The sequence below is a fragment of the Lactuca saligna genome, chromosome 6 (assembly GCF_052625555.1).
Source record: "Lactuca saligna cultivar CGN05327 chromosome 6, ASM5262555v1, whole genome shotgun sequence".
Classification (NCBI taxonomy): Eukaryota; Viridiplantae; Streptophyta; class Magnoliopsida; order Asterales; family Asteraceae; genus Lactuca; species Lactuca saligna.
In genome coordinates, this window is record NC_136422.1 from 3,092,375 (window position 1) to 3,164,463 (window position 72,089).

Below are 72,089 nucleotides of genomic sequence, written 5' to 3' on the forward strand. Positions count from 1 at the left end.
ATAGGAGGATTATGGTTGAGACCAAGTTAAGGTCTTCAGAGTTCGAAGCATGATCCAAACACCTGATTGGATGTATTTGGATGCAGGTTTCGGCTCAGGATGCGTGAGGTTGTGATGGTTTGGGTGTGGTAAGTCCATCGGTGGTAACCATGGTTGGTTAGAAGTGTTGTAAGACTACGATGGGATCTTAGCATTCACCAGTTCGAGGTAGACTATTGTTGGAGATGGTCATGAGCGTAAAGGGGATCAGTTTGTGTCTTGGGTATGCTGGTCAGGATTGTCGAGCAGTATTTCTTTGTTTTAGGTTGAGGACCATTGGGGTCCGAGGTGGAGTCGGGCTTGTATACCTCTAGATGGGTGGGATCCGTGGGCGAGGTGCTCCGTGGTATAGTTTGGGTAGGTGATATGTGCATATTTAGTGTGTATTAAGTGTAGTTTATTATTCATATATTAGCTAAATTGTGGCATATTATGGACAAAAGGTACTTAAAAGTGTTAAATTATGTTTTTCAGTCCAAAGATGAAGCTCGGAAGCGAAAGGAAGCAAGAGAAGCGGTTAAGAGCACAAGAGTGGAACGAAGAAAGAAAACAACCAAAAAAGGCTTCTACTCGTCGAGTTGCTTCTTGACTCGACGAGTCCGGTCGCGGATTCAGAAAGATAAGCATTCAGAAGTCAAGACAGTTATCACGTTACGACTAATGTGAGAGGGACTCGACGAGTCACCATATGACTCGACGAGTCGGTATGCATATATAAAGATAACTCTATAATGCGAAAGGGGGAGAATTCTGGGAAGTTTCAGAAGTGTTTAGCTGCGAATAAGAAGCCAGAAGAACCCTAGAAGTTTCTTTCCCATTATTGAATCTAGTTAATTTGTTCCTTTCTAGCCTTGCATTAGTTTTGTTTAGTAAGTTTCTAGTCTTGTAAAACTAGAGAAAAACCCTTATTTGCTAAAGTAATTTAGATAGAATTAGTTTTTAATTTAATTTGTCGTTCCCTGTGTTCGATACCCTGCTTATTTAGCTATACCACAATTGATAGGTTCACTGCCTTTTGTGTGTTATTTGATAATTAAAGTAGGATTAAAACTAAGTGAGTTTTACACACATCAAGTTTTTGGCGTCGTTGCTGGGGAACGGTTCTAAAATTAGCATTAAATTCTAATTCAATCGATCCTTGGTGTAAGATTCATCTTACGCAAAGTTAATTTCTGTTTCAATTTTTGTTTAAGTTTTAATTAAAAAAATAAAAAATAAAAAAAAAAAAAAAAAAAAAAAACACCGATTTTAACGTGAACTCGCCGAGTGCATTCGCCCCGACTCGGCGAGTCTGACGCTGAATCAGATTAAATTTTTGTTCTTTTTTACGCGTTCTGTTTTGTTTTAAGTTGCAGTTAGTTCATGACCCGAGGATCTGCTACGCCTCTAATTCCTCCTCTTGAAGATCCGGAAACCGCATTAAGAAGAAACAAGGGCAAAACCATTGGAGAAACCACTTCTGCAAAGAACTCACCACTCAAAAACTTCAAATCCGTTTTTGGCAAGAAGAGGAGCAGCAAAGTAGGAGCATCCAGTGCGTCGTTGACAACCGAAGATCTACTTCCAAAAGACACCGAATACGAGACCGACGAAGAAAGCGAGCACATATCCGAGTTTGAAGAAAAATTAGCCACCGGTATGGCTAATATTGACGAAATCCCCATGGGGGAGTGGAAGAAAAGGATGCGTGATGACACCGGCCCGGGACTTGTGCAACCCGCAATCCCCACTACCACAACGTTTGAACTAAAGGGCCATATTCTCGCTCAACTCAAGGAGATACCATTTCACGGGAGAGATCATGAAGACGCCTATAAGCACTTAGATGAAGTAAATGACGTGGCGGATTACTTCAATGTACCTAATGTGCCCCGCGAGGTCCAGCTGCTACGCATGCTTCCTGTCACGTTCAAAGGAGCTGCAAAGGATTGGTTGAAGTCACTCCCTCCCGGATCAGTTACTACATGGGCCAAAATGAAAGAAGAGTTCATAGATCACTTCTGCCCACCTTCCAAGATAGCCAAGCTAAAGAAAGCCATTGCCAACTTCGAGCAACAACCCGGCGAATCCCTATATGAAGCTTGGGGAAGATACAAGAGCCTACTTCGAAATTGCCCCCACCACGATCTCAATAGCCAACAAGAGGTCTCTATCTTTTATGATGGAGTGAATGTCACCACGAGGCAACTACTCGATTCACAAGGCCCACTCACTCGAAAGACACCTTGAGAAATAAAGGAGTTAATTGAAGAATTCTCTAGGCACTCTAGAGAATACCACAACCCGAGGAATGAAGTGAGTCGCGGAGCAGTAAATTCGGTAAACGATGGTATGGCGGCGGTAATAGCGAAGCTCGATAGCCTAGACCGAAGAATGACGAAAATGGATCAAACGATCCATGCTATTAGAGTTGGATGTGAAAATTGTGGCGGTCCCCATCTTACCAAGGAATGTGATCGAGATGAGAATGGAAATAAGAAAGCTCAAGTATGCTCCTCCAGCGGCGATAGATATGATGAAGACTGGAGGAAACCGAAGAAGGAGTGGCTCCCATACGAAGAGTACAGAAAGGCTAAGGAAGAAAAATATAAGCAGAGGGAGAGGGGTTATTATCAAAAGGAAGAACCGGTGACGGACAAGAAGACGAACTTAGAAGACATACTTACAAAATTCATAAGCGCGTCCGAGAAAAGGCATAATGATCATGATGTGGCAATGCAAGAAACCAGAAACATGTTGAAAAATCAGCAAGCTTCTATTCTCAACATAGAGAAACAGCTGGGCCAACTTGCACATCAAGTAAACGAAAGAAGACCGGGCCAACTTCCGAGCGACACCCAACCCAATCCAAGGAACGAGAACGTGAGCGTTATAACCTCCAGCGGTGAAGAAGAATTGGCAGAAACACTAAGGGTTTCCAAAGGGAAGGCAGAAAAGGAAGAAGAACCAGAACGAGAAGAACTCGATCCGACTCGCCGAGTCACCAAAATGGACTCGACGAGTCCAGTCGGGAATGATAAAAAAGCCAGTTTTCTGAAGACATACAATCCTCCTTTGCCATACCCATCCAGAGCCATTCCTTCAGAAAAAATTCAAGCCTATATAACCTTCATGGAGCATGTCAAAGCTTTACAAGTCAATATGCCATTCGTGGACACAATGCTCCAAACTCCCAAATACTTTAACTTGCTTAAAGGTTTGTTTGCTGCTAGGAAAGATCTTGCTGAAGTCGCAGAGATATTAATGAGTGAGCTACCTGAGAAGAAGGGTGATCCGGGTAATATATTAATTCCGTGCCAATTTGGCAATGATGTTTCTACACGAGCTTTGGCTGATTCAGGGGCAAGCATTAATTTGATGCCCTATTCATTCTTTAAGAAGCTGAATTTACCAGCACCAAAGCCGGTAAATATGAGAATCCATTTGGCAAATAAAACAATTATTCATCCACAAGGCATATGTGAAAATCTCCTTATCAAAGTAGACAAGTTTATTTTCCCAGTAGACTTCGTGGTGGTGGAGATGAAAGAAGACCCCGAAATACCAATTATTTTGGGAAGAACATTCTTAAACACCGCATGTGCCCTAATTGACATATCCGAGTCTACTTTGACATTAAGAGTGGGTGATGAGTCGGTGATGTTTAAAGCTAATCCAGAGATCAAGCAAGAAGAAGAAAAGAGAGAAGAAATCTCATTTATCCAATTAGATGATGAGGTATTGCAAAGAGAGCTTGATATTTTATTAAAAGAAGACCCAAGTAAGTTCACGCTACACTCCGAAGAAGTTGCAGATGCTGACAAAGACTTGGAGGAGCTAGAAAAGCTACTGGAAGAAGCCGACGCAGACAACGATCCAGAATTGATGGAACCCGACCCAACTCGCCGAGTCGACATAATGGACTCGACGAGTCCAGTCGATTTGGAGAAAAACTTGACCCAAGCTGATTTGTTTGTTGATAGTTCTTCACATACCCTGGATTCAGTTACTGTTAGTGATTCTTTGGAAGAACGATCGGCAGAAGAAGTAAAAGGAATGGAGGTCCAACACGCCAACGTGGCATGCCTTGATACGATGCCATTTGGAAAAGAGTCGAGCACAAAAGAGGATGAAGCCATAAATGGAAGCGGAGCGGAAGCTGATCACCAATTCACCACTAAACCTAGAGCACGGACCAATATGAAGTATGAAGTTATCAAATTTAAAGAAAAGGAGGTTCAAAAATTGGTGAAAAAGCATGGGTTGAAAAAGAAGAAGAGGAAAAGAGAGGCCCAACCAGCTGAGGATGATACAGCGAAAAAGAGAAGAGACGAATTGAAAAGGGCTTACAAGAAAAAGATTCACGCCTACAAGACTAAGTATAAACCGCAAAAAGTACGGCGCACATTCCCGATGCTTGAAGGCGACAAAACGTAAATGGGAAGGAGTCTAGCTAATGACTCCTCAAAAAGAAGCGCTTGGCGGGAGGCAACCCGTCGTTAGAGTTTGCTTTCTTTTACTCTTTAGTTTTTTTTCATTTATTGTTTTTGTTTTGTGTTTCAATGTTAATCTTCCAAATCATCGGACTTGTCTGCTTAAGGGAGCGCCTAGCTTAAGAGTGGGGTGAGAATATTTCGAATAAATAACAAAATTTCAAAAATTAGAAATGTTTTACAAACGACTCGCCGAGTCTGACCCTGACTCGACGAGTACATATTGATCTCAGAAGAAAAATTTTTAACTGCTCGCTCGGACTCGCCGAGTCTGACCCTGACTCGACGAGTCGAGCTTATTTACAGAAAAAAATAAACATTTTCGAAATTACTTTTACATCTAATAGGGTTTTAACCCTAAAAGTTCAGTTTTCACACTACACTCGCCGGGTACATTTCTCTCTCAAGCATTCAAGACTTCTTCAACCTTTCTTCCAAATCTTCAAGAATTAAACTAAAAAGGTAACAACTTTCTTCTTGTTTTCTAGATAGAGAGTGATTATAAGGCCATCTACTCTTGCAATTTCATGAAAAAAACCCGTTTTTGAAATAGTGACTAAATTCTAGGTTTTCGATTTTGTCATGAATCTTGTTGTTTTGAACGTTTATTGTGGCCTTATTACTTAGTAGGAAGTCCCTGAACAAAACCCTTGCAAGAATTTAGAGATTACATGGTTCAATTTTGTGAGACCCGTCGACTGACTCGTACAGGTCCCGCGACTCGCCGAGTCGGGCATGGACTCGACGAGTCCAGTCGAGTTGCAGAAACAGTCCGGTTTGTTAACATTCTGTGTTTTCTGGGTATGGTTTATATGTTTTGCAGGAATCATGTTTAGAAGAGGACAATCTTCAAGGGGTAGCCAAGAGGAATTTCCATGGTTAAATTTCCCGCAAATCGAGTCCGCTTCAACAATGCGGAAGTGGAAGAAGAAGCTTGCCGATATTAAAAAGAAGGAGGTCTATGTCCCGAACAGAATTGATTGGGAATGGCTGCAGAATGTACGATATGAAGAGGAATTAGCTCCATACCTTTTAAAAGAGTTTCAACATGGCGGCGAGTCAATGATATGTGATGGATGGAGCCGGGTCTTCCGCATGCAAGAGCCGGTATATTTGGAGCTTTGCTTGGAGTTCTTCTCCACGGTATCTTTTACCGGTGGAGTGGATTTATATCATCCGGCGAGCTTCACATTTTGTCTTGGGGGCGAGTATCATCAATGCTCGGTGGTGGATCTTGCTTGCCGGCTAGGGATTTATGATCAACCTTTGGTTTCAACGAACCTCTTTCGGGCCTTTTTGGCAACCACTCACATGGTGTTTCCCGATGGGGTTACTAGCACGGGTTGGTGGCACACTATTGGGAATAAAGTTTATATCCCGAAGTCCGCGCAGGAAGGGAGCATCCGATCCCCGACCCACCGCCTCATTCACCGCCTTACTTCCTCCACCATCAACCAGAGGAAGGACGATGACAAGGTTTCCAACCTTGATGTTTTCTACCTTTGGAGCATTATCACACCAGGCGTCTTTTGCAACATCCCGTGGTGCATTGCTTCATACCTCTCAGCGGGTGCGGTCAAAGATCGCAAAACATCGCGTATCAATGGAGGCATGTTTGTCACCCGATTGGCTAATTCATTCGGGTTGATGAACCGTGGTGCCTGGAACCTCATGACTTTGATACTGACACCCCCATTTAATTCCATTCTTTTCCGCAGGGCCCGAATTATTGAAGACTATGGTGGTGGCCATTATGCCATCCCAAATGATGACCCGGTTGTAGGTCCCGAAGCACCGGGAAGGAGGGTGCGATCGCGAAGGGAAAGGGATATGGAGGATGAGCCGCCAGTGATTCCGGTAGAGACTGAAGATGTACCAATGGATTGGTACAATATAGAGATGAGGCGGATGCAAGACCAAATGGCGCGGGGGCTAAATTTTAGCAATCAATCCCACATACGACTTTTTGACCACTTCAATATTCCACATATTGATGGTGGGAATTATCCATATATTCCATCGTGGGATGAGAGGATTAGTGCACGCCAAAGTGGAGTGGGAGGAAGTGGAGCCAACGTCGATGATGAGGAGGATGAGGATTAATTTTTGTGTTTTTGTGTTTAAACAATTTGCATTTTTATTTTGTTTTATTTTTGGTGTGTATGCTTTAAGATATTATTTTGTTGTTTGCTTTAGTTATTTTCAGGATTGCATTTTGATTGCTTAGGATGAGGTAAAGCATGGATGTTTTTACGTGTGAGAGCGAGTCAAGGAAGCGAGTTTTTAACGTCAAAGTGTCAAGTCCGGTCTTAGGAGTGTGAGCGATTGAGTCTGCATGTGAGGAAGCGTTAATGAAGTTGTTGGAGACTCAAACAGTTGCCACATACCTAGATTTTACATTCAGGTGCCAACTCGTCGAGTGCACTAAGCTGACTCGACGAGTCGCTTTGTATTTCCAGATATTTTGAGAATGCGCGCTGCTACTCGGCGAGTCCATCATCAGACTCGACGAGTTGATATATTTTTGTACCGAACGACTGCTGATTTGATGCTAGTACTTATACCACTTGCATCCTTCCACTTCCATATCCATTCTTGAAGATCTTACGCCGATTATCGCATATTTAGAGCGACCCACACGATACATGGATGAGATTGTTCCAATGTATGAAGTTTATTGAAGATGGAGCTTAAATGAGAGTGATCAACCTATCCACTGCTATCCCAGGGGAGTTTGTTCCGATTCCCTCTTTATTTTTATGTTTATGTTTCTACGCATAATATGCAATGAGGGCATTGCATCACATAAGTGTGGGGTAGGGGGTTGGTTGGTTACATAATAGTCAATTTTAAAAAATTTTGCATACCAAAAGGATTATTTAGGATCTAATTTAGGAAATTTTGGTAAAAAAATAGGATTCCATGTTGGAATTGTGTTAATAATTGCATGAAAACCCAAATGTTTAGTTGAGCCTATATACGTTCTAGTGCATTTGTGGCTTCCTTATTTCAGTGAAATCATGAGACAAAAACACGACCTTGCTCAGCCTGAGGGATGCAATATGTTTAGCAGCCTAAACCTGAAATGTATCCAGGAAGATTTTTATCATTAGCCAATAAAGGTTGAGATTGAGCGCCCCTGCTTAAGCATGTAGGTTTTGAGTGAGAAAAAAAAGTGAGGTACATGTAAAAAAAAGAGAGAGAATTACAAGAAAAAGTTTGAAGAATTTTTGGAGCAATTAAAGTAAAGATTTGAAGATTGAAAATTCTCAAAGAAATTCAAAAAGTTGAAGATACCAAAGAAATCAAACAACAAAGGTGGTGAATTCAAAGTTATCCAAGATCAAATTATCAAGCAAGTGAAGAATTCCAAAGAGCTCTACTGTGGTATCATAAATTGTAATTATCTAGATTATGTATGCTTGGGTTGCTCAATTAAAAATACCTTGAGGGTAAAGAGGTTTTCTGAGGATGGATTCGGAGGGTTGCATAAAATGAGCATAGTTCGGGGTGAGTGGGCGAATGTTTATGAGGATTGTGAGTATTTGAAGTATGGGGGGTTTTTAGGAATTTTAGACACAAATGCATGCGTTGCGGTCTTGGCATAATGGCTGGGTTGGATTGGAGTTATTATATGTGATTCTAATGTGTTAAAATTCAGTTTTGCTTGAGGGCAAGCAAAAGACAAGTGTGGGGTATTTTGATATGTGCATATTTAGTGTGTATTAAGTGTAGTTTATTATTCATATATTAGCTAAATTGTGGCATATTATGGACAAAAGGTACTTAAAAGTGTTAAATTATGTTTTTCAGTCCAAAGATGAAGCTCGGAAGCGAAAGGAAGCAAGAGAAGCGGTTAAGAGCTCAAGAGTGGAACGAAGAAAGAAAACAACCAAAAAAGGCTTCTACTCGTCGAGTTGCTTCTTGACTCGACGAGTCCGGTCGCGGATTCAGAAAGATAAGCATTCGGAAGTCAAGACAGTTATCAGGTTACGACTAATGTGAGAGGGACTCGACGAGTCGGTATGCATATATAAAGATAACTCTATAATGCGAAAGGGGGAGAATTCTGGGAAGTTTCAGAAGTGTTTAGCTGCGAATAAGAAGCCAGAAGAACCCTAGAAGTTTCTTTCCCATTATTGAATCTAGTTAATTTTTTCCTTTCTAGCCTTGCATTAGTTTTGTTTAGTAAGTTTCTAGTCTTGTAAAACTAGAGAAAAACCCTTATTTGCTAAAGTAATTTAGATAGAATTAGTTTTTAATTTAATTTGCCGTTCCCTGTGTTCGATACCCTACTTATTTAGCTATACCACAATTGATAGGTTCACTGCCTTTTGTGTGTTATTTGATAATTAAAGTAGGATTAAAACTAAGTGAGTTTTACACACATCAGTAGGACCCGAGGGTGAGGACCGTGTGATTATGGAAATACAGGTGGGACCTGGTAAGCGACCTTTGGGTCAAGGTATTGGATCTTGAGTTACAAGATTAAGTGTGTGGACAGTTTGTGACGCAAAGAGATATATAGGCTGGGTAGCCTTGTTATTTGGACTTTTGGGAACTTGGTGGCAGAACCAAGTGCAAGACTGGTAGTCTCTATGGTGGGTTGGGAACCTTTATGTATCCCGGTTTAACAAGGGGTTGTTGTGAATCAGAAGGTTCCGGGTGAAATATGAGTGTAGATCCTTGGATCTCAGGTTATAAGTGTTGGATTAGTGTCTAAGCCTGTAACTATATTTGTTATGTACTTGACCCGGTTGTGCATGGTCCTTTTGGGTTGCCTTCACCAAAGCAACTTGATAGGATGATTTATGGAGAAAGATGATTAATTATGATTTATTAATATATTATATGAATAATATATTAAAGGATAAATCTATTGTTTAATTAGTATTAGTCAAGAATTAATTATGAATTAGTTTTGTGACTAAAAGACTTTAATTAAACTTGTGGGACTGGAACTGTGATTATAAGATAATTGCAATTGGGCTATGGATCACCTTGGAATATAGGTTGGACGAATTCTATGGGAAGCCCATAAAGAAATTGTCCAATGGGTGTTGTAAAGGGAGTCCATGGGCTGCTTAGGGCCTAAGCAGTCAAATTAGGGTTTCCTAGTTGAAAACCCTAATAGCCTACCTATATAAGGAAACCCTAAGGCCCTAAAACATGGATAACACTTCTAAGAGAACCCTAGACGTTTTTAGTGCCTCCTCCTCCTTCTCATAGGTCATTCTCTTGCTTGTGGTGTTTGTAAGCCATTAGAGGAGTGATAATTGTGACTCTAAGCTCCAAAGACAAGAAGATTCAAGCCATTTGCATATTTGCTTGTGGTGTTTGTAAGCCATTAGAGGAGTGACACTTTTTGGACAACAATTTTGCTGTTTTGGACAGCTTAGTAGGTTGTGTGTATTAGTCTAATATTTGATGTAATGGAACAATATTTGATATTCTCATTTACTGCTTTTTATTTGCTGTTTGGACAACTTTTTTGGCAGTTTTCTTGTTGTTTTGACAATTTTAATTAGGGGTGGCAACTCTCGACCCAACCCGTAACCCGACGTTGACCCAACCCGAAAATAGACGGGTTTGGGTTGTGATTTTTGACCCGCCAACCCATTAACCCGTTTATTTCATGGGTTGGGTTGGTTTATCTATATATATATATATATATATATATATATATATATATATATATATATATATATATATATATATATATATATATATATACACACACTTACATTTTTAAAAAAATGATATTTAATTATTAATGAAATTTGATTTCCATCCGTATTCATAATATTTCGTATCATTGTATTCCTTCTGTATTCGTATGTGACAAATCTGCATTTACGGTTCGTTAATAAAAAAAAAATACATGTCGTTATTTTCACGAGTCATGAACAAAGAACACATCCACTTTCTATGAATGTTTTCATTTTTTATTTTTATTTAGATGTTATCGACTTTATGAATTTATGTTGAAAACTTTTTTTATGTTAATTACTTTAATCATTTTATGAATTTATGTTGAAAAAACCTCATTTTTTAAAATGTGTTGCTTATTTATGAAACGGGTTATATGGTTTGGGTTGGGTTGAGGTTTCCAACCCACCAACCCGTGACCCGCCAACCCGTCAACCCATATATTATATGGGTTGGGTTGAGTTTATGTTTTCTGACCCGTTAACCCGCCAACCCGAACTCAACCCAATTGACAGGCCTAATTTTAATATTGCAGTATTTTTAACAAACCCTTAATAGTGCAACTTTTTGTTACTAAATTAGGTAGAATTTTGATTGTTTTAATACCGTAAATAGTGCAGTTTTTTTTACTGTTTTAATACCTTTAATAGTGCAGTTTTTTTTTTATTGTTTTAAAACCTCTAATATTGCAGCTTTAATATTAGGTAGAATTTTTACTATTTTAATAAATGTAATAGTGCATTTTTTTTACTAAATTAGTTTAATGGACTCGACTAAAATGGACCGAAAAAGCACAAACCGTGAAACCAAATCGGAGCCAAACCGTTAGTAATGGTTTGGTTTGGTTCGGTTTTAAATTTTCAACAGTTCTGCTTCGGTTTTTGCTTGACAAAAACCGTTAGTAACGGTTTGGCTTCAGTTTGACCTAAAAACCAAAAAAACCAGACCGTGAACACCCCTACCTACAACGTTTGGACTCAAATAAGAGCTACGCAATAGGGCTAGACCTAACCTTCTTAAATTATTTAGTCCTCGTAATATGTAACTTAGCGTATCCGTTTACTAATTAGCTAAAGATAACTAGAACTCCCAAAAGCACGAAGCAAGCAGCATTCGAGCATTAAGTAACCATACCAAGCATATCCTATTCAGGCCATCATATTATTAACTAATTAGTTCTAGCGTGTAACTCAATAAGCACATATAGCAGGCACATAAGACATCTTCCTAGATCCTTAGCCCTAATCTAGCATGCGATTCTCATAATTATAACATAACATAACATGTATATGTATATTGGGGAAAACTTACTTGAGCACGACCAGTTGCATGCATCACACACCCTGTTCTTTCTCAAAACCTATTTATTTTAAATTTTAGAAAAATTATTTTCTTGTAAAAATCTTTTAAACCCTCGATCTGAGTCCAACCCCCCTCCCCCCGTGGAGGTGTGTCTGAATCCCTCAAACCAAGGATCTGATACCAACTTGTAACATCCCAATTTTCAAGACCAAAAATTTTGTTTTTGATTAAGTAACTAATAAAATAGTTTACCAAAAAACATCTTAGATTCATATCATTTCATAAATCATAGAAACATGTCTCAAACCATAACATAAAATAGTAATAATGTCATAGTAGAGTCCAATCTCATAATGCGGAAATCTTGTGTGTGTGAGTGATGAGTTGCTACCGTGCCGGCTCCTTCCCCTTCGAAGAAGAGGTATCTGAAACAAAACTAAAAATTATAAGCATGAAGCATAGTGAGTCCCCCCCCCCCCCCCAATCATACCACATACCATATAACAAACATACTGTCGGGCAATTATGGGGTGTTGGACCTACCCTATCTGCCAATTTTGGGGTGTCGACCTACCCTGTCTGGCAAATTCTAGGGTGCCGACGTACCGTGTCTGGGAATTCTGGGGTGCCGACCTACCTTCCAGTTCATCTCAACCTTCTACGGGGACTATTTCACCCTTACCACTACCACATAATAACATAGCATAAACATACTGTCAGGCATATCTAGGGTGCCCGACCTACCCTACGGTCCTTACGACCGTAACACGGGGACTATTCCCCCTACTATCTACTATCACATAACATCATATCATACTAGTACATAATCATAACAGAGAACAACATACCAGATAATTATCACGATAACAACTATCTATACTATAACTCTTACTAGTGGGTCGGCTGTAGCACCTGGTTCTTAGTACGTACTCTGTTGTTAATTGTTCATTTATTTTTGCATTTTTTTTAGCCTTGGACTCGGCAAGTCGAAGCACTGACTCACCGAGTAGAAGCGGGATGAGGCGCGGGGTTTGAGCTGCGAACTCGGCGAGTCGGGTTGTAACACTAATTTTTCAAACAAATTTTTCGATTTTTATAAAACATAATTCCATCAATATTCATAGAAACACCCCTTTTAATTGTTCAACAAAATAGTACAAAATCCCAAGATCAAAATGTCACGCTCCAAACGTGTGTGTACGGATCAAGCCGGCGCATTTCCACGGTCGTCACTAGTACCTGAAACAAATAACATCAACACTGTAAGCACAAGGCTTAGTGAGTTTCCCAAAATACTACATATAACACATATTAGCCACTCGAGGCTATAACTCTGTGGGTCCGTGCACCCAAACTCTGTGAACCCTCAGGTTCTAACTCTGTGAACCTTCCGGTTCTAACTCTGTAAACATGCACAACATCAAACACATAAAAGTAATGCAGTACAACACATAACATACATAGCATACAAATACTCTATCACATAACTCTGGTTACCTACTCAAGGTAAGTATAGTGAGAAGACTCACCTCGCGTGTCTCGGTAAACCGTAACCTTGAAATCGCTAAACACTCGATCTGCCGAGCTGAAGTCCCCCTATAGCACAATACATCTCTAATTAACACTTTCCCAACTAGGGTTGACCATACCATAACAAGACAATCTAGGTCAACGCTGGTCAGCGGTCAACTTGACCGGACTCGGCGAGTGCACTATAGCGACTCGGCGAGTCTGAGCGTATTCACCAATTTCCCTGGAATCCTCTCTTGACACGTCGAGCATCCCCTCCCAACTCGACGAGCTCCACCTGGCACGAGTTGTGGGGCCACCACGACTCAACTCGCCGAGTCTCGAGAACAACTCGGCGAGTCCGGTTTGACTCGGTCCACCTGTCCATCCTGACTCCCCCTTGACCCACTGAGTTCACTCATCCCAACTCGGCGAGGCCACTCGCTGAGTGGTCGTGCAACATTCAAGCTACTCGCCGAGTCTGTTCTTCGGACTCGGCGAGTCCGTGCCATGCACTGACTCAATCTTGCTCTAAAGGCCAGATCCAGTCCACTAATCCATAGATCCAGTCCCCCCATGCTTATTTAGCACGTAAAGTCACAATCTTGATGCATAAATAACCTCTACATGATCACAAATGATGTTTTTGACTCTACTACTTCAACATAAGGCCAAGGACTCCATTTCCATCCATAAAGCTTGATGAGTGAGGCCCTCTAGACCTCTATGGATCCAGATCCATGGTCTCAACTCAAAGAGGGAACCAAAGGGGCACCCAATCACCCCATAAATAATCATATTAAGCCCTAACTTGCATCAAGTTTCACTAAACAGAAAATGGTCCGAAAATAATACCTCTAGAGTGATGATCCAAGCTCCAAATCCACGAAATCGCAACCTCCTTTGCTTCCTCTTGCCTAGGGCCTCCTTCTTCTTGCTAAACAACACACACAAGATCAAGATTGGCTCTCTTTCCTTCACAAAACGCTCAAGAACTCTAGGGACACTCTCTGGGGGTTGGGTGAGCGCAAATGACGGCCATAAGGCCCCTTAAATAGGCCACAAACCCGGAGATTTAGGGTTTCATAACACAGCGCAGACTCGCCGAGTCCATACCCTGGACTCGCCGAGTCCAAGTGCGCACCCTCGATCAATCCCGCGTCCCTACTCGGCGAGTCTGAGCCCCAACTCGCCGAGTCCCTCTCACAAAATAACACAATTAAACTTACATTATACCTGGTAAAAATCCGGACGTTACAACTCTCCCCCACTAGAACTAGACTTCGCCCTCGAAGTCCCGCTCTAAAACAGCTCCGGATGCTGCTCACGCATCATACCCTCCGGCTCCCAGGTCATCTCTGATCCCTTCCGATGTTGCCACTGAACCAATACCAGAGGTACCTCCTTGTTCCTCAAAACCTTGATCTTTCGATCCCTAATAGCCACTGGTCTCTCCGCATAATTCAGGCTCGCATCAACCTGAAAATCCTCAAGTGGAACCACTGCCGACTCATCGGCTATACATTTCCTCAACTGCGATACATGAAAAGTGTTGTGAATCTGTCCCAACTCTGCTGGTAACTCCAGCCGATAGGCTACCCGGCCTACCCTGGCGATCACACGAAATGGGCCAATAAACCGGGGTCCCAATTTGCCCCTCTTCCTGAACCGGATCACTCCTTTCCAAGGAGAGACCTTCAGGAGAACAAAGTCGCCGACCTGAAATTCCAGCTCGGACCGGCGTCTATCCGCGTAACTCTTCTGTCGGCTCTGAGCGGTCAATAACCTCTGCCTGACCAGCTGTATCTGCTCTGTCGTCTGATTCACGATCTCTGTACTGCCCATTACCCTTTGCCCAACCTCTCCCCAACATATGGGAGTCCGACACCTCCTACCATATAACAGCTTAAAGGGCGGCATACCAATGCTCGAATGATAGCTGTTATTGTAGGAAAACTCCGCTAAAGGCAAATACGAGTCCCAACTACCCCCAAAATCCAATACACAAGCTCGAAGCATGTCCTCGAGTGTCTGTATTGTCCGCTCACTCTGACCGTCGGTCTGGGGGTGGTATGCGGTACTAAAATGCAACTTAGTACCCAACTCCTCATGAAATTTCTTCCAAAAATGGGAAGTGAAACGCACATCGCGGTCTGAAATAATCGAGATCGGCACCCCATGCCGAGATACAACCTCCCTCACGTAAACCTCCGCCAACTTCTCTGCTGAAGAACTCTCACTGATGGCAAGAAAGTGAGCGCTCTTTGTCAATCTATCCACAATCACCCAAATTGCATCAACTCCTCTGGCAGTCCTTGGCAATTTGGTGATAAAGTCCATAGTGATCTGTTCCCACTTCCACTCGGGAACCTCCAATGGCTGCAACTTTCCATGCGGTCTCTGGTGTTCGGCCTTTACCCTTCGACAGGTCAAACACCTCTCGACAAACCATGCTACATCTCTCTTCATACAGGGCCACCAATACTCCTTCCTTAGGTCCAAATACATCTTCGTGGCCCCGGGGTGGATCGAAAATTTCGATCTATGAGCCTCCTCCAACAATGTGGTACGGGTACCGCCCACAAACGGTACCTAAATCCTGCCCTGATAAGTCATAAGGCCTCGATTATCCGATATAAACTCAGAAACCATCCCAACAACCCGCTCTCTCTTCTGCATCTCCGGACGCACGGCCTCGGCCTGAGCCCCACGAATGGCGTCCAGAACTGGAGCTATCACGGTCAATCTCAAACATACATCTTGCAAGGGAGTACTCTCCGCCCTGCGACTCAACGCGTCGGCTACCACATTAGCCTTGCCCGGGTGGTACAAGATCTCACAATCATAATCCTTGACCACATCTAACCATCTCCTCTGCCGCATATTTAGGTTAGGCTGATCCATCAAGTACTTCAAACTCTTATGGTCCGTGTAAATCGTACAACGAACCCCATACAAGTAGTGCCGCCAAATCTTGAGGGCGAACACCACTGCCCCCAACTCCAAATCATGTGTGGGGTACCTCATCTCGTGAGGCTTCAACTGCCTCGATGCATAAGCTATCACATGACCCTTCTGCATCAATACCGCTCCCAATCCTAGGATCGATGCATCACAGAATACCACAAAACCTTCCATACCTTCCGGAAGGGCTAATACTGGAGCTTCACACAACCTCTGGCGAAGCGTCTCAAAGGAGGTCTGCTGCTCGGGACCCCATGCAAATGCCACACCCTTCCGGGTCAATCTGGTGAGTGGAACCGCAATCTTGGAGAAATCCTTAATAAATCTCCGATAATACCCTCAGAAGGTGACCTCGGCACCTCCCACCTCATCACTGCGTCAACCTTGGCCGGATCGACCAATATCCCCTTCTGGTTAACGAGATATCCCAGAAACTGGACCTCCCGTAACCAGAAATCGCACTTGGAGAACTTTGCGTAAAGTTTCTCCGCTCTCAAAACCCCAAGCACCTCCCTCAAATGCTCCTCGTGCTGCTCACTAGATCTCGAATATACCAGAATATCATCAATGAAAACAATCACCGACCGATCCAACATCGGCCGACATACCCTGTTCATGAGGTCCATGAACACAGCCGGGGCATTAGTGAGCCCAAAAGGCATCACCACAAACTCATAATGCCCATAACGCGTCCTGAATGCTGTCTTCTGGACGTCCTCGTCCCGCACTCTCACCTGATGATAGCCCGACCTCAAATCAATCTTGGAGAACCAAGATGCTCCCTGTAGCTGATCGAATAAATCGTCGATCCTCGGTAGCGGGTAACGGTTCTTGACCGTCAGCTTATTCAATTCCCGGTAATCAATACACATGCGATGCGAGCCATCCTTCTTCTTCACAAACAAGATGGGTGCTCCCCACGGCGAGCTACTCGGCCGAATAAACCCCTTCCCCAGCAACTCCTGAAGTTGCGAGGATAACTCCTGCATCTCTGGAGGCGCAAGGCGATACGGCACCTTAGCAATAGGCGCGGCCCCCGGAACCAAATCGATGCCAAACTCCACTTGCCTCGCGGGAGGCACACCTGGTAACTCTTCGGGAAATACATCTGGAAACTCCTGCACCACCGGAACTTCCTCCACAGAGCTCGGTCTCTCGGAGATCACTCGCGTATCCATCACATACGCTACATAACCCTTACAGCCCTGCTGTAAACACTGCCTCGCCCTAGCAGCCGAACAAAAGGCTGATCCAGAACGTGTACCCTCGCCGTATACTGAAAGAACTCCCCCACTAGGATCTCGTATAGTCACCAGCTGTTGCTCGCAATCGATAACCGCACCGAATCGGCTCAACCAATCCATGCCCACTATAACACAGACATCACCCATCGCAATCGGAATCAGGTCGATCGGAAACTCGACCCCGAATATCTCCAATACACATCCCCGGAAGACCCCTGTAGCACAAATCACTCTGTCGGCGGCTATGGAAACCCGCAGGGGCCGACTCAATACTCCACGACTAACACTGATACGCTGACTAAATGCCAAGGACACAAAAGATCGACTCGCACCCGAGTCAAATAACACTAAAGCAGGTACAGAATTCACAAGGAAGGTACCTAAGCATAGCATGATATAAGCATAATATCTCAACACCATAAACAATAATGAAAAGGAAACATACCAGCCACAACGTCGGGTGCAGCGCGGACCTCTTCCGCAGTCAGCTGGAAGGCTCTCCCCCGAGCCCTCGGTGCCTCGGCCTTCACGGGCCGACTCTCTGCAGCAGCAGCTCTGATGGCGACGGGAGCAGACCCCTGAGATGCCCCGCGCAGCAGCGGACATTCCGCCTTCCGGTGTCCAGTCTGGTTGCAGTGGAAGCACACTGCAAATCCCCTGGGGCAGTCCTTAGCCATATGCCCCTCCTTGCCACATTTGTAGCAAGACCCTGCCCGACAGGCGCCATCGTGACCCTTGCCGCACTTCCCACAAGTGCGGCCCTTCTGGCTCCCGGGTCTGGGATCAGCGGGCTTGGCCCGCTTGGCTGCCGGCTGGGACTGTGCCGGCCGCCGATCCCTCCCCATAGACTCCGCCTCCTCCCTGGTCTGAGTCTCAAGCTCAATCTCCCTCTTCCGAGCATTTTCCTGAAGCTCGGCAAATGTCCGGTACGAGGAGTTCGCAGCGAACTCCCGAATATCCCGCCTCAAAATGCTTAGATAACGGCTCATACGTGCCTGCTCGGTGGACACGTGCTCAGGGCAAAACATCGCCCTCTCCTGAAACATCCTCGTAATCGCTGTAACTGACTCGGTACCCTGCTTGAGGGTCAGAAACTCCTGTGCCAGACGTTCCCTCTCCACCTGAGGAACATACTCATCTCGGAACATGGAAGTGAACCTCTCCCAGGTCACCGCCGAAAGCTCAGTCGGTGTGAAATGCGCAGTCACAAACTTCCACCAGTCCTTCGCTCCCAAGCGAAGCTGGTTCAGCGCGAACCGAACCTTCAAATGCTCAGGGGACGAGCAAGTAAAGAAGCATCCCTCCATATCAGATATCCACCTCATAGCTGCCACCGGGTCCTGCGTACCATCAAACTCTGGTGGCTTGGTGTTGCTGAACTCCCTGAACAACATCGCATCACCTCCCTGGGGTCTTGCCGCAGCAATCGCTGCGGTAGCTGCTGCAACCGCAGCCTCAGAAAGAGCGGCATAGCGCTCGTCAAACGTCTCAATCAAAGCGGTCTTAATGGACCCGAACATCTCTGGTATCTCGGCTCTGATGACCGCAGCCACCTCCTCATGAATGATCTGTCGAATGTCCTCATCACTAGATCCGGCATCCTCCGGCATGTGTCGTGTCCTCACCATGATCAACCTCTGAAATACAACATGCGATAATTAGAATTCACTCGAACACTCTTACATTCAACAATCCACGCCTCCTTGATTCTTGGCATCCCCAGATTCTTATTTGAACTGTGTACCGCTCCGGTGCTTTTAGTAGTACGGGCCCAATACTACTGTCCGCACCGTCTCGGTACACACCCCAAATCGTCCTCTTCGGATCCCAGTCCCCAAGTACTCTATTATACTTAAATCTCTCTGAACAGATCTCACACAAAGCCCTAGCTGCTACCTAATTACTCTCAGCGTCACATAGCAGCTCACCATTCCCTAAGCTAAGGCATCACAAAACAGGCCACTCTAGCCCTATCAGCAATACCTAGCCTACTCTAGCATGCACACACATCACAATAATAGTTATTACATAACAAAAGATATTTTAGGAATTCACCGTTCGGGCGCTGACTGATCGTACACACGTTTCTTCCTGGAAAACCCTTTACTCTTAGAAAATTTTGGTTTTTATTTTGAAAATATCTCTTTATTTCCTCAGTTTGAGTTCAAATACCCCCGAAGGTGTACCCGAATCCCTCAAACCAAGGCTCTGATACCAATTTGTAACACTAATTTTTCAAACAAATTTTTCGATTTTTATAAAACATAATTCCATCAATATTCATAGAAACACCCCTTTTAATTGTTCAACAAAATAGTACAAAATCCCAAGATCAAAATGTCACGCTCCAAACGTGTGTGTACGGATCAAGCCGGCGCCTTTCCACGGTCGTCACTAGTACCTGAAACAAATAACATCAACACTGTAAGCACAAGGCTTAGTGAGTTTCCCAAAATACTACATATAACACATATTAGCCACTCGAGGCTATAACTCTGTGGGTCCGTGCACCCAAACTCTGTGAACCCTCAGGTTCTAACTCTGTGAACCTTCCGGTTCTAACTCTGTAAACATGCACAGCATCAAACACATAAAAGTAATGCAGTACAACACATAACATACATAGCATACAAATACTCTATCACATAACTCTGGTTACCTACTCAAGGTAAGTATAGTGAGAAGACTCACCTCGCGTGTCTCGGTAAACCGTAACCCTGAAATCGCTAAACACTCGATCTGCCGAGCTGAAGTCCCCCTATAGCACAATACATCTCTAATTAACATTTTCCCAACTAGGGTTGACCATACCATAACAAGACAATCTAGGTCAACGCTGGTCAGCGGTCAACTTGACCGGACTCGGCGAGTGCACTATAGCGACTCGGCGAGTCTGAGCGTATTCACCAATTTCCCTGGAATCCTCTCTTGACACGTCGAGCATCCCCTCCCAACTCGACGAGCTCCACCTGGCACGAGTTGTGGGGCCACCACGACTCAACTCGCCGAGTCTCGAGAACAACTCGGCGAGTCCGGTTTGACTCGGTCCACCTGTCCATCCTGACTCCCCCTTGACCCACTGAGTTCACTCATCCCAACTCGGCGAGGCCACTCGCTGAGTGGTCGTGCAACATTCAAGCTACTCGCCGAGTCTGTTCTTCGGACTCGGCGAGTCCGTGCCATGCACTGACTCAATCTTGCTCTAAAGGCCAGATCCAGTCCACTAATCCATAGATCCAGTCCCCCCATGCTTATTTAGCACGTAAAGTCACAATCTTGATGCATAAATAACCTCTACATGATCACAAATGATGTTTTTGACTCTACTACTTCAACATAAGGCCAAGGACTCCATTTCCATCCATAAAGCTTGATGAGTGAGGCCCTCTGGACCTCTATGGATCCAGATCCATGGTCTCAACTCAAAGAGGGAACCAAAGGGGCACCCAATCACCCCATAAATGATCATATTAAGCCCTAACTTGCATCAAGTTTCACTAAACAGAAAATGGTCCGAAAATAATACCTCTAGAGTGATGATCCAAGCTCCAAATCCACAAAATAGCAACCTCCTTTGCTTCCTCTTGCCTAGGGCCTCCTTCTTCTTGCTAAACAACACACACAAGATCAAGATTGGCTCTCTTTCCTTCACAAAACGCTTAAGAACTCTAGGGACACTCTCTGGGGGTTGGGTGAGCGCAAATGACGGCCATAAGGCCCCTTAAATAGGCCACAAACCCGGAGATTTAGGGTTTCATAACACAGCGCAGACTCGCCGAGTCCATACCCTGGACTCGCCGAGTCCAAGTGCGCACCCTCGATCAATCCCGCGTCCCTACTCGGCGAGTCTGAGCCCCAACTCGCCGAGTCCCTCTCACAAAATAACACAATTAAACTTACATTATACCTGGTAAAAATCCGGATGTTACACGGGTCCCGGACTCGGCGAGTAGCCGCTGTTTGGACAAAAACCCTAATCTAGGGGTTTTCACCCTATTTAAACGACCTTATGCACCCTCCTTTCCCCCTTTATGCTCCCAAACGCTCCTCATAGCAAACCCTAGCCATTTTTGTGAAGATCTAAGGCTTTTTGAGTGATTCTTGTGAGTTTTAATCTCAGGGAAGAAGGAAGAGCATAGAAGGATCAAGAGGGGACTGAAGGATTCGAGTTTGGTTCATCATTTGCAGTCTTTGGAAGGTATAAAGTCTGAACCTTGCTCATTCATTTGTTAGATCCCTCTTTGAGGTGATTTAGGGCTTTTTAAGCCATTTTTGGTGGCCAACCATGTTTGCAAACATGGTTGGGGGTTTGGGCTTCTGTATCACGTCGTTTTATGAGCCACAAGTCAGATCTAGGTTGCTTTTTGCACCAAGGAAGGCCCCATGCAAAAAAAAGGAACCATTTTAGAGCCTTTTAAGCTCTTATGTCCCATGCATGCACGTAAAGTTTGTAACTTTACGTGCTAGATCGAGTTTAGGGGCTTGGATCTATCATTTGGTTAAGTGTTGTACATCAGAAATCGAAGTTCTTGGCAAGGAATGAGATAGGCTCGGCGAGTCCATTCCTGGACTCGGCAAGTCCAGGGGTTTTGCTCCCATATCAGTGAGGGTCATAAGGACTAGTTGAGTGTGGAAGGGTTTTTAGGAGTCCCGGGGAGTGACCCAACGTTCTAGACTAAGCAAAGTGTTCTGGGAATTCATAGTACTCGGCGAGTGCATGAACGGACTCGACGAGTCCAAGGCAATCTTCATGATACTTGACAAGTTGTTCATACAACTCGGCGAGTCGGATGTGGATTCATTCGGTGTTCTGTTAGAAGGAAAACTCGTCGAGTCATCGCCTAACTTGACGAGTAAAGACGGGTTTGAGGTCTAATGGAAGGATAGGGATTCGGCGAGGCGAGTCAGGTCAACTAGAAGCTGACTTTGACTTTGACTTGGTCAGGGGTAAAATGGTCGTTTTACCCTAAGAATAGATGTCAGTTTCTGACTGAGTGTTTTGTGGGAATTATAGCCGGAGGATTTCCGGAGCAGCAGTCAGAGGATTCCTGTACAGTTCAGCAGCTACTACGAGGTGAGTTACCTTCCAATAGCAGTGGGTCTAAGGCCACAATGTCGTCCCAGTAGTAGGAGTGTATGTTTAGATTATTGTCTCTGTGATATTCATCTAGGGCTACTACTACCTTTGTTATGTTTATGTGCTAGTATGATATGATGCTATGTGCTAGTGACAGTAGAGGAAATAGTCCCCAGAATACCGGTCGATAGGACCGAAGGGGCAGATATGCCCAACCATGCTAGATAGATTAGGTGATACATGTTATATGGTAGTGGTAGGGATGAAATAGTCCCTAGTGCCCGGTCGAGAGGACCGAAGGGGAGACCAGCACCCAAATATTCCTGACAATATATGTATGTTATGTGATTGTTTGGTATGTGGTACAGTGGGGGAACTCACTAAGCTTCATGCTTACGATTTTCAGTTGTTGTTTCAGGTGCCTCTTCAGCGAATGGGAAGGAGCTGGCACGGTAGCGGCATATCACACACACGCACTTTGTTTTCCGTACTACGAGATATTCTAGGATTTGTACTCTGACATTATGGTTGTTTTTATGTTTTGGTTTCAGACACGAAATATGTTTATGAAATGATGATGTTTATTCCCCAAATGTTTTCCAAAGTGTTGATTTGAAAATGAAAATTTTGGCTGAGAAAATTGGGTCGTTGCATTGGCCTTGGTGCCTTAGACCCACTTCTACTGGAAGGTTACTCACCTCAGTGTCGTGAGGTGTCTGAACTTTCCTTACTGTCGGAATCAACTCCTCTCGATCCCCACACATTACAATCTTCCTTAATTACCATTTCATGGTCAATTTAGGTCAAAGACAAAGTCAATGTCAACACCTTGGTCAAAGTTAACTCTGGGTCAAATTCAACATTTGGTTTACTTAACTCGCCGGGTTGACCCACCAATTCGTCGAGTCTTTCAAGAACTCGCTGAGCTCTCCTTCATACAAGGTCGGGACTTTCTACCACTGACTCGCCGAGTTCATCCTTGAACTCGTCGAGTCCTTCTTCATCGAAGAAGGCACGTCTAGTTGTCGGCTCGCCGAGTTCCTTCTGAACTCGTCAAGTTCGTCTTCATGCAGTTGGGACTTAGTCTTAAACTCGTCGAGTTCTGTTCTAGAAATCGACGAGTTCCATGATCTTCAGGCCTACAATGAACCCAACGGTCTGAGTGTTCTTCCAACTCAACACATTGCCCAATATCAGAAGAGGTTTGGGGGAAACTGCAACCCAACTCGCCGAGTCACATGAGTGACTCGCCGAGTCCCTCTATGTCCAAAACTATTCAGTCGACTTCAATCTGGCTTAATGCAGTCAAAACATAGATCTGACCTCCTAGGGTCCATATTACACATAAAGTTACAAACTTGACGCTCATGCATGGGGTATTTGGCTTAAATGGTCCTAAAAAGAGGTTTATATGGTGCATGGGACTCTTATAGCAATAAAGTTAGGACCTTTATGTCATGAGAACCTTCCAAGGCTCAAGATCTGAAGTCAACACTCTACATTACGCTATAAACCCAAATGTGACTTAGAAATGCCCCAAAAATGATCAGATTCAAGCTCTAAAGAAGATCTAACAAATGGGAAGTCAAGGTTGAAGCTTTTTACCTCAAACAAGCTGGAAATCCAACCAAGACTCTGGATCTACTACCTTCTTCTCGAACCTCCAAGTCTTTCCTTCATTCTCTAAGCTTCAAATCACAAAAAATGGCACCAAAATAGCTCAAGAGCACTCACAACTGATTAGGGTTTCGAGAATGGGGTATGAGGGTGATGGAGGCTGGAGTGGAGGCCACTTAATGTGTTTAAATTTGCAAACCCTCAAATTTAGGATTTTATTCAGGCAGGTCTACTCGTCGAGTCAGGGCTTCCGACTCAGCGAGTAGATTCTTCCACCCGCATCCAAATTAGCCTCCACTCGACGAGTTGGGGCCTCCAACTCGTCGAATCCCAGAGTAAAAGTGCAAAAAATATTATTTAAAGCGAAAATTTGATATTTTTCTGATATATTTTTTCAACTTTGACACTTCAACATGCAATGTCAGCATGTCACGTCATCAAAACTGATATATCATCCTATCACATCATCAGGCAACCTGGTTAACCGGTCAAATAGTCAAAACTGTAACAAATTGGAAAATAAAGTGTCAAATTTGAGACAAAATATAACGCAATATCAAAATCGAATTATCGTATAAACTTAATGAAGTTTATGAAATTTGCCCTCAATTATTCCATATCACCTCCTATTACTCCCTAGTATGGTCGATTATAAAAATTATCTAAACCGTTCGCATCATGGACTTTATATATACAAGAAGTGTAATGGCTTGTACTTTTTTCCTATAATATGGTTTTACACCCATATATTGGACGTGTTCATCAAAATTAGCTGGTAGTAGGTAGCGAGTAGCTTGTAACTTGTAGTTACATAAAATAACATTTGGATTTGGAACGTAACATTCTGTTGAAAATGGAGCGTTTTGTCAAACGCTAGAAATTTTCAAACGCTATGTGTCGAACACGTCGATTGTGTTCTTGCGTTTTGCTTTGCTTCCTATTATCATCATCATTCTAATCAAATTACTATCCAAATGATATAGCTGAAGAAACCGAAACCATTCCTATCTGGAGTGTCGACATTTATAAATATGTAATACTTTCTTTTATTAAAATCTACTTTCTCATTCGTTGAAAATTAATTATAAGAATTCTCTAGAAGAAATTAATGTTAAAATTATTTATTTTTCTATATATTATGAGCAAGGTTCTAAAAAGCTCGTCATGGCTCCGTCATGGCACGCCACGACTCCAAGAATTGCACATGCCCCCAAGCTTTGCCAAATCGCCGCGTTAATTTATATATGTGTATAAAAATGAATAATAATTGAATATACATATAAAAATATTAATTATATAAAAAATTGCCGCCTTAAGGTTACGCCTTACACATTTCATGACTCGCCAAGGCTCGGAAAAGTTTGAGATTTGATATTGTCGTCAAGTCACGCTTTACGTTATTTAGAACCTTGATTATGATTAATGCAAATAACAAATGGTATCGATTTTGATTACGTTCTCTATATTATTTATATTGAATGAATATACATCGACCTATATATACATGAAGCGTTTCTCAACTAATATTATGCCACAAAAATTAGAAAATTAATGCTGTGTATATAAGGAATGGATATAATCAATATTAATATAATGCCATAAAAATGGATATGATCAATAATAAGATAATTAGATATAATCACACATTGATTGCTATAAAAGGCCCCTCGGTATTGCCTAAAATTTATGGAATATTAAGCAGCTCAACCCCCCGGCCAATATCTTTGATCTTTCCCCCCCCACCTTCAAATCCTAAGCAGCATATACTAACATTGTATACAGAAGAAACCAAAATATATACTATGGCTCTCCCTGAATTACAGGTAGCAAAAACTCTAAGTGATGCTTGGGACTACAAGGGTCAGCCGGCTCACCGTGCCACCACCGGTGGCTGGATTAGTGCCGCCATGATTCTAGGTTCATCACCCTTCCTGTCCTATTCTGTATCCATGTCTTTCATTATAAACTCAGTTGATATTGTGTCGAAGCATCATTCTTGGTTTCCTGCTCCATTTCTTGTGTTTTACGATTATGATTAAGATTAAGATAATCTAAGATGAAGTATATATCGTCTATTCAGGAGTGGAGGCATGTGAAAGGTTAGCAACTTTAGGTATCGCTGTGAATTTGGTGACATATTTGACCGGGACGATGCATTTTGGAAATGCTAGCTCCGCCAATGATGTCACCAATTTCTTGGGTACCTCTTTCATGTTATGTCTTCTTGGAGGTTTTGTTGCTGACACTTTTCTTGGCCGGTAATTACTGCATATCAATCAATTTATTCCTTATATGAAGCTTTGAGTAAATGTAAATTTTTTTCATTTTATGTCATGGGTCTGTTTAATTATAGGTACCTCACCATCGCCATATTCGCAGCAGTTCAAGCAACGGTGAGAGTGATACATTTCATCCATTTTGAAACTATGCAACAGTATAAAATATCATGTATATTTAAAAAAAAAAAAAAAAAAAAAAAAAAAAACTGATTAAACTATGTCCACTATGTTCGTAGTCTGTACTTTTACTTATTTTTGTAATGATTAATTAACAGGGTGTGACACTTTTAACCATCACAACCGCCATCCCTAGCCTTAAACCACCAAAATGCACCCCTGACAGCGGCAACTCATGTGCTAAGGCTACCGATGTCCAGCTGACGTTTCTCTACCTTGCACTCTACCTGACAGCTCTGGGGACTGGTGGACTCAAATCAAGTGTTTCGGGTTTTGGGTCAGACCAGTTTGATGAGTCCGATAAAGAGGAAAAGACCCAAATGGTCGCTTTCTTCAGTTGGTTCTTCTTCTTCATAAGTATCGGGTCACTTGGGGCAGTTACTGTTCTTGTTTATATCCAGGACAATCTTGGTCGTCGTTGGGGGTATGGGATCGTGGCGTGTGTCATTGTTACGGGGTTGATGATCTTCTTGTTGGGTACAAAAAGGTATCGGTTCAAGAAGCTTGTGGGTAGTCCTTTAACACAGATAGCTTCGGTTTTCGTGGGGGCATGGAAGAAGAGACACATGGAGCTTCCTTCGGATCCTTCCTTGTTGTTCAACGTGGATGATATTGTAATTAACGAAGGAGCTGATAGCAAGAAAAGCAAGCAGAAGTTGCCACACAGCAAAGAATATCGGTGAGTCCTTTTCACTTTCTGTTTATTTGTCTTTATATCTAGATTTTGCTTCTGTTTTTAATAGATGATAAATTCCGCCGTGGTAAATATTATTAATTTATTTATTGAAAAGGTTCATCAGACATGAGAATATGTACATGTGACCAATAGAAAGTAATTTTATCGTTTGTTCATGCATAAAAAGAGATTATTCTTAATTTCCTTTTAGCATAAATAAAATATTATCCAAACTATGTTTACAAGTTGGCCCTTGTTTTAGTTTTCTTTTTCGGTTGATTATTAAACTTTAGATGATAAAGAATCTTGACTTAATTTGATGCATTTTCTTATTAAAAGAATGTACGTATTATTAGATAAATCTAACATGCAATATATGAAACATAGTCGACTCTCATCTTCTCAAATATATGGTATGATTGAGTGTTTATGAAAAAATATATTATTACTAGTTAATTATTTAGGATAAAGTTTATTTATGAAGTTAGCTTTTTCTCAATTTTCAAACTAACACAACTATTTAACTTAAATTTTCAAACTTTTATTTAAACGATGACGTGCATAATTGAGCATGTGGAGATCACTATAAGAGTTAAGCTTATGATGGGTCCCATGTTTTAGCAATCAATCAATGATGAAAATAATAGATGTAAATATACTTTGAATAAAATGGCCAATTGGCAATCAGATCCACGAATGATTGATCCTGTTCTTCAAATTTGACAACAAAACTTGTGGGTGCCATCTTTTGTCCATAACTCAAGCAACTAGAATAATAAGCCAATCCTAGGCCACCATATTCCTTGTTATTTATACCAATAATTCTTGCTTGCCTACAAAATATAATAAAAAATCATTAACCAATTTTGTTTTAGCATGGATTTTATTTACTTAAGATATTATTTGTTCTACTTCATAAAAAATATATAACTTAACGAAAAAAAGTAATTTATTGTTTGCTAAATGCTTAATAATTAGATTCAAAGTTTATGAGATTTGAAAACAAAAACAAAAAGCTAAAAGCAAGTATATACAGAAAGGTAAAAGCTAACTATTTCAGTTTGTTTCTTTATGTTTTTTTTTTTTTTTTTTTTAATAATTTTATATCATAATTAAAAGTATAACTTAGAATCCTAAAGATTATCTAAAGACCCAAAAAGATTCCTTATATTGTTTCACCTTTTCAATGATTTTGAAACCACGCACTTTGTGGTTGTCTGCATCTTTCAAAACTGTTAGGCGTCAATGCCAATTATTTAAGGACAAACATCAATGCTCTTGATATTTCACTGTCTACTACTTTATCATGCACCGACTGCATAACCCTTCGATCAAAAAATATAATCTAATTAGTAATTACCATTCGTATTTCTTAATTTTACCTTCCATCGCAATTGGTGTCCATCGAAAAGAAAACTTACCTTGGAAAACAGAAACCCAAATATCTATCAATTTTTCTTGGATATATTGTAAAAGTTACGATTATTATATTGTGTTATTATATATATATATATATATATATATATATATATATATATATATATATATATATATATATATATATATATATATATATATATATATATATATATAGATATATATATATATAGATCTGATTTATGAGTATCTTAATCATTTAAGTTTTAGATTTTTTTAAACATACATGTGCATGCATATGTCTTGATTGTGCTATAGATAACAAATAGTGCACCATCAAGATCACGAGGTTCTGATCGAACATACAGTCTGTCTTCAATCAATCTTGATGCTAGTTGTATAATGTGAAAACCAAGTTTTCTGTCTTGTAACCCTAACCCTAGCCAAAGTCTTGTAGATATTCACACCCTTTTGTCTCCTATCGGAGAAACAAGGCCAAGTTGGATTTAGACTCAGAAAAAGACGTCTGAAGAAAGAATAAAAAAGACAACCATCAGCAACACACGGATATGGAGCTCCAACAGCTGATGAAAAACTTCTATATATCGATCGTATTAGTTATGCAAAAAAAAAATATTACATCCATATTTGCTAAACACGTCTTAGAGCTGATCATGATATATAGACACTAGACAATCGGGTGATGCATCTTGACTATAAAAATAAAGTAGTATAGTTAGTGACAGTTGTGGCCTTTACTTGACCATATATATTCTTTTTATTGTTATTGATTGATCTACTATTTTTGGCAGTTTCCTTGACAAGGCAGCAATTAAAGATGGAGAAAGATCATTCGAATCACTAGCTACTGTCGACAAATGGAATCTTTCAACTTTAACTGATGTCGAGGAAGTGAAAATGGTGATCAGAATGTTACCAACTTGGGCTACCACAATACTATTTTGGACAGTTTATGCCCAAATGACGACACTCTCAGTGTCACAAGCTACCACAATGAATAGACATATCGGAAACTCTTTTCAGATCCCTGCCGCTTCCCTTACAGTTTTCTTTGTAGGAAGCATTCTTTTAACTGTGCCAATCTATGACCGAATCATTGTTCCAATTGCAAAACGGTATCTCAAACACCCACAAGGGCTAAGCCCTCTACAGCGTATAGGAATAGGACTAGTCCTCTCCATATTGGCCATGGTTGCAGCTGCTATATGCGAGATCAAACGACTACGAGTTGCTAGGTCTCATGGCATGGTAGATGATCCCTCTAAGGTGGTGCCAATCACAGTCTTTATGTTGGCTCCGCAGTTTGTGTTAGTGGGTGCTGGTGAGGCGTTTACTTACATAGGACAGCTTGACTTCTTCTTAAGGGAGTGCCCAAAAGGGATGAAAACAATGAGCACTGGATTGTTTCTAAGCACATTATCGTTAGGGTTCTTCTTTAGCTCTATTTTGGTGACAATAGTTCACAAGATTACAGGAGACAAGAACCCATGGATAGCTGATAACTTGAACCAGGGGAGGCTTTACAACTTCTATTGGTTACTTGCAATTTTAAGCCTCCTGAACTTTGGGATATTTCTGGTTGTGGCGAAAGGTTATGTCTACAAGGAGCGTAGGCTTGCTGAAGAAGGGATCGAGTTGGAAGAAGATGACTTTGTAGGCCATGCATAAATTTGGAGTTATTTTTTGTTTAGATTTCCCTTTTGATGTAAAATTCTGATTGCTATTTCTCCTTCTTTGTTGTTATGCCATGTTTGGTCCTAACTTTTTGTGAAAAAGAAATAAGGGACAAAAATGGAAATGTAAAAAAGGAAGGCCATTTTTGTTGTTCATATGAAAAAAGGAGGCTTTGACGAATAAATGGTTGTTTAAATCTTTTTCGGTCTTTGTGGTTTGCTTGCTTATAACTATTTTTCTTAATTTCAATACCACGATGTAGAGTATATTGAATGTGTTGGTGCATAATCAGCCTTTGTAAAATTATAATATTTCACTTTGATGTGTATTTGACTATGCTTACTTTCCATTTTTATGAAGCAATTTTTTATTGCTGGTTCTTGTGTACTATTTTATGCGAATACCAGAGTTATTAGTTAGTTATAACACCTTAAACATCTACAATTCATTGACTTGATAGAGTAAAATAGAATATCACATTATTTTTTTATATTTCATATGTCTATCAATTTTTTTATGAAAATATATTGAACTTTATAAAATTCAACAGAAAAATACAAAAGTTAATTTATAGTATATATTTGACAAAACTATAAAATTGGTCCCTGTGGTATTCAAAAAACTTTGGATAGAGTCCAAAAAGTTTTCAACTTGCATGGAAGATCCAAAATCAAGAATTTCCTTTGGTTTTGGTCCATGAAGGACTTGAAAAGACTGTTTTGCCCTTTTTATTTCTTTTTTTGTATTTTTTAAATTTTCTTTAATAATTTATTTATTAAAAATTAAAAATGAAAGAACTGGGCCCACTCCCACCCCTACTCTCTCTCTCTCTCTCTCTCTCTCTCTCTCCAGAAAGAACCCACACACACACACTCCATATACGAACACAATCCATGATGAACACACTCATCCACCATCGGTTTCACCGATAAACTCCACCGCCAGTCCACCCAACAACACCGGTTTCACCGATAAACTCCACCGCCAGTCACCGTCATCCACCACAACCCTTACCAGAAACATCCTCATCATCTCCCTCTCTTCACCAGAGTAAATCAACCCCAAATATGTCAAACATCACTACATCACTCACTCAAGAACATACAATCACTCACTCAAGAACATACAACCACCACCTCAACGCCTCAGAAGGCCCATGAGCCGCCGAGAAGAAACCCACTCGTTGGCCGTTTCCAAAACAACTGTCTCTCCGATCTACAACTCGACGAAGACGATGGTTGATCCGCCCGTCTTTCTCCTTCTCCGGAGATGTTCCAGCTCACTGATGACGGCGACATTTAGGGGTTCCAGCTCACTGATGGCGGCGACATTTAGGGTTTCAAGCAATCATTTGCAAATGAGGGTTTCAGATCCGTTTCCGTTTAGGGTTTCAAGCGATGACGGAGGCAACAAAGAGGGAAGATGGATGGTCGATGTATCTCCAACCTCCTGAGAATCGTCGAGCTCCATCGGTGACATATCACACCTTCAGATCCAAAGTTTTACTACTGAATGTGGGTTGATGTTATTTTTGGATTTAAAAGTGTTTTTTGTATTTTTGTTTTCTTTGTGTGTATGTATGAGAGATAAGAGAGAGGTAAAGATAGAATAAATGGTGGTGGTGGTGGCTAAGAGTGGTGGCCGACGATGGTGGATCGGTATTTGTTTATGTGTGAAAGAAGAAAGGATGAGAAGAAGAAGACAATGGAGAGAGAGAGAGAGAGAGAGAGAGAACCTGCTGGTGGGGTGGACCCAAAATATATTTTTTATTTTTCTTTTATTTATTTTTTAATTAATAAGGTATTAAAACAAATATAAAATAAAAAAAAGAAATGAGAAGGGCAAAATAGTCTTTTCAATATTTTTTGGACTAAAATTACAGGAAATTCTTGATTTTGAACCATCCATGCAAGTTAAAAACTTTTTGGACCCTATCCAAAGATTTTTGAATACCACAAGGACCAATTTGACAGTTTTGTCTATATATTTAAGATTAAAAACTTTGATTTTTTCTATTGATCAGTTCAGTGGACATTGAACTCCAAAGAATATCAAGGTGGCATTGGTAGAGTTTAATGTATTGAATGACAACTATATTTGTCATCATATTAGCTCTCACATTAAATTCACCATTGTAGATGTTATTATAATTAGTTAGCAAAGTTTCCTAATTAATTATTATACATTTTTTTTGGATTAAGTGTAGATCCAAAATTTTCAAAACTTGATTGGTTTGTCTGGTTTATGTCTTCTATATTAAACTTCTCTTATAATTTCACTTGAGTCTCTCGTTTTAATCTTTTATAATGCTAATCTTTTGTTTGTCATTCAAGAAAAAAAAACTATTATGCTTTATAGAGATGCTAAGGGTGATGGCTTGATGGGTATCCTATAACTATCACCCCTCCCTTCGGTGAAACAATAATCAGCCCAAACATAAGTTTTGTTCTTTCTTATCATTCTTTACCTCTCTTCCATAGACACATGGAAATAGTTTTCACTAGCTAGTATGTCTCCCATCCCTCGCTTTTTGGTATAACTACGATACACATAGTCCAATATGAAGAAGACGAAAAGGGAGAGGAGGCTCGGGAGATCTTCTGGGAAATGGATTTCTCCCATAAGTAACAAGACATATGGGCGATGTTAGCATCCTCATCACCTTCTCGCTCGATATTGTCCACCCTTAGAACAATGTTTGTAAGGCTACATATAAAGATGTTAAAAGTCATATTTTTCATTCAAATCTTTCAGAAGCCTCTTTCCTTTATATATTACCTTAGTGATTTCATCATTCTTGTAACCTCCCTGCACTATCGATTTTACAAGAATAAATAAGAGTTCCCTTCTGGTTTTTCCAAAAGGGTGGTTTTCACCCAAGTATGTTTTGCTTTGTTTTTTTTCTTTGTTGTTGTTATTTTTTTTTGTTCGCATTTTTATGAGGTGAGTTAAGATGCAACATCGAAAAATACGACAATGATATGGATGAGTATTCTAAGAAAATTAAATAAGAACAATATAACACCCCTCGCATGCGCCTATTTGAATTAGCCTTTAATTAAATCTTTAAAAAAAATTAGAGTTGTAGCTTTTAGGAAAAATGATTTCCAAAGTTTAATACAAAACCATTTATTGGTTTAATACAACAAATCATGCGAGAGTACTAAAATAGATATCAAAACAAGGGTTTAAGAAGATATTACAAATCAAGGGTTATTAAAATATCAAAAGCTTATGAGTCTCCTAAGCTTCTGCTAATGTCTACTAACTTGAAACAATTTATCAATAAGTAGGTTAGGCTACAAGGAAGCCTAGTGAGTACAATTTAATGGTTAGACGTTATGGAGGGTGTATGAATGAACATTGTGGTGCATACACCAATGTACAAACCCGTACTTTCTAAAAAACAACAAATCAACATCAAAGGTTAGCTTGGGGGTAAAATTAGATATAAGAAAAAGTACATTGTCATTTATAACAATTCCCAAATAAACTTCATTGTTAAGTAAATAATATCAAGTGTATAACGTCCCAAAAATTCATTGTAAAATTTTCATTTTTAAAACCATAAACAATACAAACGATTTGTTCCAAAACCAACCAAAGTAATTACATCATTTAAACATCAGAGTAAAAGTTACAAAAAGCTAATGTAGAAAACGTTGGAGGATAATGTGCAGTCACCCCAGGCCCTTCCCTTTCATACCAAAAGTATCTAAAACCAAGGGCATAAAGTCCTGAGCATAAAGCTTAGTGAGTTCCCAAAAATACCATATACCATACATATAATAGAGATTGTTGTGTGTTAACCATAGTCTTTTCATTATGTCATGAGCCCGTATCATGATCTCTCCTTATCAGGCCTGGGGGCCAAAACCCTAAGTATTATAGACAAGTGTCAAGAGTCACCTCGCGGTCTTCCATTCAAGTATCACAAAGACAACTAGCATATTATATATAACTATCATGATCCAATCCCTGGTTTTGCATACAATTTTTTGGGAGCCACCTCCAGGTCTTTCATAAAAATGTTAGGGATCACCCCCTAGTTTTCATATATAACATAAACCAGTAGGCTGGTATTGGTGCATTCGACCTCTATACAGTGAGGAAACTAACCTGAATCACCATGCTGACTAAAACCTTGTGCAACGCCGCACCGACCACAACCAACAGCTCTTACCGAAAAAATATGTGTGCTAAACACCCCCAAACAATCCACACAAGGTAAACCCTATGTCAACCTTATAAAAACAGAGATTGACCAAAAGTCAACGGTCAAAGTCAACGACCATAGTTGACTTTAGCCAACCATCACGTCGTGGCCTTCACCCAAACAAACTACGAAATTCCAAGGCACCGCATCGTGGCGACCTACTACCACGTCGTGGGAACTGGGTTTCCAGCAACTTAATGGATTAAGTTGCTTTCTTTGATCCCAAGAGCTCCAAAGCTCAGATCTTGTCCATACTATGGTCTAAATGGATAAAGTTTCCAATTTTATCCATTAAGACACCCAAAGAGATGAAGATCTCTAACGCTAGGTCCAAAACCCAGGATTTCTTAACCAATAAGCTCTTAATCTGAAAAATTCCTTAACCCAATCACTCCCGAAGGGTTTCTAATGCTAAATCTATCAAAAAGGTGGAAGGTTTATAGATATGTATGTCCAATACATGTCTAAGATCTATCTTAGGTCAAAATATGAACTCTAAAGGCCAAAACTTAGGCAAATGATAAAAACTTCCATCAAATACTAGATCAGTAACATATAATACTCTTGGGAATAAAGAGAGTCATAAATTTTCCAACTTTACGAGTTCCTTCCCTCCAAACTTGCCCAAACATGAAGAGCATGGGATAATATTCAAGATCTAACCACCAAATGACATAAAGCAAGGAACTTGGACAATTACAAAGGTCTAGAGATAATATAAGGTGATAATAATGTTGAATCCTTGTAAGCTCCACCAAAAGATCACCTTTTTCTTTTTCTTTTTTCTTCTTCTTCTCTTCTCCAAGCCAAGGAAGCTCCCAAAAAGACCAAGAACCAAGAAATAGATGAATGATAGGGTTTTAGGAGGTGAAAGGGGGCTTAGAGGCTAATAATGAACCCTATAATGGGTTTAGAGGGGTTTACATACGAAGGGAACCCTAAAAGAATCACAGGCTTGGGCATGATCAGCTGCCACTCCGTAGCCTTCCTTGGCCACGTCGTGGTGGCCCAAAAACATGTGATCCTCTTAACCATTGCCACATCATGGCATACTAGCACCACATCATGGCACATGGTCTCTTGCAAAATTTCATCTTCGGCATTAGAAAATATCAAGATTAACCAATATGGAACACAGGTGTTACAACTCTCCCCTACTTAAATTAGATTTTGTCCTAGAAATCACTTATTGCCACATTCCAGGCACTTCGGACGATTCGATTAATTCTTCCAGAACCCCAGTAAAATTCGACTCTGACACACGATGGCCCTCCAGTAAAATAATCGAACCCAACCTTAGCATGACTCACACACTGACGACGAACAAATCCCCGCCCCGCTAACCTTAACCAAGGAAGAATAACCATCACTACTCAGCTCAAAATCCAAAAATCCAATACCTTTCCTGAGTTCCTGACATACAAAACCATTTTGAATCATTGCCAATACAACTCTACTTCACAACCTAAACTGAATGAAAATCCATCCAAACCTGAATTATCTTGCTGATTCCACTGAGAAACAAAATCCCCGACCATTCATCGTTGTCGAAAACCTTTCACATGAAAACAAAGACGACTCCCAACATGAGTCTCAACCATTGGTATCATCCCATACTCGTCTTGTTGATCCATAATCATATTTCAGATCTAACTTGGACCTCCTTGGCCTTGTACTTACCTTCCAATTAACCAAAATATTATAATCCCAACCAGTTTTTGAGGATAAGAACCTCACACACAAATGCACATCACGACTCCGAAAAAGGGTCTATCTGGCAAGATCTATACTAGCCTACTTGCCATAATGGCTCCAACAACCCTCTTGATCCAATTAGGGATAACATAACATACCATTACATTGATGTAACATAATACACTTTGCTCTAAATGAATGTTACTAACCCAGCTGTAGTCTTACATCACAACCAGCCCCAAACGATCCACAACCATCCTCAATCCCATGAATGTTGTAGCCTTCCCACAGTCTGACAACCCGATCTACCATGGTCTAATCCCGCCTAGAGGAAACTACGAGCCTAATCATATTTCCTCAACATCCTTGCAACTGCTCTTGTACCAGGTGAATGCTAGGATAGAGTTGAGTCTTCTCAGGTACCAAGGTCGGCCCATTATGTGATTATGGCATATGTGTTAGTAAAGACCATGTGGGGTAGCCCATAGCACAAAGGTGTAAGACCCTTGGGGAGCCCACGACATCCTTATAGGTTTATGTATGTGCATGTAGGATGATAGTAATTTCTATGATTTGATATGCTATATGATTGTGTGTTATTGCATGAAAGACCCTGGGGGAGCCCGTGGCAATTAGCTGTAAGACCATGTGGAGTAGCCCATGACATTTCCAGGTAAAGACCATGTCGGGTAGCCCATGGCACATGGATGTCAGACCATGTGGGGTAGCCTATGGGATTCCCAGGTAAAGACCATGTGGGGTAGCCCATGGCACAAAGGTGTAAGACCCCGGGGGAGCCCATGGCATCCTTACAAGTTTATGTATGCATAGTTTATGTTATATGTAGCTTTCTAACTAATATGATATGTGATATGTGGACTGTGTGTGTGGTATGCTCTGGGAAACTCACTTAGCGGTTAGCTTATAGGTTGTGGATTTGTTTCAAGTACTTCAGATCCCAAGGGCAAGGGAAAGTCGTGATGGCACGACGTGCACTCTCTCTCAAGCATTTTTACGGGATACTCTGATGTTTGGAATAAAAGTTGTATTTGACTTGTGATTTGAAAACAGTTAGAATTGGATTTCTTAAACTATGGCAATGTGTTTGATTATTCAAAAATGAAAATTTTCTTTGAAAAATTGGTCGCTACATCTTTACCAGCAGCTGCTAATGCAATAAACTCATATTCCATTGTCGAGTTTGTAATGCAAGATTGCTTCTTGGAAGCCCAAGAAATGGCACCTCCCCCATGCAAGAATACCCAACCAGAAGTTGAGGAATGGTCCTCCATGTTCGTTATCCAACTTGCATCCGAATGACCTTCTAAAACCTAAGCACTCCCCAACTTGCATCCGAATGACCTTCTAAAACATAACCACTCTATTTACATCTTGTCAATGTTGAGCACTAGGATTACTAGTGAACCTGCTCAATTTACCCACAGCAAAAGCAATATCAGGTTTGGTACTTGTCATGGCATACATCATTCTACCAATAGCCTTATAGTATTCCAACTGTAAAATGGGAACACCCTTATTTGGCATTAGTTTCACACTTGAATCCATAGGAGTACTCATAGGAAAACAGTCGGTAAAATTAAACTGCTTGAGAATTTTCTCAATATAATGACTTTGAGTCATTACCAAACCTTTGTTCATCCTTTTAGCAATTATTCCAAGAATTACATCAGCCTCTCCTAAATCTTTCATGGGGAACTTAGATGATAACAATTTCTTTGTTTCCTCTACTTGATTTTGGTCGGTACCAAAAATCAACATGTCATCTACATATAATCAAATTATTACTCCAGCTCTAGTAGCATCATCAAATCTACTATAAACACATTTTTTCACATTGGTTTGTCTTGAAACCAGAAGACAAAATAACCTCATCAAATTTTTGATGTCATTGTTTAGGTGCTTGTTTCAGCCCATACAAAGATTTGACAAGTTCACAAACCATATGCTCTTTACCAGGCATGATGAAACCTTTTGGTTCTTTCATGTAAACTTCCTCATCAAGATCACCATTTAAAAAGGCTGATTTTTACATCCATTTGGTGAATAACCATATTGTGGATACTTGCCAAAGCAATCAACAATTTAATAGTAGAAATACGTGCAACCGGAGCATACGTATCAAAATAGTCAACACTAGGTTTTTGCCTAAAACCTTGAGTTACTAACTAGGATTTGAACGTGTCAATATTCACATTAACATTCATTTTCTTTTTGAAAATCCATTTGCAACCAAGTGGTTTAGAACCTGGAGGCAAATCAAACAACACGCATGTGTTGTTCTCAAGAATTGATGACATTTCAACATCAGTTGCTTCCTTCCAAAAGGCACTATCATTAGACTCCATAGCCTCTTGATATGTCTTAGGATCATCTTCAATATTACAGCAATAATTGTATTCAAGATTAATTTTATCCCTTGAACCTTCCACCAAATATACTTGCAAGTTGGATCCAAAAAATTTCGCAATTTGGCCTCTTTTGCTTCTACGAAGCTGTTGTGGTTCTTGTACTTTACCACCATCTTGACTTTCTGAATTTTGCTCTTTATTAGCACCAAAAGTCAGATCCTTAGGCCGTTGAATCGATGAAAACCGCATCTCATCAAAAATTGCATCCTGTAATTCGATAACAGTGTTAATTGAAACCGAATCATTAGGTTCTATTACATAAAACTTGTATGCATTGGAATGTTCAGCATATCCAATGTAATACAATCAATTCCACGTTGTCCCAAAATTTTCTTTTTGGGCTCGGTGAGTTTTACAACTGCCCGACATCTCCAAACCCGAAAATAACTTAGATTTAGCTTTTTCTTGAACCAAAGTCCATATGGGATTGTTTTGTTCCTTTTATGTGGAACCCTATTTAATAAATAGTAGGCTGTTAACACGGCCTCTTCCCAGAATCCTTCACTCAATCCCGGGTAAGACAACATCGAGTTTACCATTTCCTTTAAAAATCGATTTTTGCGTTCAACAATACCATTCTATTAGGGTGTGTAAAGTGTCGTGGTCTCATGAATGATACCCATTGATTGGAAGTATATGTGATCCATGTATTCACCTCCCCTATCAGTCCTAAGATATTTAACCGAAATGCCCAATTGCAATTCCACCTCTATTTTGTATATTTTGAATTTTCTAATGCTTCATCCTTAGAATGTAACAAATACACATAGCACAACTGTGTGCAGACATCAATAAAAGTGACTACATACATTTTGTTTCCCAAGAATGAGTGGGGTAAAAATCACACAGGTCACTGTGTACAAGTTTCAAAACAACTGAATTTCTAATGATATTAGGAAATGACTGTTTTGTTACTTTTGTAAGCATGCATATTTTACATTTATCAGATGTCATAACAAATGCTGGAATTAATCCATCTTTTGACATCTCATGCATTCTTCTAAAGTTGACGTGACCTAATCTTACATGCCATATCATAAATTTCTCAACATTAGAAGCAGAAGATACAAATGCAGAATTTTGAGCAGGTAATAATTTGTCAACAATATTTAAATGAAGCATTATATTATTTAAATATCCAAAGCCAACAAAAATTCCACCCTTAGATCAAATAAACTTATTCGACTCAATAACTTGTTTAAACCATCAGAATTCAAACAACTAGAACTAACAAGATTCTTGCGAATCTTGGGAACAAACAAAACATCAAATAACTTAATTGTCTTTCCAGAAGTAAATTCAAGACACACGACACCTAAACCACAAATAGGAATAAAAGAATCGCCTCCCATTTTTAGCACCTACCTATCTTCAAGCGGATTTAATGTTTCAAACATCCGTTTATCCTTGCATACATGGTTCGTTACCCCAAAGTCGATCCACCAAGAAACATCATCATGCTGCACATAGAGTGATTCAGGAATGAATGAAACATAATAAACATAATTCTGATTAGAATTATCAAAGTTAGTCAAGAACTAACCTCCTTTAACTTGGGCGAAGACCCATTCATTTTCCCATTGGCTCCATTGTTTTCCAATACCATTGTTGCCTAATTCACACGATAATCACGCTTGCAATGGCCAACCTGATTGCATCTCCAACAAACCATATCCTTTCTCCTTTTGTTGGAGTTGTTTGGGACATGTTCCTGCTTACGTTTGCCATGTCCTTTGTGGTTCTGGTTCCTTGGCTTGTTTTCAACCATATGAACCGAGGACTATCCATATTCAACTTTTCCTTTGGGTTTTTCAGATTTGTCACTTTCCTTCGCACGGAGAGATTCTTCAATACGAATGTGACTAGAAAGTTGAACCAAAGACAGATCCTCATTTTGATGTTTCAAGTTTTGTTTGAAGTCTTTCAAGGATGGAGGTAGTTTGTCAATTATGGTTGACACAACAATGGATTCATCTATATTCATACGGTGCAGTTTAAACTGACCGTGTATGCCAAGGAGTTCATTGTATTGTTCAGTAAAAGACCTTGAATCATCCATCTTATAATTGTTAAAGTCACTGACCAAAAACTTCTTACTAGAAGCATCCTCGGTGATATATTTCAATTCAAGTGTGTCTCACGACTCCTTAGCACACAGGGCTTCACTATGGATATCAAATAAGGCATCAGACATACCGTTCAAAATGTGACATTTGCAAATGTAGTCATTATTGTCCCACTTCTATCTCCTTCTTATCTCTTCAACTGTCTCAACAACACCTTCCTTAGGCTTCGCTGGTCTTGGAGTAGTCAACACATATGCTATTTTCAAAGTAGTCAACATGAAGTGCGTCTTCTTCTTCCAATGCCTGAAGTCGATGCCTTCGAACTTCTCCATTTTAGCAAACTTAGTGGTCATCTCGCAGATTAAGTCACCCATCTCCGGGAACAGGAAATATCAGTTCGAATGTAAGAAAATTTAGGGTTTGTGGTGGAGATCTGGATATCAACTTGGATTGTGAGAACACTTTCGGAACTGATATTTCTACCCTATTCCTGGGTTGCAAGGAATTTAGCCTAGGATAATCCAAGTGGACACTTATGATACTAGGCACAGAAATCGTAAGCCAAATTGCTAGAAGGATTCTGTGAAAGTTTGAAGAAAACAAGAGCTAAATTTCGTATGTTTCTTCTAAGAATGAAGAACCGTTTATATGATAAACGAGATTAGTGTTTCATTAGGGTTGGGCCGTCATGAGTTTCTTTGGAAGCAAGTCAGGGTAATTCGGATTTGAATAAAAATTTAGGGTTACGAAAACTAACGAGTTTTGTTAGTTTTACCATAATCACCCTCAAGAATCCTAATTTCTCACTAAGTTCCCATATGTAAAATTCGGAGAGGTTTTGGGGCGCTGCCCCTAGACCCCGTCAAAGGGGTGCTGCCCCTTTGGAAACCTCGGATCCAGGGGCATTGCCCCCGGACCCCCGACTTATCGTCGAACCGGCTGCTAATTTGATCTTATACATGCGTGCACTCCGCATAAACCCGGACATATATTAGAATACAAATTATGAATCTCCTTAGCTCATATGTTAATTCCAGTTACATAAAATGACATGATGACACTAAAATCACCAACAGGCCAAAAGGTTTTCGAAACCTAAATTATCAACAAAATAATACTAGAATTCAAGTTTCAACTGACTACCTTCGGTCATCCATTCACCATAAATCATAATTCCCTGAATGGCATTCTTTGGTTGATGTAAAGAATAATGTGGTAGCTTGGAGGTGTTGTATCATTAATCAAATAGAGGGTCAAGTCAACATCATGGAATCTCACATAAGGGTGACATTGGATCACAAGCTTCATAAATGTTAATTGCAGAGTGTCATTATTATACACAACCAACATGTCACTCTCACTTATACGTGTTTGTTTTGAATTGAAAGAAGCTTGATTTACCACTTTGCAAGCTATTGAAAGAAACTTGATTTACCACTTTGCAAGCAATGTCGTGTTTCCAGTAGGTTCATAAAAAACAACACATCTTTTTAGTCCCTTTTCTCTGGTGATTATCCCGCAACAAATCAAAATCACAACAAACCGGTGGGTTTCGATTGCATTTAAGAACTTTGACCATATCGTCCTTTGCATATGCTTTTGTGCAAATAGTACCAATTAAAATGGAAGTCTGTAAGGATGCCTTTGTGAGAGAAGTTTGTAATTGAGAATATTGCAAAAATAATAATAATAATAATAATAATAAAGTAGTCAAGAATGGAGAGCATTGTTAACGGTGTGTTGAAACCAACAAAATCAAAACATATATATACCAAGTCTAAAGAGGGAAATTATGATTTTGGGGCTTCGAACCGCTTATAAACAACCAATTTCTGCTTTTTATTTCCATTGGGCTGAAAAATTAGCGTAAAAATCTGTAATCGGGTTTTCGGATGATCCATGTGCAATCCAACATATATGATTGATCCAATATTCCAAAACACGACATATGAAAACAATAACAATTGTTGAGGATAGAGGACCCAATCGGGCTTTTCTAATTTGGGCTGAAGCCATATTAGTCATGGATCTTCTACCATCTAGGACCCAATCAGGCCTTGGCTAATTGGGCCAACCTAAGCATTCCTAATGGGCCTCGAACCAAATATCTGAATCTATTTAAATCCATCACCAACTTATTACGTTAAATAAACGTAAAAAGCGAAACAATTTGCACCATAAACATATTAAAAATAAAACAAAACATTTAGATACAATTATTTCACCAAAGATATTATATATCATTGCATCAACAAAACTTAAATCATAAAAAAGATAAAACTATTTCCCTAAAAATACATTCTTCTCTAACACCTACCATCTAAACAATTCCTTTTTCACCATATTTCACTCTGTTTTTTTTTTTCTTTCATTTATTTCTATCATCCAAAACAATACAACAATAGTAATAGTAAAACTCATCATCATCATCTAAATTAATTCACTAACAAGTCAGCTTTCACTATATAACAACAACAAATTACAAACACTACGCCGTGTGGGTGAGGTGGGTCCCGCTTCCTCTGCATACAAAAATCAAAATAACGTAAGCAAATAATATAGTTTAATAAAATAAATAAATAAATAAAAATGAAATTGTTACCTTAAACGAATTTAGGAGTTATTATTAACAAACAATGTGTCTTGAGTAAATTCACCAAATATATTAGGGCAATCTTCCCAATTTTGTTCTTCTCTTTTTTCCCAATAGCCGCCTACGTATTTATAGGTCCCATCTTCCCCATCTTTCTCAAACCACCTTGGCTTCCATCCGTTTTCTTGTAATTTTCTCGACTACAAAAATCACCGAATACACTTTTTAATAATATTCGTTATACAAGTCAAAAAGTCTCAAATACCCATCCAACAAAAAGCATACCATTCTTTGCCTCGTCTCCAATCGTAATTTCTCAGAATTTGCCATGTCATATTCGCCATTCTCCAAATGCCTTTGATCCGGTCTAAGTCTTGAATCCGTTGGTGGAAGTTTCTCCTTTTAAAAAAAATATATATATACCCAAAATCAGATATTTTATAATATATATACATATAGAATTAATAGTTGAATGAATGTATCATATATATTTTTTTTTTACCTTGAGTCCTGGTGTTAACTCGTTCAATGTGATAGCGAATGAAGTTAGATTATAACGAGTAAGATTGACAGGTGGCATAGTCCTTTTCCACAAAAGATTTTCATCTCCCATAACATCTTTTGTTTTATTTGTTCCCTCTCCAATTGTGTAATGAATACTATTGTCCCATTTTCCAAATATCGTAGCCTGTTTTTTACCACTTGAATCTTCAATAACCCCATGAACCTATTCAAAACATATAAATGTTACATTTTTTTTTTCTTTTATAAATAAAGTGTGAGAATAGATTTATTTATTTAATTAATTACCTGGTGAGGGTTCCTATCAAGAAGCGACTGCTCTTTAAATCTAAGCTTGCAAGATAACTCTCTATTACCAACTATATGCATAAGTCCATGATGATCACAATATACTTTTCCCAAAATAAGATTATAAATACTTGTTGTCACCTGTATTACATCAAAACAAACAATTATTTAGAAAACCGTTCAAATTTTCATAAATGGTCCCTACTAATTTTTAATCTCAAGGATGGTCCCTGTTCCTGTGGTTTGAAAACTTTTAATCCTCTTTTACAATACCACAGAGGGACCATTTATGAAACTTTTTTGATTTTTGACCTCAAGGGCAAAATCGTCTTTTTTTACATTACCTTACTCCACTGGAAAACTTCACCATCATCAAACTCAAGGGTCAAAAGTCCAACAGGGTCAAGCTGAATTGATCTCCCCCAAAATTTTGTTCTTATGTTGCTGTCCCCCCAAAATTTCCACCCTCTACCCTCACAGTGGCAGGCTATCAGGGTAGGATGATGACTCACCTGTCATGTCAGGTCAGGGTAATTTAGTAATTTACAAAAAAAAAAAAAAAACTTTTTTCTTTATATGTCAATTTAGTTTATTAACAAAACATGATATACGGGAATGTAATCATCCATTCCTTTGCAATTCCATTCCAACATACCAAATGTATAAACAAGATTGAAGTAGGAAATACAAGAAACCTTTTCAGAAAAGAATCGAACGCCTTTTTCAGGGTAATCAGCTTCATAAGTTTCCCCTAATAAAGGATTAAAAGGTTTACAATGTCTTCCTTCAGAAGAAGCATAACCAGAAACTGCAAATGCTGCAACATTCAACAGTCTTTGAAGACTATTGCCCTAGGACAAAAACACAACAGATTAATTTCCCTATTTTCCACCACATTTTTTATTTTTTTTATTTTATTCTAAAAACAAATAAATTATACCTCGTTTCCATACTCGTATGCACGATCAAGAAGGTAAGAGTATTCAAGATCTTCAAAACACTTTTGGAGAGATGAAATAGGCTCATTGAAATAAACAGGTAGGCATACACGTGTAAGATCTTTTCCTACATTGTCTTTAATCATCGACCATAAACTTACACCTTTTTCTTTCTCAATTGGATCTGGAAGCTTCTTTCTTCTTTCCAATTTCAACTGTTTGCTGTTTGTTTCATCCATAAATCCAGATTCGTTTCCTATAATTTGTCCAGAAAAATGATCTTTTGTGTCAAAAAAGTAACTCTCTTCTTCTTCTGAAGCTTCCTCAAGCTCTTGTTTTTCAACATCATCCGATGATGCAGTTGTACTCCATTCTGAATATTATCAAGGGTGGTTAAATATGACAATATAAAATGAATTAGAAAGAAAGATAAATAATAATAAAAAACTTACCACTGTATTTTCCACGTTGAATATCTGATAACTCGTGTTGTGTTAATTGATATTCGCCTTCAGGAACTCCAGAGGGTTCGGTTTCTAAATTAGCAGCCTGATAGATTCATAAAATCAAGATTTCAAATTACAAATAAATTCAACATTTTTTTAACCCAAAAAAAAAAAAAAGAAGAAGAAAATTTAATTACCTCTAGTTGCCTCAAGGTGTCGAGCAAACTGGAACGTTCTTCACAAAGAACTCGAACTTGGCCTTGAATTTCTGAAAATTCTGTGAGCATAATCTGCTCACAGTCTTTTACAAGTACTTCACTTGTACCTTCTTCGAGTAAACGTTGCTTTAACTTTTCAGTTGATAATGATATATCAGTTTGTACAATGGATAATTTGTCATTTAATCTTCTTAAAGAAAACAGATTTCTAGCAGAAGCCAAAGCTTCAATCCAAGCTACTCTTTCTTCCTTCAAACTAGTCCTCAAATGAAGTGTCTTTGTAGCAGTGAATATGTAAAAGCGTCTGCTATCTGATCTGCTCTCTCGAAATGATGAGATCTGTAAGAAAAAAATAAAATATATATATATATATATATATATATATATATATATATATATATATATATATATATATATATATATATATATATATATATATGTGAAAATTACCACATTGTGAATGGTTTATGAAATCCGAAAAGAATACAAATCTAAATAACAGAATAACAGAATCGAGATCATGAAGATGCAGTTTTTACCCTAAAACAGAATACGACAGAATGATGAGAAAATTGGTGGAGAAGACAATAATTTCTTGGGAAATAGTGTTGGAGATGGATTTGAATTAATTTAAGATCGTCAGATCAAGTAAAAGAACACGACAGAAAAATTTGCGAACAGTGAAACGGATCCTTTGTGTAGTCAACACCAGCTTTAATTAACCAAACAAAAAACTTATTTGGGGGAAAAGCTGTGATCTAGAACAAAATTCCAGGCGACGAACTTGGAGGAAATTGAAAATAAATTAGTGAAAAAAGCGGAATAGTGAAGAATTTATATGAACGTGTAGTCATAGTAAGAATAGTCAAATGAAAGAGACAGGCAAAAAGCTCACCACAAGACAAGATCCAGATGAAATGAGGGTATGAAATAGAAGGACAAAGCAAAAACACATCCAGATTTTGATCAAATAAGCACAAAATGGGGTGCTGGTGTCACACTAATAGATAAAGGGGTAGGCCTGCTCTACAGAAGGTAAACCAATTGGATTGGATAGCCACTTTGTGTGGCCCTCTTGACGTGACCCCAAGATCCAGTCCTTTAGTCCTTTTTATTTTGTTTCATATACCCATTTTGATAAATCATTCGGATTTCATGAGTAATCAAAATTCAAACTTATGTGTGAATGTAAATGTAATGTAGGTTTAAGTTGTGATCAATGGAGGTGAGCTCGGGAATCGAGAAAAATCGGAGTACATTTTCTGGTTCGATTTATTGCAGTTTGAGGGAAGAAGTTTTTCACCTGAAGATTGGGAACATTTTCCTAGAACAAGAGGTTTAACAGTATTTTTTTTCTCTCTGAGAAAAAATTGTTAACCCTTATTTGTTTAATTTGTGTTTATCAATCAGTTGATGGATTGATTACCTTGAGATGAACGATTCCGACGGTTTTCTGATGCTTATTGCGTCTGGTGCCAGAACTATTAAGACGTTTGAGTCTTCCAGAAGATACATCGCCGATGAATCTAACGTCATCAGCGGCGATGAGGCTTTCTGGCCGGAGGATCTTCGAGTAAGAAAGGACGCCGTTCCGTAAAAGAAACCACCTGGATCTCCATCCTTTACCGTAGTTAGTCCATTTGTAGAGCACGCCGGCGAAGCTGCTACTTCCGGAGCCGGAATCAGATCCAGAAGAAGGCCATCCAATGGCATTGGGATCGGATCTCATGTCGGCAACAGAACAAGACCTCGACAACGTCGGCATCGGCTCCGGTGAGTTGTCTCCGATCGCTGAACTCTCCAGCGATATGCAACAGAGCGGATACATTTCCTTCACTCGCATTCCGTTAATCCGGTGAACTCCCGTGGCACAAAAAACCCCGTCAAAACCTGATCAAATCGCCATCTATACATCAACAAACACAAAATCGCAAATCACAAAACTAATCACTTCATAAATCAATCAATACGCATGACAACAGTCACGCATACATTAAACAAAACACTCTTGTCGATATACATACAGAGATGATGCAAGATTGCGGAGGAGATGCCACAAAACTTAGAGAGAGAAAGGATGGAAAGACAAATTCAAGTAAAAAAAGGAGGCTTTGGGTGTTATTACACCATTATTAAAGTATTATAAATATATATATGGATACAGAGAGGATGAATGGCAAAAGGGTCATTTCAAAGAAGACCACCATGGAAGTAGAGTTTCGGTAGAACTATAAGTTTAGAAAAGAAAGAGACTTCATTTTCTGTCAAACTCTCACCCAGATGAGAGAGAAACAGAGGTACATGCAGATACAATAGGTGAATATATATATATATATATATATATATATATATATATATATATATATATATATATATATATATATATATATATATATATATATATATATATATATATATATATATATATATATATTACACTTTATTATTAGTTATTATAAAATAAATAATTATCAATTTTAAGTAAAATATTAATCGTTATAAGTATTTATATGGTCACTGTTAATATAAATTAATTAATATAGATATCTAGTTGAAGAAATATAAATTCATTTATATAAATAAATTTTAAATTTTAAAATTTTTATTTTGTTCTAAATTGAATTTCTTAATTATTTTCTTTAATTCAATTATTCACTTTAAGTATTAATAAATTATTTATGTATTGAATTTATAGTTTATACATTTTAAAATTCAATACATAACTAATATATATATATATATATATATATATATATATATATATATATATATATATATATATATATATATATATATATATATATATATATATATATATAACAAAATTGCAAAAATGGTCCTTGTGGTTGGCAAAATCATGCATTTTGTTCCAAAAGGTTTTGATGATGCATAGATGGTCCAAAAGTGAAATGTACCTCCTTTTAACCCAGTCACAAACTTTAGTTTTGAAACTATCAATTAAGTTCACATCACTAGGTAAAAGATTCGAAATGTAAGTCTTCGAAGGTTTAGAATTGTTATTGACAATAGCCTTCGTCCTCTGAGATTATGACTCAATTTTCGCATCTTTCACAACTGCTCTGCATTTCATTACTGAAACATTCGAATCCTTTGAGGATGAGCTTTCAGTCGATGAAGTATTCACATACTTTTCATATGCATCTTTGATTTGTTGCTGAGAGTAGTTTCTTGATTGATACATTCGTCATTTTCCCTCAAGCTAGTGATCAATATTTTTCGCTTTAGACAACCCTTTTTGTATACGAAACTTTTGAAGGTTGTTTAACCGAAGGAATTGGGAAATTCGGTTTTTGAGGAATATAATTAATATTAGATTTTGGACGATATCTTTGCGCATTCTTACCATCAATCTTTTTCTTATCATATGATTTTGAAGAAAACCTGTTTTGATAATTTTTCGACAAATTTAAAAATGATTTCGGTTTCTGGTTCTGTTTTTGAGAAAACTGTTGTTGTGAATTATTCTAAAATCGATTTGGAACTTTGTGATTTTGAAAACTTTTTGAAAATTTTGAGTCCTTGAGGAAAATGAAGTTTTCTTAGCTTTTAAAACCTCATTTTGAACGATATTTGTATTTTTGTTTGTTTTAGATGATGATGAAAACACAGTCTTTTTGTTAACAAATTTAGTTTGTGTGTTTAGACATTTTTTTAATTTCAAATCATTTTGAGCTTTTCGTGATTCAATGGTTTTCCAGAAAATCTTCTTTCGTACTTTCCTTTTTGAAATTTTATTTTCTTTCAAAAACTTGTCAATTTGTTCTTTGAATTCTTTTGAGTTTATTTTGACAAAATTTTATTCTTTCACGACTTTTTGTTTTAAAACTTCTTTCACAACTTTAGATTTCTCAATCCATTTTTGTTGTGGTTTTTATCTTTGAACAACATAGGAATTCTTTGTTAGATTATTTTCAACCGTGCTTTTGTTTGAAAAGAATCATTCATCTGTTGTCTTCTTGAACTAATTGCTTGAGCTCTTGTTTGATATTCTCAACATTCCTAGTAGTAACAAAGACTTGATTTGGGAATATGACATCATCAGTACACTTAAAATTTGGATAAACCACAGTGTTGGTTTCCAAATAATTATCTGCTTTTTCCGACAACACCTTTACGAAGAGCATGGTGATTTGGGTGACAAAAAAGATATATTCGATCATAGTAAATGAGTACAAAAAAGGGATCTAGTCTAGAACTTTATAAATATCTCACTCACTAATCACTATGACTACATCTCTCAAGCACACTTGTAGAAGTGGTATGAGCCCACCTTATATAGAGGTGTTTACATCTCTCTCTCTCTCTCTCTCTCTCTCTTTCTCTCTCTAATACTCATTAGTCATAAGGCTAATGCACCACATGCAAGTGGGTCTACAAAAGTCAAACCATCTATAAAGTCATACATGAAGAACTTTGCACCCCAACATTCTCCCCCTCAAAGTTAGGAATGGATAACCCACTTCAAATCTTCCAAAATTAAGAAACTACGCGGTTCGAGCCTCAAAGATGACACATGTTGAAATAAACGTCAATCTTCAATTCTTCCATGATTCTTCAATTTGGGCTCTAGGATGTGAGACCATACAATTCGAGCATCAACGAATGATCACGAGCTTCTCAAACTCTAAATCGATCACCCTAAAGTTGAACATAAAAACACACCCCAAAAATCTTCAATAATTCCTAACCCATTTTGAAAATAAATCATTTCCGAACTTCCAATTGCATCATCTCGTAGGCTTCAAAACTTCAAGATCACTTCGGTCTTCAAATCCGTGTAATATGAAAAATTCAAGTTCGAATTTCCATATAAACTTCTCCCCTTTTTATAATCGAAATTTGACTATAAAACTCCAAAGGAAAAAGAACGTGCTCTATTCGGAATTTTTCGTGTCAAAACTCCCCCTTAAAATGTGGCATAAACTTTGTGCTTCAATCCGGAAAATCCAAAAAATATTCAATTTTTAGCTGCGTTCACGGATCGCCTATGACAAAATTTCTCAAAAAATAGATAGAAATTGTCAATTTCAAAATTTTGCAGCGTTGCGCTCAAAACAACAAAATATGCAAAACTCTCCCCCTTTTCCAAAGCTAGGTAGAAAGCGTCAATTTGTAAAAGTTGCAGGGGCTTGAAATACACTTTCTTCAATTTCTCAGCAAAAATAGTCCTTTTTCAAATTTGGGTACAAACTGCCAAATATGCAAAAGTTGTAGGGACTAATTTCGAAGTTTCTTCTTTTTCATTCCATACGTATGAAACTAAACTTTTGCATACGAAACTTTGTATATACATACGAAAGTTTAGGGGTTGATTTCGAAAATTTTCCATTTTTCTTCAAAACCAACGAAGACTAGGGAAATTCGTATGAAAGTTTTACACTGTTTCAAACTAACGAAACTTTAAGGGCCATTTTCAAAACTTTGGATTTCTTCTTTCCAATTCGTATGAATCCTTCTTCTTCCCAATTCATACGAAATTATATCAACGTACGAAACTTCATCTTCCCATTTTCTTTCTCCTCTTCGTTCAATCAGAGCACCCTTCGTACAAAATCATCTCTCACCATATTAACGAAAATTTGGAGTCCATTTTAACAAAAACGAAGGCATTCGAAGCCTCTGAATCTCGCCGAATCATTCACAATTACCCACTGAATCACCATTTCGTTAATACAGGCCTTCTTCCCAATCAACAGATGACCATCAACTTACGAACCCAACTCCAAATTTTCATCTTCGATTCCAAACCCTTCAATCATTCGAAATCAAACCAACATAAGGAACTGATTCTCAAAAACAACACTCGTAATCAAGAATTTGACTAGTTCGATTCGTCCCCAAACCATTGATCAATGAATCCTAATTTCAACACAGATTCGTCTTTTGCTAGTAAACCCAATTCATCAACATCGTTGATTCTTAACATCTCGATCATGTTCTTCATCAATCATCGACTATTGATAATCATCCAAATCCATTGCTAACACAGGGAACCTTAGCACATAGCCGTCATCTTTTTGATATCAAAACATTGACTAACAGGTCTTCACTTTTTGAGTTTCATTCCAAAGCAAAGTGTTTAATATCGATACATAGTCATCGTCCATTGTCGACATCAAACCCATTTTCCAAGTCGTTCCCAACTTTGATTCCAAATCAACTTCGAATCCTTGACAACTAAACTTGATTTCCAAGTTAAATCCATTCACTTCCTGTTTGACGTTACAAACGACTCAAACAAGAACAACAAATCCAACTGATTTCGAAATTTACCTCCAAGTTAAACTTGAATTCAACACACAAAGCCTCAAAACAACCTTTATCTACCAACTTCTTCTTTCAATTCATCGATTCACCTCATAAAAATCGAGTTTGACTTTCTTCTGTGTTTGAATTTTCGAAATCAAATGCAAATAAACACGGAATCGATGAATCTCTCAACAAATTTTAGATCAAAACGGGATTGCTTTACTGTTCTTCATCATATTTAACTGTTCTTGACAATATTGATCAAAATCAAAGATTCACTGTTCGATTTCTTAGCCAAAACTTGATCCTCGTCGATTTAGAGATTTAAGACAAGAATAATAGAATCGATTCACAAGTTTACAAAACAATCTCTAATCATCGGTTATTCAGAATCACCAAATCGAGATTGGAACTTTAGAACATTTGATAACAAGGAAAGTCAAGAACGTACAAGTCGATTATGCACATTACGATGACGAACACAACTAGAATATATCACTCCGGTTGAATGATTTATTGGGCTGCTTGTGATAAAATATCGAATCATGGGCTTAAAAGATTGGACATAAACAACAACTAACATGTAATTGGGCTCAAAATTGATTTGTGTATAACAAAGAGTTCGAAAATGGATCAATGAACTGTGAATAGTAACCAGAACATTTGTTTAATTCATTTAGAATTAAATTCGGATTCCAATGACCTATTGAAAAACAATTTAAGAATCAAATCGACCAAAAAATAGGATTAGATCTGGCTTGATCAAAAAAATTATTGGATCATCAATGGGGTTTTTCAAAAAAAAATGATCCAATGAGTCAAATTATCAGAATTCAAAAACGCAACGCACGATTCAAATATTACGAGAGATCATAGAGAGAGACTCACCAAAATTGCTCAAATTGAGACAAAAGTTGCCAAACCGAGAACCGTTCTTCAAAAATCACCTTGATCTTGAAGACCCGCTCTAATACCAATTGTAGTGATAAAAGAACATGGTTTGGCATGCAGAATTAAGTTTGCACAATTGAACATAGTGATTTGGGTGCTAAAAGATATATTCAATCATAGTAAATGAGTACAAAAAAGGGATCTAGTCTAGAACTTCATAAATAACTCACTCACTAATCACTATGACTACATCTCTCAAGCACACCTCTACAAGTGGTATGAACCCACCTTATATAGAGGTATTTACATGTCTCTCTCTTACTCTCTAATACTCATTAGTCATAAGGCTAATGCACCACATGCAAGTGGATCTAAAAAAGTGAAACCATCTACAAAGTCATACATGAAGAACTTTGCACCCCAACAATTTTGTAGACAATAACATTAATGTCCATGAATAGTAGAACACTATAAGTGGGAAAAAGAATGTATCAATATAGTGGCATAATAATTTATCCTAAAAAAAATACTTTTGACACAAAGAACATGTTCGGTAAATATACCATTAATAAAAAAAAGGTATTTTTAATACACATAAAAAATTTTGGACTCGCCAACATTATGTTGACATTTTCAAAATCGCATGTATTCCTAGGAATTCAAAGGATGGGAGCTTGCATCGCTGGAAAATAAGTCTCGAAGTTGTCTATAAATTAGCAGTATAATATGTAGCTGGATGTGTTAGGCATGGAGTATAGTAAACCTTGAATATTATTGTAATCGTTTTCAAAAGTTATACAATCCTTATTTATGTTATAATATTTTTGTACTATTCAATGTACGCTCAATATCTATGATCCAACAACGAACGTCGCATAGACCAACATTTCCGCAATTGGCCGGGGATATGATACATTGGTATTAGTGTTATCGGCTATAGCGAACTAGTAGTTAGGAAATTATGACTCTAGTTTAGGGTTTATACTCTGATTAGGTTTATTCCTTAATACTAATAATAAAAATATTATTATTAATTACACTACTGATAGACTACTTATGAGGGAGGTGTCTAGAATTGAACTGTCATCTTGGGTTACTGGATTCTAGAACTGCTATAGACAGTAATGGTCCCACCCTCCGACTTTTCCTACATGTCTAATCCTTACTTGATAGTCTAGAAGTATAAAACAAGAACTAATAAAGTGTGCAAATGAACTTCAGATAGAAAGATAGTGTTGTCAAACTCACCGAGTTGGCTGATTACTCATTCGAGTACTCCATACTCAGCCCCTTAACGAGGCGAGATACATAATCCGAGTACTCCCCGATCAGCCACTTACTGAAGCGAGCAGTGTTGTAAAACTCAGCTAACTCGGTGATTAATATGTATAATATCCTTAATGATTTAATAATTACCACACACACATGTGATTATTACTACATATATATCTTAAATTATCATTAATTATTCACGAAGTGAGATCATTATGTGTTTTTCATTTTCTGTGTATGCAACTTATGGTTTTAACTTATGATTTTGACATATATAATTTCCCTAAAAATATTTCTACATGAATTACCAAATCCGAGTACTCCCGATTGCTCCCGATTACTCGCTACTTGATAGTTGGACGCACAGGTACCGAGTAGCGGGTTCTACAACCATGTATATATGTATGTATGTAAGTATGTATGTGTGTGTGTGTGTGTATATATATATATATATATATACCGGTAGCACCATTCAAAATAAACCATACAAACCAAACAACCTAAACACATCAAATATAACAAACATAAAAAGGATAAATGTATAAAAAGTAATCATTCTCATCATCTTCGTCATCGCCCTGTTATGCCCCAAGATGGACCGACCCCATCTCCTAACAGTGGAAGAAGAAGATATTCAATCCCATCATAGTGAAGTAGTTTGCCAAACCACCAACCACCCACTATTGAGTAGGTTTGGGATCCACCTACTGAAGAGGTATAGTAGGATCGTAGTCTGAAATTCCCAGAGAACCATCCACACGATTGCTCCTAACCATATGCATAAGAGCATGAGCCCTAGAATCCAAGTCTCGAGGAATAAACTGGATCATCCTGTCAGTATCAATGTCATAAGAACCAGACAATTGTCTAAGAAAATGCTCTCCACATAATTTGTTACCTGTCGAGGTCCCAATATCTAGAAGTAATACAACAAGATTATATGAGATCTTGAGGTGAATCTCGGAGCGAATAACACACCACATGTAGAGTAAGTCGCTCAATGACATTTAGTCACTCTCACTGCTATGACAAATAGTAGAGGCAATAAGCTGATGGGCCAACCTTGTAATAGGAGATCGAAAACTCCTATCTATATCCCCCTAATCTATGTAATGACTTCTTGGTTAGCAGCCTAGCCATCTGAGAAACATAAGGGTTCAAAATGGTAGAAGGAAACGCCTCTGGAAACTAAAAGTAAGGTGTACTGGCCAGTTTCACGGAGATTGGTCTAGTCATTGCCTACCACCCCCAATGCATCATAAATCCCGAGAACACAAACATACTAATTTAAGCTAATGAAGGATTTTGAACAGATGAAGAATGCACATCAATCATCAAGAATGTGCATCACGCAGGAGTGCATCGTGCAGCAAGAAGGTACATCGTGCGCTCCAAGAACATTAACAAGCTGTTCCGAATTATGCTCAGATGCCGCTTGATTCGAACCTATTAATGTATATGGTTTGCTAATTGGTAGGTATACAAGCTAAATCCATATCCAGTTCAAGCAAAATAAGAAGGAATCGACAGATTTATGCATAAACCATAGTTTGACCCAAAACCCAAAAACTCATATACAAAGGTATAATTTAAGTAAGATTTTCCACAAATTGATGGTAAGGGTTTGCTAACCCTTTCCAGCAAGTTTAGACATTAAGTTCCAAATATTCCGATTTAAATCGATAAAACCACCGGTATCGTCATATAATAAGCATCTTAATGATTTGAAGGTATGAAGACCAACAACAAGGCTAGTTACTAGAACACTAGTTGGTTGGATGATAAGTAACAAATTAAATCATCTCTTAGACCGCCCAACATACCATGTCTTTCCCCTATCAACTAGAACATCCCCCAAAATAGATACAATATGTTCTTGAAATCTATGTGTCAGAAGCATCAGATTGAGTAGAATAATTTTAATTTAAAAACTCAATGAATAAAGTCATTAAGGGTTTTGGAAAAATCCTTTTCATACTTATAATTTATGATCTAACTAGCGTATAAAGAGTAATACGATTTCTATCATACGATGAAACCATGTCAACTCCAAGTTTAGGATTATCACCAATAGACTTAACGACCATCAAGACAATGATTGAGCAGCAGATCTCCGATGCTTTGGTAACTTACAAATGCAACACCTCCATACAAAAAGAAGAAAGGTATGGTAAACATGATGGCGGCAAGAATAGTCAAAGGACTTGTCTTAGGTTTCAGATCTTATCATGTATTGTTTCAAGTTTGTATGCATTTCGTTTGTAGTTTGTTTCATTGTTATAAAGCCTTCACTTGTCGTATGTGAGTTTAGGAGTTTGTATTTTTCATATTAGTTTATGTTTAGGTTCATAGCTTTTCTATTGACTTAAACATACTCCTTTCTGAGTTTCCTCACAGACCTATATATATATATATATATATATATATATATATATATATATATATATATATATATATATATATATATATATATATATGAAGGTAAGTTAGTAGATAGAATATCATTTGTAGTGAATAGTTGCCTACATCATTGTACAGAATTGTTTACTTTGCTCTAATGATATCAGTGATCATATTTACATCTGTGTGTTTAATTGTTTTGATCATATCTTTCATTTTCTGATTGATTTAGAATCTATTAATTCCTATAAAGCAAGAAAGTGGCACCGGAGTAGGAGATTTATGAGCTATTTTTCAAATCCCTAATTTTTTTGAAGTTCTTCGTGTTCTTCAAATTTCTACTTTGAACTTTTGATCGTTTTGGCATTTTTCAAGTTTTTATGCAAATTGATATTAAGTTCTTTACTTGAATCTTTCACTTTGATTTGAAATATATTCTTTACTCATAGCTCTGATTCTAAAATTGTTTTTATTTGGATTTTTTCTAAAATTTTCAAAAGGATATTCATATTTGATTTCTTTCAATCTTCTTGGTAGTATTGGATCTACAACTAGGAATTCGATTCTTTTTCCTGAAGACAATGAAGTTTAGGTTTTGCATTTTAAAGAGTATGTTGTTAGAATTGAAACTCATGGTTTAATTATCTGGCACGCAATCACAAAAGAAGCTTCCAAGTACTCAAAAACAAAAGATGTTGTATAAGTGATTTAAACCTCGAATTATACTTTGGAGCTAAAGGGGTAAAATAGGAAAATTAATTGTAAAATGACTTTCATGAATTATGATTATAGTTTGGTTTGTTTAATTCATAAGTTATTAGATATAATTTTAGGACTCGTCAATGCATTCATATAGATATAGAGATCACCAAAATCAAATTTGAAATGAAGAAGTTATGGCTATTTGAAGTTGGAGTTGTGAAGTTATCCCTACGCTAAGCATAGGAAGATCTCCTATGCTAAGTGTAGGGGAATTATTGATTGGGGATTTAATGAGCTACATTAAGCATAGGTTAAGCTATGATGAGCATAGTCATGGAGATCAAGACCCTAAATCTAGGGTTGTAAGCCCTATTTAAAATATCTAATTGCTTGAGATTAAGCCCATGATCAACCTTCACCCTCCTAAAAGTTTGTATTGAAACCTAGCCTCCATTTGTGAGTTTTGAAGATTTACAGAGTTTTGTGTGCTCTTTCAAGAAAGAAGGTTTTGTAGAACCAAGTGTAAAGCTTCAAGGTGTGTTGATCAGGGGTTTGCAAGCCAACATCTATCTCTAGAATGTATAAATATGTTATCTTGATGCTTGTCCATATTAGATCTAGTATGGTTGTGAGTTTTATACTTTTGTCCCCATAATCTTGGTTCTTAGGAGTATGGGTTACTCCAAAACATTTGAATGCCTCCTTCTAATGTTGTGAGTTCTGGAATAAAAAAGTGATAGCATGGACTTAGAGTTTGGTTTTTTGCTCTTCTTAGCCATGAAAAGGGATAAAGTCAAAGACTTTATCCATTAAGACATTCATTTAGGCCAGATCTAGAAGAGGGGCACTTTCTGTATTAAGAGCTTATTATAAGATTTTGGGAAGTGGGTGTTCTATTCTGAGCATAGCCTTCCGTATGCTAAGCATAGCCCTCCATTGAACATAGATCAGTGTGCTACAGTGAGCGTAAGTCAACTGAGGGTCAGTCATTGAGCTTTTGACCAATTTGACTTTTAGTTAACCATGTTGTGACTTAGTCTTCGAAGGGAAAAATGATCTTTTGTCCAAATGAGGTTTAATTGTGAGCCCAGAACTTTTGAGAGTTTGTTAGGACTCTCCCTACACCCCCAGCATTAGGGGCTCGTGCCTTGGGGCAGTTCCTCCTGAAGTGTCCCGTTTCACCACACCCATAGCAGGCTTGGCTTGCTCCAGTGTTGCCGGTCGTAGCGGCTTGTGTGGCGGGTTGGGTAGTCGCTCTACAGAATCGTGCAGTGTGCCCCTTTTTGTTACAGTTATTGCAGTGTAACTCTCGACAAGCACCGTTATGGTGGTAGTTACACTTGTTGCATTTGGGAAGAGTTCCTGTATACTGTTTCGGTGGCGCTGGTGCGACCGCAGTAGTGGCGGCGCGAACAGCAACAATCGGTTGCTTTTTGGCGGGGTCCTGAATTGGTTGTTTCCTTTTATTGCCCCAGAACTTCCTCTTGTTGTTCCCTCCTTTTGTTCGGTCGGTGGTGGTTATCACGGTACCACGGCTAGCCCTGTGATCTATGAGTTGTTGTGCCAATTCCTTGGCACTCTCAAAGGTAGTGGGTTTCGAAGCCAATACACTATCTTGAATCTGGGATGACAGCCCCCAGAGGTATCGTTCCACCTTCTTCTCTTCTGGCGTGACCATTGTTGGACAAAGGAGTGCTAGGTCGTTGAAGCGGGCAGTATAAGTTTCAAGATCAGTGCCTGTCATCCTGAGGTTCCAAAGTTCTTCTTCAAGTTTTTGTATTTCGCCCCTCGGGCAGTATTCCTTTAACATTAGAGCTTTCAAATCCTCCCAGCTGATCGCGTTAGCTACTGCAGGCATAAGTGACTTAACTCGGCCATTCCACCAAGTAAGTGCTTTTCCAGTGAAAGTGAATGCCGCAAACTTGACCTTGCTCGCTTCGGGACAAGCACAGATTTCAAAAACTGCCTCGGTCCTTTCGAACCATTGAACCAGTGTGATAACGCCCCCGCTTCCATTGAAAGGATCGGGTTTGCCATTCGTGAAGACCTTGTAAGAGCATTCCCTCGTACGCCCCGTACTGTCCCCATGAATGGAATTTGTAGCTCCGGATCCAGAACCGCCGGAACCATGGGTTCCCATTTGCGACATTGCTGCCGCCACGGCTGCCGTTACTGCAGCCTGGAACATTGCAGGATCAAACTGCGGAGGTGCTGGTGGAGGCGGCACGGGGTTGCTGGAAGGCCTTGGTCTTTTCCTTGGTGGCATGGTTCTGTCATAAAAAAAATGACTAGTCGGTAAGACTTCAATAGTGATAACGAGTCGAGTGTTACTGGTTTCATCCCTCTTGTATTTTATCATAATCTTTATTATCCGTAACTGTTTGTGTGATCAGGTTATGATGTATAGTGCCCAACATTCAATAAATAAAACACATGCCAAATTTCATTGATAACTTTTAGTACATAACGTTTAGAGAGAAAAGTTTGACCTCATAAGGGTCTACATTACATCGTTACAAAAGGTAGTTTTTTTGGCATTACAAAAGCCCTTTGAATAGTGTAATCACATAGTCGCAGGGTCGACCTACATACAAGGAGTAGCACCAACGCGTACTCATAAAATTCTACTACCAAGACGGGAGAATAGCAACGAGTTCTAATCACTGCGACCCTTCTTTGACGGAGGCTGCGATGATGTCGATGCGCCCTGTAGTTCCGCCAATTTGCGTTCGGCTGCAACCATTCTCTCTTCGAGTGCCATGTATCTTTCCCGATACTCTCTTGTTTCTGCTTGAGCCGCGAGAAGGTCTCGAATGAGTTGGTCTCGGTGATGGGAGTCTCGTTCCAGGTTTCTGGTGCGATCCGTAGTAGACTGTACAATGGCGCTTAACTCCCGGACCTGATCTGCCGTTGTCCTACCACGATCATCCATTCTTGCCATTCGTTGTATCGTGACGGGGAGAGCCCTATCAGCCGGTCCACCATGAGTGAGATCATAGTAACCTCGTTGGTAGCCATATGGTGACCGTTGGCGTTGTTGTCGGCTCCATCTTTCGATCGTTGTTACCCAAGGGGGTTCAGGTCCGTTGTAACCAAAACGGTGCGCGGGTACCCTCGCGATGTAGGGAGGGTTGAATACTTCTGGTGGTTCCTCCGCTTCATTCCCAACCATGACTACCTCATCACCTTCCTCTTCTTCCTCTTCTTCCTCTTCTTCCTCTTCTTCCTCTTCTTCTTGGTCGTCTTCCTCTTCTTCCTCTTCTTCTTCTTGTTCGTCTTCCTCCTCGGGCTCCTCCTCGGGATCCTCTTCGGGATCTTCCTCGGGTTCCTCTTCGGGATTCTCCTCGGGCTCGTCTTCAATCCATCCTGCGTTTCCCTGATTGGGAAAGTAGGGGTCCCCGGGTATGTGAAATCCTGCCATGTCGTCTGCACGAGAAACGGGGTTAAGAAGTATGTATCGGAAAATAATAATTTGACGCTATAGAAACGTACAAATACTCCTATAGTATTTTTAAATGTTTATATTTGGTTCTTAGCGTGTTCTTTATGGAGTGTTATTAGGTTTTCAGATGTGTCGCTCATTACGACTATTCCTTAGTGTGCGTAAGTCACTTCTTGGACGGATATAGTTGATCAGGCTATATCCTTCCCAGAACTGATTACACATGCTAAGGCGTATTAATAATGTTCTCCTAAGTTATGACACCATGCTAGTATAGAATGCATGCAAGTATACTTTAAAACAAGAAATTATTTGTTTTCTAAAAGTACAACTCTTTAAATCACTTTAAGAATCAGAGACTTTTAGTCCCAAATGTGTTTATAGTTTGTATATCTTATGTGGTTGACATACTTAATTCACTATAAACCGTGCTCTGATACCAATCTGTCACACCCCCAAACCAAGGATGGCGGAAACGTCCGGGGGTGGAGGACTTCATGTATAGCATCATAACCACAATTTTAATAGTAATTTAAGCAAACACAACCAACATATATATAATTGAAAAAGTTACATCACTTGTATGAATTACATGTTTCAAAATCAATTACAATATGTTGTCAAAATGTGAAAAGTTTGACGCCTTAACGTCCCATCCTCAAAAGCACTTGATAACCTGATTAGTGTTTTCCTGTGAATACAAGTTGTTTGAAAAGTGTCAACACAGAGGTTGGTGAGTTCATAAGCTTTTATTAATAAACTTAGTAGAAGTATTTCACATGCAAATGTCGCGTTTGTTTCAGAAAAATCCGATATTTCCCTTGAAATCCGAGAAATGTAGCCTTATAACCAAAGACTAGAGTGTATGAGAAATCATCGTTTCTTAGTAAAAATGTTGTGAGTTTAAAATGTTATGGAAAGTAAATTTCTTTTATCAACTTAAAACCTACTTCGGTTTTATGAAACCCCGTAAACTTCATGAATTGTTATCCCCCCTAAGTGAGTCGCTATAATCATATTGTGACTATGTGAACCTGCCACAACGTTTCTCAGGCGTCGCGAAAATGAAATGACATTTGTCACCCGTAGACCTGCAGGTCCCACTGTAGCTAGCAGCAAGGTGTGGGGTGTCAAACCCAATATAGATCTATATACAAGTATCACGTTCTCCCTCAAGGAGATTTTGATTATAACTACCAGGAATTATATCCCGCACTCGGACGTACGGGGAGAGAGAGAGTCTCACACATAGGTTAACAAGTTTACGTGAAATGTGTGTGAATATAAATCCTTCTTGTATGGATGTACCCTTTTTGTACGAGTGCGTTGAGTGATGTATCATAAACTATACCTATTATAGTTTATCTAAAACGTATGTAATATGTATGAATTCTTTTATGGGAATGTATTAGTATTGTGAATTTATCAAACTATGCTTTTTATAGCCTAATAATACGTGTTCCAAAATGAATGAATAATATTTAATATTTAATATGAATGTCTTAGTTTCAGTTCATAATGATAAACTAACAAGGAAACACATACAAATACTAAAACTTATGATTATACACTTTGCTCAACATATTACAAAGTGTTATGATATTTACATGCTGTTGACAAAATTTAGCAATTCTGCCCTGTTTTGGAAAAATCATAGAGAAATCATATGAAGTCGAAAACTAGATCCGTAAATTCTGAGAGTTCACAAAATGTGTCTAGTTTGCTCATAATTTTTATCACAAATTAATACGACCTCTAACTTGGGTGAAAAAGTCCAAAATCACAGACTGGTCCGGATTGTTGTTTGAAATGATAGGCAGTTTTGTAAAAATCACCATAAATTGTAGAAAAATCGTATGGAGATGTGCAAGTAGCCATTTTAAAGCTAAAAACTTGAACTATTTGCACCTTGTACAGTTTTGAAAACAAAAATATTTAAGATGCCCAAAACAGTCCGTGAATGGAGTTGAACTTTTCTGATGAAGGCTGTTAGAAAAATTTAGATATGTTCTTAGTGTTTTAACTTGTATTCCCCCCCTGAAAACTTGAGAAAACATGAAAATGTAGGGGTATGAACTCACCTTGAGTGATTTCAGTAGATGATTGTTGAAGAATGGAAGTGTTTAATTCAAGAACACTTGAAGATGCCTTGAAGGTTTTTCGAGAATCTAACATCATAGTTAGGGAGTTTGTGTAAGCAACCAAAGATTTGAGTAGAATGAAGTGAAATAGTAATAGGGAGGATGAATTTTTACTTACTAAGTGTGGAAGAACACTTTAAATCAGCGTTGGATCTCGAAAATTTGTGTAGAAGAGTTTGAGAGAAAAAGTGGTGTTTGTTACTTAGTGGAATGAGAGAAATGAGAGAAAATGAGGTGTGTGGTTGTTTGTTCCAGCTCAAAAACGTGGGAGTGAGTGAAATTTGAGTGTAAGGGAACATTGAAGTGACATAGGTAAGGTGGGGAGGTATGGCTGGTCATAGAGTGGGTGTGGGGTGGTTGCTTGTGTCATAAGTTAAGGCAAAGTCAACCCTCTACCTTAAATAAATCCTCCATTAGATCTTTATTATTTAATTAATGATTTTTATAAAAATGTGTTTAAATTATGAATATTTAGGGTTTATTATGTTAAAATAAAATTTCTGGAGAAAATCCCGCTTTAAAATCACGAAAAACGGGCTTAAAATGTTAAAAATATCAAAAATGGGCTGAAAATGACAAAAATGCGAAACCTGGCCGAGGTTCGGCCCTCTTATGCTGAACCGAGAGAGAGGGAGGCGGAACCGAGAGGAGAGGGGAAGGAGGGAAGGAACCGAGAGGTGGGAGGGGACAGAGAGGCGCGCGAGCAGACAGAGCGAGAAGAAGAGAGACAGAGAGTGCGAACAGAGACAGGGAGCGAACAGAGACAGGGAGCGAACAGAGACAGAGAGCGAACAGAGAGTGGGGGCGGACCGAGAGGCACCGAGAGGGACCGACCGCTCGGTTGTGAACAGTAGATTCGGTTCAACATCAGGGGGGTTCGGTTCTTGCCTCTTGCTCTCGGTTTCGGTTCCTCCTGGGCGAGGTTCGGCCCCGAGAGGACCTTCGGCTCAGGAGGGTTCGGCTCCTCCTTGCTCTTGGTCCCTAAGAGGACCTTCGGTTCCTAATGTCCAATTTTCTCGTTTTCGCCCCGTTTCAAGCCGTTTTTTACCCGGTTAAGGGCCGGGATGACCCGAATGATTCCAAAAAGTTACGGGAAACTTTTGAGAGAGATTTGGGAGAGATTTCTCACACTTGGAGAGATTTGGGAGAGATTTGACATTCTTGGAGAGATTTCTCATACAAAGAGATATTTGCGAGAGTTTTCACATACTTGGAGAGATTTGGGAGAGATTTGACATTCTTGGAGAGATTTCTCATACAGAGAGATATTTGAGAGAGATTTCACATACTTGGAGAGATTGGGGAGAGATTTGACATTCTTGGAGAGATTTCTCATACAAGGAGATATTTGAGAGAGATTTCACATACTTGGAGAGATTGGGGAGAGATTTGACATTCTTGGAGAGATTTCAAGTGTGGCATTAGTGAGTGTTTGGTTCCGTAATGCGAGTCTCTTGAGCCCGTTAAGTCATGATTAAGGATCCCACACACTCCTAATGAGTATGCAACATGGTTTTCATCAGTTTAATTCATTGATTAGTACTAAGGCTTAGGAAGTTTTTAACACAAAACCTTTCTCCAGTGATGTTTTCCCATTTATATAGCAAGTTATACAGTACGAACATAACACAAACCCTAATACACAAGGTTTAATAGAGTTGACCGGCTTGACTTGATGACTTGACTTGACTCAAGATTGACGATTGTCACATTATTATTGTTTTACTATGATGTTTGAAAGATACAGTTTAATCTGATTGGTTTTGGAACACATGGTTGTATGGATTTGATGGTTTGAAAATGAAAATTTTTGTTCGTATTTTGGGACGTTACAAAAACGCAAGGTCTAAATAAGCAAAAGAAGAAGGATACAACTCATATCAGAAAGGAGAATAAGAAAACAATGTCAAAAATCTAGTCGAAGACTCTGGACGTGATTGTAATTACTGTCATAGTAAAAGTCATTTCTCAAAGGAGTGCACGATGAGAAAAAAAACATGAGAAAAAATACAAATTAAAAGATGAAGCTTATTGTGTACAGAAGATTGAAGATTTTCACAAGTCAAAGCTATGTGGAAAAGTGTTTCTTGTTAATGAAGATGATAGTGATAATGGAAATATTGAATTATGGCCAACAGACTCAGAGGATGATGAAGTTAGGAAACTAACTCATGAGGAATGTTACATTATGAAAGAAACCAAAGATGTGAAAGAAGATAATGTTATGAAAGAAAGCAAACGCTGATGATCAACAACGTGACTTTCGAAATTCAAGAATATTTCATAGATGACGGTGCTGATTCGAATGTCTATTTGTCAACAAAAAGTGTTTGTGAACACGTGGCTGAAAGTGAGAAAGTGATCAATATGGTACATTCTATTTTTGAATCTCTTTATATTACTATTTCTCGTTATGATTTAGAACTAACTGAGTTACATTATATGATTTCTAAATTTACTGAAAGCTTAAAACGGAATCGTATTAGGAACCCTAATCTTGATGATAATCGTAGAAGGATTTCATTTCAGAATGAGGAGAGAATAATGAAAATCGAGGGGTTGGAAATTAATTTTATTAGAGCTAGAGGTGATATTATCATTTTGAAAAGAGATAATAGAGCTGTACGAAAAAAAAAACATTTCCTATTCAATTGTTATATGGCTATATAAAATATTACTCAACTTTATTTGAACTGCAAAATTGGTAAACATTTGCATAAGACGATTTTGCCTTTTCTTGAATTTAAAGAGGAAGAAATTGATATTCATTGTTACAATTGTGAGTCTTTGGAATCATCTGGTGAATCTTTAAATGACTTATATAAGGTTTGAACGGAAAAGATTGAGGAATTCATAAAAGCAAAAGTGAAGAAATTAATGTTGAGGAATATTTTAACAAAGGAGGACAGACAACAAATCAAAAATGATTCAATTGACAAATATAACTCTTTGGCCAAATATTGAAGTAAGAAGAAAATCATGACTGTATGAATGATTTTAGAATTTTGATGAATATGAAATGAGTGAAATATCAGTTGAAGATGAAATTTATCGTTCTTATTTTTTGAAAAATATTGATGAACCGAAAAAGAAATTGATTTTTGAAGATTCGATTGAATTTGAACAATTTGTTGAAAATCAAGGTTTAAAAAAATTTAAAAGAAAAAGTTGTTGTTTTTCCAAAAGTTCAACAAATACCAAATCAAATTTTTGCTAAGAATGGACTTGACAAAGATGATACTCCTGAATTGGCATCAAATTTTAAGATTGATAATGCTAATTTTTCCGGGGACTACTTTTGGTCTAAAACAATTAATAATAGTGAAGAAACGAAAAGTTTTTCGGAAAAGAGATCATAGAAAACCAAAGGGAAATGCATTTCAAATCCCTTGAATAATGTAACCATTTCGCATAATGTTGTTGGAACAAGTGGAACAAAAGAAATTCCAAATTGTGTTCTAATGGATATTGGTGCGTTGAACAATTTGAAAGGAAATTCAAAATTAAATAAGAAAAAATATGATGTTCAAAAGAAAGAAAAGAAAAAGGAAATGAATGGTTGTTACAAAAAGAATTTGAGAGAAATAAAGAATTTCTAGAAACATAAAAAGGAAAATGATCATATTTTAGTTAATAGTCAAAAGAATGTTAATTCTTGTTGTTTATCTTATAAAAGTGATCAAAAGTATATCAATTCATCAAGATCTTTTAGTCAAACAATTTATTCATCACAAGTCAAAAACACAAAGTCTCATTTTGGTCCCATTTGGTTTTATTCAAGTAGTTCGAAACCAAGCAAATCAATTTTTAAAAAAAATGTATGTACAAAGCAAATCATTTTTTGAAAAAGACGTTATTTTAAAGAATTATGAGTTAAAATCAAAGGTAGAAGAAAATGAATTTTTTAAAAAGATACTTGCAAAAATGAAAGCTTTTCTTCAAAGGAAAGAGACAATTAATCAGATAAATCTTTATGATTTCAAAACTCAAGTTTTCAAATGGATACAAGATGATAATAATATTTTGACGATGATATCATTTAGGATTGACAAGACCAAGATCTTTCCTATTTCTATCTCAAATAAAAAATATCGTAGGTGATACGTGACAAGCGTATGAACTAGAATGGTATATTGATAGTGGTTGCTCACGTCACATGACTGGAATGAAATCACAATTGAGGAAATTTTGGAGTTTAAAGGATGTTGGAAGAGTGAAATACGGAAACAATGTAACTGGAGAAATCAAAGGATACAAGCATTAGAGATTTTACCATCCATAAGGTAGCATATATGGAAGGATTACAACACAAATTAATTAGCGTTTCTCAACTTCTTGTACGTTTTGATCTAAAAGTCTCATTTGATGAAGGTTCAGAAATCATCTACAACGAAACTGAAAATGTGATTTCGAAGTCAAAGAGGAAAGGAGAAACATATCCTCTTAACTTGAATCCAATTCAAGGGAAACCTTCAATATGTTTGCTTGCGAAAACTTTTTCAGATTAAAGTTGGCTATGTCACTGGAGATTTTCGCATCTCAACTTCAAAGATATCAAAAAGCTTGTTCTTGGTGATCTTGTACGAGGTCTTCCACTTCTCAATTTTGATAAAGATCATATATGTGTCACTTGAGAAATGGGAAAAAAAAGTAAAAAGAGTCATTTTTTTGTCATGAATACAGAGATCATTAAACTACTCAAATTGATTCATATCAATTTGTGCGATCCATCTTCAATTGAAAGTATTGGTAGTGACAAATACATTTTGGTTATTGTTAATGACTTTTTAGGATTTACTTGGGTATTTGTTTTCTTAAACAAAAATCTGAAACTACACGGAAGTTGATAGATTTTGTAAAGCATATTGAGTTGTAATTACGAAAGCCTGTTTGGAAGATTAAAAGTGATAATGGAACCTAATTCAAAAACAAACATTTGAGGATTTCATGACGAACAAAGGAATTAGTCACAATTTTTCATCACCTTACACTCCACTAGAAAATGGCGAAGTTGAAAGGCAAAACCGTTCGCTCTTTGAAGCCGCTATGAAAATCTTATCATATGTGAATCTTCCATGGAATATTTGGGCTAAAGCAATTGGAGTTGCATGCTTTATGCAAAATCGTTCTTATATCAATAAGCAATTTCTTATTACTCCTTATGAAATTTTTGAAAAACCACAAGCCAAACGTAAATTTTTTTTCATGTTTTTGGCTCTAGGTGCTTTCTCTACAATTCAAAGGAACATAAAAAAAAAAATTCGATGTGAAAGCTAATGAAGAAATATTTATGGGTTATTCATTAACATCAAAAGCCTATCAAGTACTCAACAAGAAATCAACAAAGGTTGAGGAAAGCTACTATGTTACTTTTGAGTACAAATATATCAAATCATTTCAGAAGAGAGATGTTCAAGTTGAAATTTTACATCATCATGTTGAAACAAGAAACCTCTCATGTCATTATATGATGATTTTCTCAATTTGTTTGATGAACCTGATCGAGCGATATCTCCTAAAAAATGTAGTTGATAACCAAAGAATGAATTGTTAAAATTGGTTGATGCAGTTATTTCTAATGTTGAGATTCAAAAGGAAGACTTTATCTCCACAACACTTAATTCACAGAGTGATCTGATTGAGAAGGATAGTATAGCAAATTCTTATTCTCAATCTAGTAGAGAAGTTTTTAGTTTAATTCTGTACCCAATTGATAAAAACAATTTACAAGAAATTGACATCATTGCTAATTATCTCATGTAAGGGATACAAAAAATGATGATCATTTCCACGGTAGAATTACACTTTTGATGCTAATGTCCAAGGGGAGAATCTTGTAAATAACGATAATGATGATCAATATAAATTTGAATTAGTGCTGAAATCAATTCAGAATATGATATGAACCATCCACCATTAACAAAATGGACATGAGATCATCCACAAAAATCAAGTTATCGTTGACACTTTTTCCAGACTTCTGACTCGAGCTCAAAAAAGGAGAAACAGGTTTCTTTAAATAGAAATTAGGAATTTTGTATTTTTAATTGTTTTATATCCAAAATTGAACCTAAAACTATCAAAATTGCTCTTGATCATGCAGATTGGGAAAATCTACGCAAGACGAATTGGATGAGTTTAAGAGAAACAAAGTATGGAGATTGATTTCGACACCACCAAATGAATCTGTAGTAGAACTGAAGTGGGTGTTTCATAAAAAGTTGGATAAAGAAGGAAATTTTGTAAGGAACAAGGCACATCTTGTAGTCAAAGGCTATTGTCAAGAAGAAGGAATAAATTACGAGAGACGTTTACACATGTTGTAGGATTGGAGTCGGTTTGTATTTTCCTTGCATATTCCACTCACAAGAATTTTGAAGTCTTTTAGATGGACGTAAAGTGTTCTTTTTCTAAATACCGAACTTGAAGAAAAAGTCTACATCGATTAACCACCAGGTTTCAAAAATGACAAATATCCAAATGATTGTTATGCTCTTGATAAGGTTGCTTAGGGACTAAAAAAAGCTCCTCATGCATGGTGTGAAACTCTAACTCGGTTTCTTGAATAATCTAACTTTAAACATGGTTCAATTAACCTTAATTTCTTTCATAAGAAAGATGGTGATCATTTGATAATTGTCCAAATTTATGTTGATGATATGATCTTCAGAAAAACTAATCTTCATTTGACTGCTGATTTCTAAAAACTAAAGGAGACTAAATATGAGATGAGATCAATGGTTCCAAATAACTTTTTTCCTTGGATTGAATATTGGGAAGAGAAAAGAGGGATGTTTAATAAATCAAGAAGCTTTTATGAAGTCCTTGCTTACAAAGTTTGGCATGACTGAAGAATTAAAGGTGAAAGTTACATTGTTGTTCAAAGCTTACATGGAATTGGTATGATTGAATTTGGTTCAATGTCAACAAAATGAACTTCAACATTCCCTCCTTCTCTTGATAAACATGCATCAGATATTACATGGGATTGGTAGGATTGAAGCTGATTCAGTTTTGATATCATCTTGAAGATTGCAAGTTGTGAAAAGGTTACTATTCATCTACGAACGGTTGTGAACTTCATAGGTGATCGCAAGACAAAGATTGCGAGAAGATCGTTGTTCATGTACGAATAGTTGCAAACCGCGCAAGTGATAGTAGCGTATTTTTGTAGTCACTCTTGGTTTGCAAGAAGATGTTTGCAATCACAGACCGGTGCACATGGTAACTATTCATTCATTTATGTTGTTTTACATTTTTTTTTTAATTTTTATTACTGTTCATTTGCAATGACTTGCAAATTTCAAAGGTCGTCATAGCTTAAATCTTTTGTTTTGTTTCTTAGAAAATTCAAAAATCCAAAAATATTTTTTTATAAAATGTTTCAAAAATCCAAAAATAGTTTTCTTTTATAAATTTTTTCAAAAAACCAAAAAATATTTTATTTTTCAAAATTTTCAAAAATACAATTTTTTTTTCCTTTCTTAATATTTTGAAAAATCCAAAAGTATTTTTATTTTTCTTGAACATTAATATGTTCTAGGATGTAGCAATGAATTGACAGAGAAACTTCTTAAGTTTCACTTTGCCACATCATTCCATCAAATTCTTTCTTCCATATCTCAAATCGATTTCACTTTACCCCTTGATGATTCAAGTATATACCAACATGATCATTGGTTATTGAAAATTCTATGTTTGTGATCTCGAAGTCATTATTATCATGATTTTGGTGAAACCCAAATAACCATTTTCAATATGAATTGACCGGTCATTTAACCATGATTTTTGGTTAATCCATGACATTCTGAGTCAATACCAACTTGGAAGTATGGTTATTCCAAAAAAAAAAAAATTCTATAATCAAATTTCTTAGCACTACGAATTTATGAGAAACTTGCTTTCCATCTTCATACCTCATTTTCTTACACTTTACACACACTATATCAAGTTCTTGGTGAACAACTTTTTGTTCTAGTTTTTAAATCATGAATTGATGTTAGTTCTCAATGTTCAGAATATCACAACTCTTCATGTTGCAAAACCATAATGAAACTGATTGATTCCATATTGTTTGTACAAAATTGATGCACTTTTTGAATTTTTCTTATTGTGAGATTTCCAACCGAACATCATTTTATTATTTTGTTACTTAATTTTTATTCAACGGTTAAGCTTATTTAAATTTGATTACACTGATCAGTCCAAGATTTTCTTTCATATCACTGCACTTATTTGGAGATCCAAATATGTTCAGAAGCGAAACTAATCATTTGGCCTATGAAAAGAAGCCATTCGTAAATTCTTAACAAGTTGATTATTGTAATTCAACGGGAAACCATGCAAGCACTTCTTAGTCTCTTTTGACTACGAAGGAAGAGAATCTTTAACTAGGATAATATTACTTTATATCAAATTTAATTTTATATCACGAGATTTCAAAATTGTTTCTTATCCTTGATTCTTTCTCATTCTTTGGAACACCTTTTTACTAGAACCCTCGAGGTTACGAGTAATATAAGCTTGTGCCAAGATTCTACAAAGTCAAGTTTTATTCTAGTCACTATTCCCATGATTAGATGAAACTCTGCTTTAGCTTTGTTCGATTCTGAGTAACTCAACTTTTAATGTTAATCCTGGTCATAACTCCAATGGACTCTATTTCAATTTTTGTTAAATTGAAGGTTAGATTAGTTTTTATGAAATTGATGCAAATTGAATTGATTTGGTTATTCAAATTCAAAATTCAAAATGACACGTATCTACGTGATTATTGATAGTTATTAGTAGCTGAATTTTTTCTGTTGAAATGTTAATGAGTTTGCAAGTTCTTATTGGACCTTATCTACGCGAGTATTGAGGTGGAAATTTTTGTTGACTATGAAGAAACGGGTATTAAATGCATGAACGTCGGTTTTTCTCCGTCCACTTATTCAAGTCGATTCATATTTAAATAAACCGTTTGGGTTTTCAACACTATATAAACCCAAAGAATTCTACATTTTGCTCTTTACTCTTTAAGAACATACAAAGGCATTTGAAGATTTTCTCAGAATTCTGGCAATTTTTTGTGATTCTACTAATTCTCTTCAAATGGCTTCATCTGAGCAAATTTGTTCATGGATCAATATGCTACATCTGTTATGCTAAGTATCAAAGAGAATTACATATGATTGCTGATCTCAATGTTGAAGGATTCCATAACTGTTCGTACGTTGATTGAATGTGTCAATCATTCTCACCTCAAGGGAGCTTTGTTGTTGTTCGAGAATGTTCCTTTATTAGCATTGACAATGGCGTATTCAATTGCTATTTAAAACAAGAAGTTGGAATAGGTGAATTTTGAAGTTTGTGACAATCACACATCAATCAGTAAAGCTCATTTTTTCAAACTTTTATGGTAACTCCTTCTGAAGATGTTGT

The 72,089-nt window shown here is 38.0% G+C and overlaps 2 protein-coding genes across 4 annotated transcripts; one reads left to right on the forward strand and one right to left on the reverse strand.

The window, feature by feature from the left end:
* The first annotated feature begins 25,618 nt into the window (after nucleotides 1-25,618).
* LOC144999995 (protein NRT1/ PTR FAMILY 6.3-like) lies at nucleotides 25,619-30,335 on the forward strand. Its single transcript, XM_078959135.1, has 5 exons — nucleotides 25,619-25,850; nucleotides 26,014-26,191; nucleotides 26,287-26,326; nucleotides 26,488-27,068; nucleotides 29,255-30,335. The coding sequence occupies exons 1-5, from the start codon at nucleotides 25,736-25,738 to the stop codon at nucleotides 30,129-30,131; spliced, it is 1,791 nt and encodes a 596-aa protein (XP_078815261.1). The 5' UTR covers nucleotides 25,619-25,735; the 3' UTR covers nucleotides 30,132-30,335.
* A 12,392-nt stretch (nucleotides 30,336-42,727) lies between these two features.
* On the reverse strand, nucleotides 42,728-47,854 carry ORP2A (OSBP(oxysterol binding protein)-related protein 2A). 3 transcript variants are annotated; one of them, XM_078959348.1, is made up of 12 exons: nucleotides 47,573-47,854; nucleotides 46,975-47,438; nucleotides 45,528-45,887; nucleotides 45,337-45,433; nucleotides 44,887-45,257; nucleotides 44,642-44,797; nucleotides 44,291-44,458; nucleotides 43,947-44,087; nucleotides 43,639-43,863; nucleotides 43,422-43,535; nucleotides 43,146-43,336; nucleotides 42,728-43,065 (listed from the first exon to the last, which is right to left on the reverse strand). In XM_078959348.1, the coding sequence occupies exons 2-11, from the start codon at nucleotides 47,389-47,391 to the stop codon at nucleotides 43,157-43,159; spliced, it is 2,229 nt and encodes a 742-aa protein (XP_078815474.1). In that variant the 5' UTR covers nucleotides 47,392-47,438; nucleotides 47,573-47,854; the 3' UTR covers nucleotides 42,728-43,065; nucleotides 43,146-43,156. The 3 variants fall into 3 exon arrangements, with proteins under 3 accessions (XP_078815474.1, XP_078815473.1, XP_078815475.1); XM_078959347.1 differs by having other exon boundaries at nucleotides 46,975-47,454; XM_078959349.1 differs by lacking the exons at nucleotides 46,975-47,438; nucleotides 47,573-47,854 and adding an exon at nucleotides 46,444-46,897.
* Nucleotides 47,855-72,089: the final 24,235 nt, after the last annotated feature.

Bases quoted from the DNA above. Each gene is read 5' to 3' on its own strand.
- LOC144999995 (XM_078959135.1), top strand. From the start codon at position 25,736: ATGGCTCTCCCTGAATTACAGGTAGCAAAAACTCTAAGTGATGCTTGG. The intron at 26,192-26,286 runs GTAATTACTGCA...GTTTAATTATAG, and splicing joins GCTGACACTTTTCTTGGCCG to GTACCTCACCATCGCCATAT. The intron at 26,327-26,487 runs GTGAGAGTGATA...ATTAATTAACAG, and splicing joins TCGCAGCAGTTCAAGCAACG to GGTGTGACACTTTTAACCAT.
- ORP2A (XM_078959348.1), bottom strand. From the start codon at position 47,391: ATGCGAGTGAAGGAAATGTATCCGCTCTGTTGCATATCGCTGGAGAGT. The intron at 44,798-44,886 runs GTATAATTTATT...TTTTTGTCCTAG, and splicing joins CATACGAGTATGGAAACGAG to GGCAATAGTCTTCAAAGACT. The intron at 43,337-43,421 runs GTATGCTTTTTG...TGATTTTTGTAG, and splicing joins TGGAGACGAGGCAAAGAATG to TCGAGAAAATTACAAGAAAA.